The following is a 71,915-nucleotide window of genomic DNA, read 5'->3' on the forward strand; positions in this document are numbered from 1 at the left end:
TGGCGATTCCTATCATACTTCTTTTGCCCTGATATATGCCATAACTCTTATAGGGGTGCGTTTGGATACAACGGTTCCGTTTCGTTTTGCGACCGTTTCACATACAAAAACACTCACACTCCTGTTTTGAAACGGTCACTTTGTAGGTGGCAACGGAACGGAATGGTCGTATCCAAATGCGCCCTTAAGCAGTGCACCCAATAGTCCAGTCAGTCAGTCCCCACCCGAAGGTGGGGCGGACGGTATCATTGAAGAACTGTGCCCGTGACGGACGGTAGTGGCGGCGTCCGCCCTAAGATCTGCCCGGGACGGACGCCAGGGCCCTGTAGGTGTCTCCGCAGATGTCCTGACTAATGTCAACTGCAGTTGTGATAATATTATGATAGCTGCAGGCGACAGTAGGTACCTATAGGTGATCGAGGGTGACTCCCGCACACTGTTGGTAAGATTCAAACCCAGTCAGGACTAGCACTACCGCTCGCCCGCGACGCTTGGATGCCCTGGCTCACGGGGCAGGATAGTACGCCAGTTAAAAGCCTTTCTTGGGGCACATGTGCGCCCTGTGACTTATATCATATTGCACCTGGTAGTGATGGGGTTGCCTCCCAATCAAACTTGGGACCTAGACAGATAGCACGAGAGCATGGTGAGCTGCATCACTAGCCACAATGGGGTATGATACTTCTCACTATAGCCTGGTAGACTTAGCAAGTCATGTGGCTTGGAAAAGTTTACCCCCAGATCCCCGCAGAACCTTCTGAATATGGATCGATTGATTGAGGGATGTCTATAGCCTAAGCACCCAGTGTACTCGAGTACAGTATGCAGTAGGTATCCAGGTTGCGGGGAAGCTTGGTCAAAATGGTGTACTGGTGGTTGCTTGCTCACCGGAAAGAATCCAGGATGTTTATGGTACTCGCAAGCTTAGCCGGTAAGGGTTGTTAGAGAGTTTGAACTTGTGCTGACCCCATGCTCATGAGTTGAAATGGGGACTCCTTAAGCGCAGTGATATAACGTTTGTATAAGGTAGGTGCCTGGCTGCACGCCATACGAGGCCTCCTTTTGGGTGGTTCAAACTCTAATCCATTGAGCAATGTCTCGGAAACTTGATCTTGACTTGCATCATAGATTTACTATAATTAAAATTTGTCCAACCAGCTCAGATTACGTTCTTCCTTCCACTGCAACTCCTTCAGCCTGCGGGCCGGGCGGAACGGAACCTTTGTCGAGACCTTATCACTTACTAGCGGCAAGCTTACTCCGAGGGTCCTAGGCTTGTATAAAGTCAACATTGAAAGGTAGGAGAGAATGAAGTATGGCAAGGTAAATTGTATACACCTTCCTCGTGGTCTCGTGATTACTCTGTCGGTATCTTGCACACTAGGTTCAGCTCTTCCTTGATAAGCCGAGTAGATGATGGGAGTTGGGGGATCCAAGAAAAAATTTAAATTTCCACCGAGAGCTATAAAAGGCGGGTGTGTTCCCCTTCGGTGTTGGATTTCTAAAATAAGTAGAGGATTATGGTGAACCAGTCGCTATCATACAGTACAAGAGTTTACAGGGAAGGTTTGGGAGTTCGACTCCCCGATCTGGGGCTGACGTAGACTACTGTACAATATCATATCATAGCAGGCGTTCAAGGAAGAAGAAAAAAAGAAAGCATTCTCTGGCAACCACCCTCTCTCCATGAGAATTATCAAGTTTTTTTGCCCTAATATATTACTCCCGAATTTTTCCGGGTGACTTCGGGGATGTTAATAAAGTGCAGACTGTGTGGTACTATAGTAAAGTGCTTTGACTCTATTGCTTTTTGATGTTCGTCCTCACACCTACTCGTACTTTTTTGTACTACATTACTGGGGGGGAACTGGACCCTGAGAGATATTCCCGGATGGCTCCGGAAACTTGGAAATCAACCTTCGATGTCGGTCACGGCAACCACAGAGACCTCCGAGAAAAAAAGGTTGGCCATAAGCAACGGCTCCGATTAAAGCCGAGCCTCTGTAAAGTTTTTTTTTTTTGCACTGTGGTTGTCTGTATTCTGTAAGATTAAGGGCTTGTTTGGATACGACCGCTCTGTTCCGTTCCCTCATACGAATGACCGTTCGCCTTCCATTCCCAAATAGCTGAACTGAACTGGCGTTTGGCAAATTTGAAAACCTGTCAACGGTTCCGTTGTCAAAACAGATTGGCTTGGCTTGGTAAATTGCAAGTTGGGTTAATAGGGCGGTTACTATAGCAACGAAGGGTTGATTGGTTAATCCAAACAGTCTCAGGTGTACTCGTATCGTACACATTTTCTACAGGCAAATCGTTGCGAAACGGGGACGGTCGACCCACCTTCCGTTCCCGCCAAACGGGCCCTAAAAGTAGGTGGGCAGGCTGTAGCTGGAGCGGGGATATTGATTTAAACCGAGGGACATCTTACTCGAGTATGTGGGGGAGGGTGGAGAAGATGCGCGTATCATAATATCATAGCAAAAGAGTGGGGGAATTGCAAATATGGGTATTGTTGGATGAGTGCTTAGGGCTTAGAGTATAGGGACTTGGTAATTATTAGGACTAAAGATAACTTATATATTATTATATAATATTATTGTATATTTTCGGGCACTGTTTGGAAGACCAGAAAAATGTCATTTTCTGGACTTTTTTGTGGCATTTATTGTTGCAGTAAAATTATCGCTCAACTTATGGGCCTCCCACTGGATTTTTGTTTTCATTGCAGTGGTCGGAATGGCGGCTACTATCTGGATATCGAATTTTGTTTCCTTATGCTCTTTGATCAATGGGATTCCCTGTTTTAACTGGAATTGGAGCCCCATTTGGAACACTCGAGAAACGTCTTTTTTTTTTTTAATATTTGGGTGCCTGTTTGCCATACCGCTAGGCAAAGAAAAAAAAAAAAACCGCAATTTTTGATAAAAACTCAAATCCCTTTGAAACCCCCCCCCCGATATCCAGATAACAACTGCCATTGCGACCGTTAGTGATGGAGGCGGGAATCCTGCGGGAGGCTTGTGCGTTGAGCTATAGCTAAAAGAACTCAATGTCTGAAAACATTTCGTTTGCGACAAAGATGCCATTTGTACTGTACTGGTATACCGAACTGTGACTTCTTTCTGAAAAACGGCATTTTGTTCACACACGGCGGCGCGCCAAACGGGGCATAAATTCTGGCAGTGGTGCTATTGTAAGGTCACGGCACGCCGTGGTATGATATTGATTTACATCCCTCCAGATTGTTCGGTTCGAGTTCGCGATTTCTGCAGGGGAATTTTTTCTTTCTTCTGGCTTAGCCATCGGGCGGGTGATGCGCAGAGGCTTGATTTCCGGCGTCCGGAACCATGTGTGAAATTCCTTGGACCTGGTTCACCGACCACATGAAGGGTCCCTTAGTTGAGCTCCTTGTCTAGTTTGGCGGAATGCGGATCTCTTTGTTGTGGGTTTTTATTTTTATTTTACCGCGGGGGAGGAAGACACCGGAGGGGGTGCTGCGGCTTTGATACGATGGTAAGTATTTTTTGGGCAGGCATAGCCAAGGAGTCAGGTAAAACAGAGCAAATCATATTCACAAGATATCATTCGACTAGGTCTTTGAGCAAGTTTGAGAGAGTGATACGTTTCGGCCTCCTGACGGCGAAACGAAAACCCACCAGCTAGAAGGCGAAAAACTTCCACAATTGCGGGATTGCCATGAGAACGGATGTTGGTGCGGGCTGCAGGGGATGGTGGGGTGCGTTTTTTTATGATACTTTGAGTACAGAAGGGGGGTGGAGGGTGGGGCTTTAGTATTGTGGGGCTTCCTGGGTTGGGGCTATACTAAAGGGGTGAAATGGGCAGCGATGATGGAATGGTAGCTGGGCGCCTCTCGGGGGCGGGATTTTCCCTCCCACATTATATCAAGTGACTCTCCATGCCTGTTGGATGGGAGGAACGAAGGCGTCACCGGGGTTGCCTTTTTGGCGGCGAGGGAGGAAAGGGTGAGTGATGGCTTAGGCTGCTATGATACCTATGTGGGAAAGTGGAGGTGTTCATTGAGTTGAATTTGCACCCTCCCTCCGCTCTCCCTTCATTTTGAGATTTAGAGTCGGCTTCTTTGTTTATTTTTTTCCCTTCCCCTCATTTGTGGGTTTTCTGGCCTGATTTCTCTGGCTATTTGCTTGTGGAAAGGGAGTTGGTATTTTGCCTAACATTTGTATAGCGTTGCTTCTCATTGCTTCAGCGATAATCGCAGAGGGCTAGAACACTGGATTTGTTCAAACTACTTTCCAGTATCGGGGCAACTTAGCCGCTATTGGGATGCACTGTAAAAGCACAACAAGGAAGATTATGACTCACTCATTAGGGGTAGATCTGGATCGCGGTTGTGCACCTGCGTGCACATAACCCCTGAGGAGTGATTGGGCTGATGGGGGTATGGGAATCTTGCGATCTGGTCGCTTTCCTCGTGCTTATCATAAAGACCGCTGGGAGGTGATAGGCCTACGGTTTTATATCTTCTCCACTAGGAGCTTGCCATTAATTGGGGTTGGCCAGAAGCAAGGAGGGGCTTTGGTTCTCCAAGGGAGCGATTCATGTGGAGATTCGCCCCCTGTGACTGTTTGGGATAGAATAGGTAAGGGAATTGGAAGAGAAATCTCGATGTTGGTACTGTACTGTGTCTGGATTTATATCATAATACGTTTCAATTGGGGCAGAAAAAAAAAAAATCACTATTAATGACAGAAAATTAAATTCCAAATCCGGTATCCTCCTCAAATTAGAAAATCACCACCACCACCACCCACAGCCGAGCCACCTCAGCTTCACCCATTTACAAAAAAAGCCAGTTCACTGAATGCGTCACCCTACCCGATCTAAGGATTTGTTAGCAGCACCTCAGAAAGAATGAAAGCGCGGCCCAAACCTAGGGAATCGGCGCCAAGAGTGTAACACCCGCGCAAGTCGCTGAGCATGTACCAAAGGCACCGTTGCATGCTGCGAGGGCTGGCATAGCAGCCGCCGCGGCCGCAGGAACCGTCCCGAAGACCGCCCCAGCAGCGGAGTAGCACACGCAGACAACGGCAGCACAGCCGCTCTGACAGATACCGTAGGAAATCGGGCCAGCGAGCGCGACGGTAGCAAAGGACATGGGGAGGAGGAGGTTTTGGAGCTTCATGTTTTGAGGAATTGAAGGTTTGGGGAACTTGATCGAATTTGTGGGTATGTGTGTATGCGCTTATCCGTGGCGGGAGGTATGGTGTGGTAGGTGTTTCGAGGGCACAGTGAGCTGAAGGTATGATACTCGGGGGCAGTTCAGGTTATATAGAACTTGAGCGTCCTGGCTTCGTCGTCGTCAAAGTCGAGTTCGCTTAAAAAAAAACTGCCCCTATCATAATCCCTCGCAGTGCGTTGTCCCAATCTCCTAGACACATGTGGTGCGGAGCATATGACTGACTGTAAGGGGTTGTGAGGGAGGCCTGAAATTTTGTGTAACGTATGTTCGAGTGATGGCGAATGACTGCTGATTCCTGACAATCGGTCGGTTAGTTGGCTGTAATGGGGAGAAGAAAACTGGGGCCTGTATCATACTTCAATGGGATAGGAGGAACATATACTTTATAATATTGTTTGCCGTAACTTGTACGAGTATTGATTTTCTTTGCCTAGGCGGGCTTACCACTCTACTGTGCATGCAGGAGGAAATGACGCGACGTTTGTAAAACGGACTGCTGTTGCATTACCCAGAGAAGGATTGGCCAGAGCCTCAGAATTTTAATGGTTTGCAACAGCAGTCCGTTTTTACAAACGTCACCACTTTACAAAGTATCGGGCGATCGCATGCGGGATCTTGCTCACAGTATAGTACTGACAGACAGTGCGGATATAATAGATCATAAGGTATTGGGATATACGAGGATATACGGGGATATACCGCAATCATAGAGAGCAACTCATTGCCTTGACCAATTAATGAGCCGCATATTTGGCGTGGGTACGGTGCATGTTTTAGTCTTCTTGCACTTCATGATAGTTTACTCGAGTACTCGTATGGTGGAGCACTGTTCGGAATGGCCGGCAATCCCCGTGGGGACTAATGTGGAGCCGGATGGGGATCAGAGCCAGGTGGGGGACTAATGCCCCGTTGGGATTTTATATCATACATGGCTAGAATGTCCCTGTGGTAACTGGAGCCGGATGGGATCAGAACCCTGATGCTTAACATATGATACAGTAGAGCTACTTGCTACAGGCAAGAAGTACCCGAACATTTAGGAGGAAAACAGGGATATTTCAGGGATATTTCAGGGATATTTTCAGGGAGCTTTCAGGGGTGTAAGAGAGCGGTAGAAGGCCCGTGTACCTAGTTAAAAGTTAGCAATCCCAGCATAATTGACCTATGAATTCCTATCCACTATTCTTCCCCGGTCCGGCCAAGTGATATCTCGGTCTTCCCTTCCAGAACCCCAATTCCCAGTACCAAAGTTACTTCCCGTATACAAAATAGTAAGTATTATTCAGTGTAAATATAAATAAAGAAGTTAGACTTACCAGAATAGAGATGCCTTCTGATACATCATATAAAAAATGGTGTTTTGTCCAGGCCCTGTGTTACTGAGCTGGCTGGACCTATAGAGAGATTGTAGCAGAACTAAATCTTGCTCTCAACAGAGTCCACGACATATGCCAGGCACCGGCCACCCCGAAAGAGAGAAAAGGCCGGCCCTTCTCTATCGATACTCCAACCTGGTGGCGACTTGTTGCTACAGCGACAATGTCTGCTGCCAACTGCTGCCTAACCTACTCTGAAGTCGCTGAGATCTGTGGCATTCAGGCTAGTGAAAAGACCTTGCGCAAGGCATTTTCACTCGAAGGGTATGCTCAGCGGAAGGCAAGAAAGAAGCCGTTCTTGGATGAGTGTACTAAGCAATTACGCTTAAATTTTGCTCTCCAACATTTTGGCTGGACAAGGGAGGATTGGTGCTGAGTTATCTGGACTAATGAATATTATGTCTGGATGACTGGCCCCCACAGTACCACTTGGGTGACTCAGCGCCTGGGGGAAGAATACAAGGAGGATTGCATTGCATCCAAGTTTCCCAAAGAGAAAACCATAATGATATGGGGAGGGATTCTTGGGGGCAAAAAAACCCCTCTTGTGCTTTGGAATAGGGAGGACTGGAGTACTATAACTGCTAACAGTTATGTTACTAATGTTCTTACCCCAGTTCTCTGGCCATTCTGGTATTGGGAAAGTCACTAGGCTGGAAGTCTACTAACAATTATGGAGAATGGGGCAGTGGTACATAGGGTAAATTACACTACCAGAATCCAGGAGGCCTACCATATGCCAAAGATGAATTGGCCACCCCGTTTCTTAGACCTTAACCCCATTAAGCATGACTGGCATATGCTGAAAGATAAGCTCAACAAGTGATGTCCTTATCCTGCAAATATGGAGCAGATATTGGAGGCAGTTGTGCAAGAATGGCACCAGATCCTGGAGGAGGATATTCTGGCATTAGTAGACTCAATGCCTGAGCAAATTGAGGCTGTCATTGCAGCTGGTGGTAGACATATGTACGGGTAGCTTTTTTTTCTTTTCTTTTTTTCTTATTATATTTTCTCCTAATTTAGGTATATATGTTACAAAAATCTCACGATCATCAATGTTTCTTATCTTTAAAGATTCTAATTTGGCCTATATGAGTTCTCGAATAGCCAATTAACCCCCCTGTTTTCCTCTTCCGATACCCCTTATCTCACCCTGTGCCACAAGGGTGTTTACCCCTCCTGTGTTCGGGTACTTCTTGCCTGAGACAAGTAGATATCTTGGCAGGTTTAGACTAGGGTATGATGATTTTATATATAGGCATTTAGGTGGCCATGATGCCAGAGGGGGGGGGGCAAATAGCCTGCTATCTAAGAGTTTGGTATATAGTATTTATTTTAATTTTCCACAAATTCTATAAGCTCATAATTTGTATCTTGTACATTTGCTCTATTATCTTCTTAAACAAAATCTTTTCTCCAATTTCTAATTTCCAAATTTATATATTTCTTGATATCTAACTCAAAATCTGACTTCCCATCAATAGGAAGCAAAAGACCTGTCTTGCAAAAAGAAAGTAAAATTAGATTAAGTTCTGTAGAATGAAATTGGTAAAAAGATACTCCAACACTGTGAGTAGTAGTTAGGACCGAGTGGTTAGCCACACTCCATCTTTCAAAATCAGCTACAGACTCTAAATCAAAGATTTTCTGGCTGGTTAGGACTTTTATCATACTAGTTTCTTAAGTGGATTATTGATAGAGACATCAAGGGGCTGGAGAAGATTTGTATAATTAGGTGGGATGAGGGAGGGGATGATATTGTTGTTTTAGAGAAAAGTTGGAAAATGGCTGAATTTTTATAGAAACCCATTGAATTGAGGATAAAGAGGATTAGTCAGCCACCTAGGACAGAGATAAGGTGATTTTTAATGTATTTTCGAAAAGATTATCATTCATATAGGTAGTAGGATTATATTCAATCAAGACATCAGTAGTATAGTAGGAGTACCGGGATCTGATATCTAGGAACCATCTTAAGTAGAGTAATCCCTTCTTGGAATCTGAATCTGTGGTCTCCAACACTCTCTTCTAACCCCCTTACAGGGCGTGCATGTGATCATACATATCTATCTTAGTTGTATCCTGTAACTATTATGCCACAGAATTGAAAGTGTCAGAATAACACTATATAGGTCACTACTGTCTATCTGACAGGTTCCTGTTCACAGGATACATAGAAAGAGACCTTTGGCTAGGTCTGCAAGGTGGAACAGAATAAATCTGTCAACTGTCCAGAGAGCCACTCGGCTTCAAAGATAGATTATCTTTAACATGTGCTGTAGGTAACAGGATGTTTTCGTACAAAGATATGATTTTGAATATTGGAGGAGCTTTATGAAGATTCAACACATTCTTATCTACTATACACTAACTAAAAGAGTTTAGAATTCTTAAGAAGCACTACCGAAGAAGCCAATAGACTTCTCAGAGTGTTACAACTAGGTCAAGGAATGCATTGTAGTTGAGGGAATTATCACCAATACTAGATAACAACTAAAGCCATAATACTTAGGACAACTAAGAGTGGTCAACCATGGGATTATCTTCCAATCTTGTAGAATGGCTTTCAATGAATCAGTAGGAAGTTATCAGGAAGATATTTGTAGGTTGGATCAGGAGTATTGGAGGTTTAAAGTTGGCAACCTATGAAGGTTGCACATATGACTACTGATACAGACACAACCTGTGGATGAAACTGAACATTTTATCAATAAGGGAGACATTTGGGGCCAATATAGTTCCACTTGAGAACTAGGCCATAAGTCTAAGAATTCTGAATATTGGATAATTACTATTGAAAACAGTACAGTTCCCAAAACTGGCAAAATAGTAAATTACCAAACAAGAGTATGATAGTTTTCAGGGCCTTCCAGTATTCGCACTTTTGGAGAATACCTGACATTGCAAGTAATAGTTAGAGAGGTACATAATTTGTATAAGAGATAGATGTAGTCTGCTAACACTCAGACATAGAATATAAATATCGTAGTCTCTTCTAAGCATTTAGATATTATCAAGTGATGGATAAGAGACTTTAATAAGATAATATTGGTTTTACAATTCTATTCTACTTTACCTTACTCTTAGTAGTCATAAACGAAATGTGTAATTCTTTGAGTCTTTTTAGACAAATCTCTCTCTATAAAATGAATCTCGATTGACCTAGATAATTCTGAGTCTATACAGATCATTTCTGCCTAACAGTATATTCTGAGATCTTCTTATTACCAAGGCTCTCTATCTACCTCCTTACTGCATATCTATACTAATGCAATCCTCTGAAAATTTGAGCTTTTTAGCTTAGTCATAAGTGAAAGAAGAAACATACAAATGAGCGAAAAGAATATCTCAACCTCCTAAATAGATAACCTAAGGGGAACCAATAGATATCTTAGGGGATAATAACTCCACAACCTTCTGTCATTTGTCCTCTCTTCCTCTTGCTCTCAGAAAATCTTGTGGAGGACTAGCAGGCAAAGCTCCTAGTATCCCTCCTACTTCAAGAGTACCTTCTCCTATTTCAAGATCTTCTATACCATGGCCCAATACCCACACAGCAGACCTTGTCAGGCTTGCGGCTAGGATAGGAATAGTTATAGGATAAATATAGCAGGACATTTTAACAAGTATTGATACTGCCAACACTGCCTTTGATACCCTATCATCTGACTTGCAGTCCAATACTTAAGGGATGATAGAAGTCCAATAATAATTGTTGGAATGAGAAGATATACATGACAATGACATAGCAATTTTGTTACATTACTATATCTTAGTGAAGGCAAATGTCTGAGAAATCTAATAAAGAATTAACTAGAAAATAGCAGTTAAGTTAGCAGTGTAAGATGAATGGCAAGAGTATCATGAGGGGGTAACAACTCAAGTGCAGTGAGAAGTTCTAGAATCGGACCTCACTCTGCAATGAGCATCCCAGAAGTTTAGAGAACAACAAACTTAATAGAACTAAGTAATGTGAATCCTAATATCTAACATGGCTAATAGAAGGGAACAGGAAGCAGAAAGCTACTGTGACTTTATTCACACCATTCAAAGAGGTCAAACTTGGGTATTGGATGCCTTAACTTTAGTATTTGACAAGATTAAAACAATGGATGGCATCCTGCAAGATGGTAGACTAGCAATATTGGAGTCAGTCCCTGAAGAGTGGGAAGATGTAGAAGAAAGAGACAAACCAGAGAACACCTCTCCCTAAAGTAAGAGAAAGTAGAGGGAGGAAGAACCCCCAACTCTAACAGTACCGGGTAGTGACTCAGATATTAGGAGCAATAATGTAGATAATGAGAGAAAGTGTAAAAGATGTAGAGTAGGACCAGCCAGATTCAGAGGGGAATTAACTCTTGAACATTGTAGAGTAGTGGGGTGTTTGCAGAAGTATTGGTATAAACTGTCAAGTAAAGGGCAGAGTCACCTCCATTTTTGAAGTAAAATCAAGTTAGTAGATTGACTATTAGTTAACATAATGTGTGGGTTACTTTGAACGAAATCTCAGAACTTAAGAAGATAATTGAGAATGGATCATTTACACTCTGGGGAGAATAAAGGGGGAACAGGTTAGCCTAATAGCTATATAGTATCAATGGGTAATGGTTGGCCTCAGAGGAGAATAACAAGATCCCATCCTGCTCTTATGGACTCTCTTTGAACATGAGTTTATGAGTCAGCAAGCACTATTTATGGAAGTACATAAGGCCATACAGGATATAGAAGCAGTCAAGTACAAGAATGATATTCAGACTTTTATGCAGATTTTGCACAACCTGAATCTGTATACTTGACTAATAGGACCAACATAGAGTATAGTAGTAGATAAAATGCTTTCTACTAGAATCAGATGACGACTCTTTCTAAATACATATGATACCAACTTAGAGTTTGAGAAGGTAGTTTGAGAAGCAGGTAGAGATGAGAAGGAGCTGCAGGAGTAGGACCACCTAATACATGATGTAACGTGTTCGCAAGGTGCTAATCACATTAACGATAAAAGATACAATAGTTGGTAGGTGGCCTGCTCTTCCAGAGAGGAGGCGAGAGCTAAGAACTAAAGGAGGCTTTGAGGGTGTACTGAGGAACAAAGAAGTAACCGTTCAACCAAGCATATTGAAATACTGTCTGTCGAAGTCTGCCTTTTCTATCGTAGAAACAGGCGGTCTTTAAATACACAAATCTGTTCATGTCTAGCATGAACGAAACTAATTAAAGGTATCAATTGATACTCTTTGGTAAAACTCCTTAAGTATCAAAGCGATACTTAAAACAAAACATAAAACAAAACCAAGTATCAAAACGATACTTAAAACAAACCAAGTATCAAAGCGATACTTAAAACAAAACATAAAACAAAACCTAGTATCAAACGATACTTAAAATAAACCAATAACCGAGTACCCGTACCGGTTACACATGATAAACAGAAACCTGCCAAATTGTTCTCTGACAAAAAACCTATGGAAAAGAGTCAACTGAAGGTAAAAAAGGAGAAGGTCTATATCAAAAAAGGCAGTTCCTCCTCCAGGAAGCGGAAGCAAGAACCGGAGCTTGAAAAACTAGTAAAAAGATCTACTAGGACTACAAAGTTGACGCATATAAACTTCAAGAAGGCCTATGAAGGAATTTCCCAGTTAATAATTGATAAAAGAAAGAACAAGAGCAATTGCACTTGTTGCAGAAAGGAAAATTATGAGTACAAAAACAGTTGGGTACAAATTAAGGTGTCTAGGCTAAGGACAGAGAATTGCTTGATCAAGACACCAAGGACCAGAACAGTAGCAGTATTTTACTGTTCCAAAAAAATTTCTACCACTGAAGTTTCCACAAGTAATTATCTTTGAGAACTGGGTGAAGATGAGAAAATAATTTAGGTCATTTTATTGGTACTGACAACAACAGTATTTGGGTAGTTCAGAAGAAATATATTCTCTAGAAATTGAAATCAATGATAAAGGAGTATGGAAGCGAGCGAACCAATCCTGCAGTCATAATTGGAGTGGCAGGATACATGTCCCCCTTACTAAACTAGTCAAGGGGATTAATAAAGAACAATATACTTGTTGGCTGTACCTTTATGCTCTCCAAGGGAGTGTTGCAAGTTTGGTTCTAATGATTTAACACGTAATTATTGGTGCAGTTAGGCATGTAATCTAGAATCTGAATGGTCTCCAAAAAATATTAAAACCTAGACAGGAAACAGACAGCACTAAGGGTACCGAACAGGGAGTGACAGTAGGGCTAAGATGAAGGATCTAGAGAGATGAGTGAAGCATATTTTCCACAAATATGGGAATAGGTACAAGAGCTCTAGATACTTCTTCTTAGGTGCCATGCTGGTATTGAACGAGCATCCAATAAAATAAGAACACTGTCTATAATTAAGCGAGAGTGGATAACAAGCCCAGGAAGATTATCAAAGAGATAACTGACTAGCCCTACTCATTCTGCTCTTATTTTCATGATATCTGAATGATAGTAGAGACTCCTAAAATTGGTTCTATAGGTAGTAAAAGTGGAAAATATGGGAACCACTCAGCAGGAGGTAAAGACTGCTAGTAGTGGGCTGCCAAATATATCAAGAAAACCAGTTTGTCTGAGGAGACATCAATGGTCAAAACTGTGTAGGTGTGGTAATAAATATTCCAGTTGTTATCAAACTTCAGACATGTTGACGTGACAGAATGATGATCCGACTGCTCAACCCAAGAAATGATCGTTTAGTATACTAAAACCCACAAGATATAACTGTCATGAGTGCCATGCTTATATCCATATTATAAACCAGAAAAGACAGTACTACAAAATACAAGTACTGCTAGATTTAGAATCCAATGTATTCCTGATTAATAAGAAACATGTAAAGAAATTAAAAATACCATGTACAGAGAGACTGAATCTGGTTAGCATTCAAGGCTTTGATGGAATATTTTCTCCATTGGGAGGAAGGTTTTACAAGTTCCCTGGTTGGCTTAAAATTGGGCAAAATAAACACTTATCCGAAGTTGTATGCGAAATCGCAGCAGCTGGTGACTATGGAGTGACAATTCCTTTTGGGTGGTGGTATTCAGAACACCCCTTATCTACTATTGGAGAACCTGTGAAATGGGAATTCAAGGACCCTAAATGCAAGACTTGCGTGGAGGAAGAAGATGAAAGAATTACAAATATGTTTGAATACGATGAGACAGTAGCCTGGGATAAAAATGCTATTCAGGTCGGATTGATCAGATCTATAGAAGATCCAAACCAGATCAATTTAGATTCTTGTTTAAGATCTGAACTTCAAAGTAGGGAGAAAACCTCCTTCGCCTCTGCTGCTAGGAAGGACCAAGGCAGAGTGGATACAACAAAACGACAGAAGATGGGCCCACGCTATGATGGAGTTCTCCGAGACTATTATAGTCACCGTGAATATGCCGTGGTAGAGACATCCAAGACCTTTGGCAATGAAGCAGACACCAAATGGCTTTGTGATTCTCGAAAGGTGGCGAAAGGTCTCCATGACATATTATTTCTTCTACAGGCGGATGTCAATACTTCTCAATTGAAAGAATTACAAGTGGCTGGGCTAGTAAGCGCGGGTAAGTCTTGCTTTTGCATTCGACGAGTACCTACACCAATTACTATTATGCTAAAATTACCTCAGGGTTAAATTGCCAAGTTCTACGAATGAGCTACGCGGAGGGTCATGTGTGCATCCTGAGTCGAGATGAGCGGCGTACGATTCCTGCAACAGTAACAAAATCGCTAGAACTTGGGAAAGTGTTGTTGAGTATTTGGCGGATGAGGGTAGGTGTTGTGCATGTTCTGAATGGAAAAGAGGATCACCACTCATAGGTTTCTTAGATGATAGCAAAAAATTTCAGGTCTATTCCCGATTCTTGTCACGGAGATAGTTTTACGAGGTTAATGGAACCACCTAACTCATCAACCCGCTACACTCAAATTCCGATGGCTTTTGATACTGAGGATGAGGGGAGTGATACTGATGAAAATGAGGAGAGTTCGTACTCTTACGATGATGAAAGTGATGAAAGTGATGAAAGTGAGGAGAGTGTGTATTCCTGTGATGATGGAAATGATCAAAATGAGGGGAGTGTTTGCTCTAACGATCAAGATGGAGATGAACAAATATATCATTAGAGCTGCGCTCCTATGCGGGCTCCACCTTACACCCGTGAGCATAATCCCCTCCCGAAGTGCTTGACTCAGAATGTACTGAGAGCGAGCATAGGTGAGGTGAGCTCACCAGCCAAATGATATCATACCCAGTGCAAGCAAGTATCATGGCTGGTGAGTGGAGCAGATAGGGAAGGAGAGAGAAGGTAAAATTGGATTTGGGGGAAGTGAAGGGGAAATGAGGGAAAGAAATTGTGATCGATAGTGAGAGAGGGATGGCATAGATACTTTAGTTTGGTTTGGAAAGCGCGAAATGGAAAAAGTGAGGCGAGCTCGAGTTTTACTGACCAAAATTAGGTGTGTAACTAACTATACGGAAGGCCACTTTTCGCACCATTTTTTTTCCTTACAGCTCTTTCGCAAGAGGGGAGGAAACCGTGCTCGGGATCCCAAGGCAGACCGGACCGTTGCCCGCAGGGGCACTGGGCACACCGCTTATCGAGCGGAACGATACCCCAGACTGCTCTCCCAAGCCATTGACAACCCCTTAGCTGGTTTAGAGATCCCACCGGCAGCGAAGCCAAAGTCTAGGCTCTATTCCAACACTCACTATCAACGTTAATACCACTGACGCCCACCCTCAGGCCCGGAGAGCGCCCGGCGCGTATTTAAAACCACAGTGCGATCTGGAGGATGTTTTGTTTTGGGCCTTCAAGGTCCGATTGGGGTAATAAGGGAAATATTAATTCTAAACCGAGAAAACCGATTCGATTTAGTACCGTAAAGGCTAGATGATTGATAGAGATGCTATCATAGGAAAATACCAGGAGATATATATACAGTACCTCCCTGAACAACTAACACTGGAGACCGAACAAAACTCTGCAAAGCATAAAGAACGAACCAAATGCAAAGAAACACTCGGGAAATGGCGGTGCGTTAGTAGAACGACCAAGAAAATAAACGAACAACCGACCATCCCTAAAAGCTCCATAGTATAAACCAAGCAGTGAGCGCGATGCATACCATGGAAGGGGGGGAGGGTAGCAGGATAAGCCAAATGTTCAAGGCCTGAGGCCTGATGGTGGCGAGTGTGAAGAAGCAAAGCCAACACCGATACCCTACGCTTAAGGTGAGGGGGTGTGGGGACAACACCTCATAGTCAACAACTGAAAGTTCTAATAATAATAATATTATTATTATGATATTATCATACCAGCCCGCCGGCCGCCAAAACATAAGCCCTTCACCCCGACGACACCCCACCCAAGGCACCCGATCCTCGGGCCCGGATAATCGTCGTGAGGCAGTCGGCGTTTTTTAGAGTCGCCCCGTAGTCTGGCCTCAGAGCCTTTTCCCCCACCGCAACTGCACGCTTATACATAATCTCCGCCGCATCGTATCTCATCTGATCATACAGCACGGAAACTAGCTTAATGATGTACCGGAAAGTATGTCGATGGCTTGGCCCAAGAGTTGTCTCTCGCCCTGCCAGCACGCGCCAATACATCATCTCCGCTTCATGATACTTTCTCTGCTTGTGCAACGCCCCAGCTAGGTTATAGATACACAGCAGAGTATCTCGGTGTTGAAGCCCAAGTGTCCCCTCCGCGCCCACGAATGCACGCCGATACATAATCTCCGCTTCATGATGCTTTCCCTGATTACAGAGTGCCACCCCAAGATTGTTAACACTAAGTAAGGTATCTCGATGAGACATCCCAAGTGTCTTCTCTCTGCCTGATAGAGCGCGTCGGCACATAGCCTCTGCTTCCTCATACTTTTTCAGACCAAGCAGTATCTCGCCTAGCATATTTACACTCTCGAGTGTAAATGGATGATCGGGGCCCAATGCCCTCTCCATACCCCCCAAGGTATGCCGATATGTAATCGCCGCTTCTTCATACTTCTTCTGATCAAGCAGCGTCACAGCTAGACCATCAGCGCTCAGTATAGTGTCTACATCATGGAGCCCAAGAGTCTTTTCTCTACCCGCTTGTGCAGATCGAAACACCTTCTCCGCTTCTTTGTACTTTCTCTGATGATGTAGTGTCCGACCAAGGTTGTCGGCACTTCTAAGAGTAGATGAATGATCCGCTCCGAGAGCTTTTTCTCCATTTGCCAATGCACGCCGACAGATAACTTCCGCTTGGTCATACTTTCCCAGGTCAAGCAGCGTTTCGCCTAGCATATTCATGCTGTTGAGGGTATCTGGATGGCCGGGTCCTAGAGCCTTCTCCATGGCCCCCAAGGCATGTCGATACATAACCTCCGCTTCTGCTTACTTCTTCCGATCAAGCAGAGTCACAGATGGGCCATCGACACTAAGTAGGAAGCCTGCGTGAGATGATCCAAGAACAATATCTCTTCCCGCCGGCGCAAGTCTATGTTTCGTGTCCGCTTCCTCTTGCTTTTTCTGGCTGCCCAGCTTCCCGCCTGTGGAAGCGAAACTCGGTGGGGTGCCCAGGCCATCCGGTGAGAGCGCCGTCTCCCCCCCTTCCACTGCATCTCGATGCGTAATTTCTACTCCATCGCTCTTTCTCTGATTCCGCAGCAGCAGATCTAATTCGTTGTGACTCCGGGGGGTATCTTGATGATCCAGCCCAGGAATTTTCGTTCTGCCCGCCAGTGCGTGCCTATACATAAGCTTCGCTCCGTCGTGCTTTCCCTGTTGGTGGAGCGCCGCACCTAGCTCATCGATGCTCAATATGGTACCCGGGTGGTCACTCCTAAGAGCCTTTTCGTTACCTGCCGACGCACGCCGATACATAATCTCTGCTTCCTCGTGCTTTTTCTGTCGACGCAGTGCCGCATCTAGATTATTGACACTGCGTAACGTATCTGGATGGCCTTTCCCAAGAACCTTCTCTCTACCCGCCAACGCGCGTCGATGCATAATCTTCGCTTCGGTGTACTTTCCCTGCTGATGCAGTGTCACACCTAGATTACTGGCACTCCGTAAGGTATCTAGATGATCTCTCCCAAGGGCCTTGTCTCTACCCGCGAGTGCACGCCGATGCACAACCTCTGCTTCCTCGTACTTTCTCTGATCATGCAATGCCGCACCTAGCCCATTGACACTCCGTAAGGTATCTAAATGGCCTACCCCAAAAGCCTTCTCCCTACCACCCAATGCGCGCCGATGCATAACCTCCGCTTCGGCATATTTCCCCTGCTGATGCAGCGCCGCACCTAGATTACTGACACTCCGTAAGGTATCTAGATGATCTCTCCCAAGAGCCTTCTCTCTACCCGCAAGTGCATGCCGATGCATAACCTCTGCTTCCTCCCACTTTTTCTGATGATGCAGTGCCACACCTAGCTCATTGACACTCCGTAAGGTATCCCGATGGTCACTCCCAAGAGCCTTCTCCCTACCCGCCAATTTACGTCGATGTATAATCTCAGCTTCCTCGTACGTTCCTCGACTAGGCAGCGCCACATCTAGACCATCGCCACTCTCTAAGGTATCCGAGTAGCTTCTCCCAAGCATCTTCTTTCCGACCGCCAATGTGTGCAGATATATAACTTCTGATTTATTGTGAATCCTCTGAGCTATTTGGACGTGTAAATGTCCAGACCCCACCCCGTCTCTATTGCCGCAATTGACAAGGACTCCTGGCTTGGGTTGAAATGGCCGTCGTCACCAAACCCAATTTCCTCGTTTATTTGTTTGACCACTATTGATTCGTTTCGATAAAACGTAGCGCCCCTTGGGTACGACTGGGAGATACTCCCGCAAAAGCTCTAATCCGGGGAAAAACGTCAGCGTCTCCTCTTTTACGCTTTCCCCAGAACCGAAAGTCTTATTAGGCGATAGCCTGCCAGCGCCAAACGCAGATATGGACGGGATCTGTGTTGATAGCCAGCTGGGGTCAAACCTATGGTATGAGACGCGAAATACCCGAGATATTTCGCGTACAATAGCAGGTGTTGGAACTGTCACACGGAGCTCAGCGAGGATGAGAGCGGCTGCGTTTGGCACAATTAGGATGAGGCGGAGAGTCCCTGCAACTAAGTGGAGGGACGAAGAAGGAGAGCAAAGACTCTTCTCCCACTCCCGATTGGTCGCACAAAGGCATATGATTGGTCAAAAATCTAGCCCTGATGGACAAAGCCCTATGCCCTGTTCTCTACCCCCTATGAAAAATGTATCATAAGTTTGCATGATAATAATTATTTTGATACCGTAATCTTTGTTCTCCTCAGGCAGCCCCAAATGACATTACGGGTTCGGCGGTGCTTCTGTATGATATTTAGATACAAATCAACGCATATTGAACACTAACTAACCTCGTACCCCCCAACGGGAGGAGGTAATCCAAGAGTGTCAGACAGGGAAGTAAGCACCAATTCGGCACCCCCGGATTCCCACGACTCTCGTCCACCAGATCCAGCGGCTTCCACCGGGTACGGTGGATTGGCATCTGGGGGTATCATACGTATGATACATCCCCAGAGATGGCACGATCTAACCCCCGTGCCATCGTGAACATTTCGCTCCCCCTCTCTCTAACTAACGTTTATTTCCGTCCGGACCATTCAACAACCCACATCCCCACCCAACCGACGACCGCCATTCATCGCACGGTTGATTTCAGGGCCTTATCAAATGTAGCGGGGCTGGTGCGGTGACTTCACAATGCCGGCACAGATATCAACGAAAGAACTGAAGATAAAATTCATGCTCTCCCGCTCAACTCCCATAAAGTCACGACAAGACATAGACTTTGGGTGCGGTTGGCGTTGCTGGTGGAAATACCAGTGGTGACGGATTGGGGGGTATTCCTTGTTTTGAATTAACTTGGCCGGTGTCCTTTCAGACCATGACATTATGAGCTCCCTCCACCTGCATAGCAGACCGGTTAACGTCTAACATATCCGCTAAACCCTCGGCGCCCAAATCATCACAAAGCAAGTGCAAGAGTGTTTGGTGTTGGATGGTAATGTCACGAATGCACGTTTCGCATATTCTCAGACTAGCGCGCGGAAAACACAACATGGTATCATAACTTATCACCCTCTACCAGGTAACCAGGGGACCCACCCAACATAGCAGTAAATGCACCGCAAATACACTACTATTGTTCTGTACTTGTACTGTGCTGTAGTGTTCGTGTCACAACCCAGGAGGCGAGAGGGAAAAAATTAATGATAATGTAAGCTGTAAAATTGAATCCGAAATCATGGAAGAAATTCCTAGACGTCACGTACGACAACCCCCCCCCCACTAATAGGAATCACTATTCATAACAAATGAAGTATGATAATAAATAGATAGAATAAAATATAATAAAATAAAAGGTATTATGAACAGAAAAAAGGGGGCAGTTTAAAGAAGTCAAAGACACTAATCAGAAGAATTAAAAAGAAAACTTTAATGGAAGGAAATGGAATGGAATCAAACGTAAAGCAAAACAAACAAACGAAAAAGAAGAAAACGACTCCCTTTTGTAAAGGTCTCCCCGACCAGGCAACCTCTCCTCCCACCTCCGCTCGTGCTATCATTCATCCACCGACCCAATCATGATAAACGGACAAAAGAAACAAACAAAAGAAAAGTACAAATAAACGAGAGTAAATATCCGAATCACCAAAATCACCCACCACCGTCAATCTACACCTCAAATGTATCACCCGTAAGAATAAGCATACGCAAAGCGAAGGAGAAGACATCAGAAGATAGAAAATAAAAAAACAACCGAAGACTACGCTATATGAATCAATCAACCTCCCACATCAAAGAAATAAGTAAAAAAAAATTGAATTTTCAAATTCATAGCAACTCATTGCCTATTATAATACCCTCCTAAATCCGAGTCTCTATCATCTCCACGCTCTGTAGCATCGTCATCGTCCGTTTCTTCCACTAGTGGTGCTCTGCTAGGGCTTAGGGTGGCGCTGCTATCTGCGTCATCATCGTAGGACGTCTTGTGGAATAACTGTGGGGGGAGACGTCGACCGGCAGGCTGTTTCTCACGTTGGCGGAGGGAGTGGGTGGGTAGTGACTGGTGGGAAATGTCTGAAGTGTAAGGACCTCTTGTAATCCTCGAACCGAGTCCCCGGGCGCCGCCGAGCGCCGCCGAGGCGCTGGGGGGGGTAAGAATGCCGAGGAAGCCAGCAGCAGAAGTCGGGCGGGAGGGTGTGGAACTAGATTGCGAGGGTGTTTGCGAGGGTGTTCTAGCCCCTTTGCCCCTCCAGCTAGCCCACGCATTTGTAGCGACAGAGGGGAATCTCGCGGCGAGGGCGCTGGGGGCAGGACTTGCTTCCTTGTGTTCGGCACGTTCCTTTTCTTGCTGTCCCATCTGCAGATTGGTCTTCAGGCGGAGGGCAGTATCGCGGATGCTATCGCGCTCGCGTTCGAAGTTTGGTAGGCTAAGCGCGTGGACGATTTCCTCCAACTCGTCGATGCGTACTTCGAGAAGTTCCCGCAACCAGGTAATTTGCTCATCCTTTCGCTTGATGTCAGCTTTATCAAATTTCAAAAGCTCTTGCTCCAATGCCTCGATCCGGGACTCGCGTTGCTGAAGCTGGTTCTGAAGGACTTCGACTGACTCTCGAAGCGCCCTCTCCTCAGATGCTTTGTGAGTGACTGGCGTAGCGAGTAATTTGGCAGATGTAGCAGCCTGGGCGGCGGCTTGAGCGGCCGATGTAGCAACCTTGACTTGTTCCTTAAGATGGGAAATGTGCTCGCGGAGGATCTCAGATTCAGATGAAGCAATCTGAAGGCGCGCGTTCATAAAATCTTTGTTACGTTGAATATCCTCGTTGGCGTTGCCCAATGCTCTCCTGATCTGATGGCTCTCGTCCTCATGTTTTGAATTGATGATGACCAGCTGTTGTTCATACTCGCGCTGCTGCTCTAGGAGGGCGGTTGACTTAACTTTCTCGGCATCTTGTAGAGCAATGCTAGACTTGTCCTTTTGAATGATGTTCTCCATCTCTTCAATCTTCTGCTCTCGTTCGCTTGCCTCCTTCTTCAAAGTCTCCACGATCCCTTCCATCTTTCCACTAGCCTTCTTCACCTGCTCTAATTCAACCTTCATCTTAATCGCCTCCTTCTGCTCAAGCTCCAACCTCCTGATCTCACTCTCCAAACCCTCCTTTGCCGTCAGCTCCGATTCCAACCTAGCTTCGAGAACCTCGATCCTGGCCTTCTGTTCCTCGGAGGTCTTCTGCCATTTGCCTTGCTCCTTCCCGATTTCTTCTGCCGCGGTAGTCATGTCCTCCTGCAATTTGTCAAATTTCCCGCGGTTTTTCTCTCGGACTCGGATACTTTCCTCCATTTCAGTTCGCATAGTGTCGATGACCCTCCTTAACTCCCTGTTCTCCTCCTCGTAGCTGCTGTTGTCCTCCCGGAGGCGTTCGCCAGCCTGCTGTGCTTCCTTCAAGCCGACTTCAAGGCTGGTGTTCTTGGCTGAGAGGTCAATGACCGACTTCTGGAGCGAGGAATGAGCGCCCTCCAAAAGTGCGCTTCGCATCTGGGTCTGGGTTAGAGTCTGATGGCGCTTTTCATCGATCGCCTTCAATCGGCGATCTTTTTCCTCCACCAACTCTCTCTGCTTGACGCACTCCTCCTCCGCGATCCTAAGTCTAGCCTCTAGCTCAATGGCCTTTTCTCGGGAGTCCCTTCTAAGCTGAGCCTCCTCGTCCGCTCGCTTTTGTGTTTCTTCAAGCATTCTCTCCAGCCTAGTCATATTCCACTGCATCTCTTCCACATTAACATCCGAAACCTTCTTCGCGACTTCCTCCGTCTTATGTTTCATGAACAACTCCTCCATCATTTGTCTGAGATCCTCTATCTTAGGCTGAGTTTCAAAGACTTCCTCTACCATGGACCTAATGTCGCCTAATTCTGAAACCTCGGCGACAGCATCGGAAACCACTTCCTTGATCTGTTCGAGCCCTGGTTGTGAAACAGATATCTTCTCAATAACCTGCCGGAAGTCATCCAATCCAAGCTGCCTCTCCGAACCGAGTTGAACACCTCTATCAATCTTCTCAACGACTGATTTGAGGTATGCGAGATCGGCGTCCGGTAGGGGTACAGGTTGTCGTACTCCGCTCGTAAGAGAGCGTTCCTCGATTAGTTTGGCGATACTAGAGATGGACTCATGGACGGTATCAAACTTCTCCCGTAGCGCTCCATAGTTGTCCTTGATAACAGATTCTTGTGACTCTTGATGGAAATCGATGTTCTCCGCATTATCCTGGGTCATCTTCATCACATCCCCGAGCATTGATCTCAGGGCAGTATTGTCAAGACAAAGTTTCTGAACCTCAGAAGCAAAGTTCATGCCAACGATCGCGTCCCGAATGTCACCCAAAAGAACCTTCACTTCCAGCAGGTCATTGCTCTTGACAACCTTTGAGAAGACATCAATAGCGATGTTCTGGAAATGCTCTAAATCCTCTCTCCGCGCAACCACACCGCTTAACTCGCCAACGTCACCCCTCTGCGCTGTCATCTTGGCAAGAATATCCTGCAATCCCAACTTGATATCGACTAGATCACTTGGTGAGAGGGCATCTGCCATCATCTCCTCGAGAGAATCCCGTACTCCATTGACATCGTCCACTTGAGCAAGCCGGCTGAAGGAGTTGATAAATGTCGCCTTGAACTCCGCCATTTCGACAACAGCCTTCGTCGTAGTCCTTGCCGATGTGGCGATAGCATCCTTCATTGCCGCAACTTCCTCAGATTGGGCTGTCTTCAAAAGAGCTTCCAAGATACTCGCCCGGGTCTCCGCCAAGTCATCGTTCAGATTGTTATCCTGGAAGGCACGGCTAATCTTTGCAATCGCCCCATAGATCTCGGAAAGTTTGTCTTCCGTAGAAGCGCTCCAGTTGTGCATTGTAAGAGCCTCGACAACAGCAGACCGAATCTCACCCTTTCGATCCTTTTTAGGAGATCTCGGTGGTTGAAAGCCGTCATCATCGTCCTCGTCATCAGCATCGCTGTGGGCTGCTGTAGATATAGCAGCCCCCCCCCTGCCAGGATACAAAGCAGAATAGATCTTCAGTACGTCATGGATCGATGAGATACTCTTGTTCATAGGTTCGAGGCTAGCACGCAAAAGTCCACCAACAAGTTCCTCAACGTGTGCATCAAAGAAAAGTCGGCTTTGGGGGCGTAGTTTGGCGTCCTCGCTAGCAGATATCATGTCGTCCCAATCACTGTCAGCTTCCTTAGGAATGCCAGTTGCTTGCGAGGGAGGTTGATAGCTAGACTCGCCAGCGGCATGAGCACGCCCATAAGTTTCTTCATCGGGAGAGAAAGATGAAGCGCGATGGGGAATGTAAGATGGCACCGCAGCGGCACGCCTCGGGCTAGGGCTCGGACCGGCGCTACGGTCCAAATAGTTGAATACATGCTGGGGCGTCTGTTCATCAAAAACGGGAATACCCATCCTCTTCGGGCTCCCACGCTTCCATGGAGACAAGGTTCTATGTTCTGATTCCTCCGGAGTAGTATCACCATCGCCGGTAACCGGTTCCCGGGTATCTTGATTGGCATACGTAGGATCAGAGACCGTCGTTAGATGCCGGATAACTTCATCCAACTCAGCGTCTGTGGGCCTTGGCCTGGCAATGGGTTCGCCAAACGCATTGATCTTGTAGGGATCCGAGCTTGGGTGGTAAGAACCGTCGATCGGAGGAGTAAATGCGGGCATGTTATGCGTGACAGGTGGGGGCGGAGGTGGATCAGACGGAGGCGGTGACGGCGTGTGAGCATAGCGAGATTCGCCCAGCCCGCTAAACTTCTTAGACAAGGGTGATGGCGGCTTCGGGCCCGATGTAAATTCAAAATTAAACTCCTGCGCTGTGGGTTTGAGCGAGAACGACGGTGCATCGGGGTTAAACTTGTTCGTAGGGGGAGCAACTTGCAGGATCGGAGGTGTGGGGTTGCGTTCCGATAGGGTATCCTGCGGCGTGTCGGCAGCAATAAACTGAGCCTCTTCAATTGACAATTGGTCTCCGGCTGTGAGTATATCAAGGCGTGATTCACGTCTAGAAGGCCCATCCCATCTAGAGTCTGCAATTGCAAATTCTGCTGCGTCCTCCCTGTTCTTGAACTCAAAGGGTTGGAAGCTAGAATCCTCCGAGCTAGTTCCATTGTCAACAGAGACTATAGGAACCTCCTTGATCAATTTCTCTCCTTCGGTTTCACCTTCACTCTCGACCACAGTAGTAGCACCTAAGGCAGCACCAAGCTCAGCAACAGCATCCGTTGTGAGTGTGAGGCTTTCCAAAGATGGCACTTCAGTATCCTTCACAACGCTCAATGCCGGGCCATGCTTAGCTCTCTTTCGTCCACCTTCATCACCCGTGGGCATATCTCTCCTGTCTCCATTTGCCTCTTCCGCTGCCGCCTCAGCCACTTGGTGCACATTCAGTCTGCTAGGCGGCCGGACAACCGAAGGTGTCTTCTTAACCGCTGTGGCATCCTCTGTGACGGGAGAAAAGATTGGCGGCAGAGCGGAAGGAGTGCTTGAATGTTGAGAAGCGGGTACTGATTTAGCAAGAGAGCTCGGCATAAATGGTGGTGCATTGGGACTAAAGGCAACTGCTCCTTTCTCATACAAGCCGGAATGAGAGCCAGTCAGGAAACTAGGGCGGAAAGTGGTGGCGGCAGCATTGAAGTTACTCGTTCCAAAACTAGCAAACCCACCAAAAGCACTAGTGCTCTGGTTTCCAGAATGATTCCGAGAGTGGGTATTAGGAGAAAAGCTGAAGGTGGCTCCTGGCTTGAATTCAAATTCTTTAGCTTCAGCATTGAATCTTGTCGTTGATGAAGTAACAGATCCTGAGGGTCTCGCGCTATCAGACATCCATGCATTGCTATTGCTGGACATTTGATGTGTATGCGCGTCGGTGCGCGGAGCTGTAGTTGCTGGGTTGGAAAACTTTCTGACAGGACTTGTAGGTACGCTTGGATTTGTGAGCGCGTCAGAAAGGTTTGTCCGCTCGTCCTCACTCAATTCGTCACCACTAGGATACGACGGGAACATGCCAGATCCGCTTCGACCGGGCCCAGGACCTATTCCGGCCCCGGACATTAACATTGCCAAGGCAGAGCTCTGTCGAGGATTATTCATGTCATAGTCGTGCTGTATTTGGTTCAACGAATTACCCCTGCTATGTGGTGGAGGGTATTCCTGAGGGTTGAAGTTCTGGGAATCGGAAACTTGGGCTTCTAGCATCGGTAACGGCGCAGCATTGTCATCATAGGTGTATCGTTTAACGCCTGCCTGAATCTCCCTGTCCCGTGCCAGCGCAGCCCTCTTATTCTGCACCTTCTCAGACTCCTCATCTGAAACATCATCGTCGGGATTTGACCGTAACTCTGGTCCATTATGCACATCGTGTTCGACATGTGGAATTTCTGGCTGCTCAGGGTATGTCACGGTCGGAACCGGTGACACAGGGTTTGTGTTGAATCCTTCTAGGTTTGGCTCAGCTTCGCCTTGATGCCGATGACGATGTTGGTGTCCATTTTGTCTCTGATAACTCTCGACCCCCTCAAGCTCTTTCTGGAGACTAATGCTGAGCTGATGTCGGTGTTTCGGCACGGGTGCATCAATCATAGGGCCGTCAAGAATGGCAACCTCGTTATCCTCCTCCTCTGGCACTGGATGTCCGACTTGAGCCAGAGGGGACCCACGGCGTATCTGTTGCTGGTGATATCTCTCCATACCGACAATTGAGTGGTGATGATTGTGGTGGTTTATCCGTTGATTTGCCTCTGCTTCAGGATATATATAGTCGTTATTTGCCTCCATGGGGTATCCAGGTCCGTACATACCCATATTGGGTGATTGGCTATAACCCGGCGAATGGCTATATAATCCTTGTACTATTGGAGAACCACCTCTCATCGGGCTCCAAGCACCGGAACTGTTTAATACGGGTGGGGTAGGCTGTGATTGTGGCGGGGGTGGGGTAAACATAGAGTATGGCGCCCACTCGCTGTGTTCCATTGGAGAATTGGACATGGACATGGACTGTCTTGGCATATGGAAGGATAGGTTGGGATTATGCATAGCAGCCGCAGCACCCATTGGAGAAGGCATATGCGCGGGAGAGTATCCTGGTGTCACAGAGGCCGCCATCATGGATGGCGAGAAGCGACTGATGCCTGCATTGGCACCGCCCATGGCAGATGCAGTGGGAGCTGGCGGAGGGAAGGGATTCATGTTATACTGGGCAGGACTCTGGTGAGACTGTGTTCACGAATAGGGTTAGAAGTAGATAGATAACAGTATATAATAATTCACGTACCAGTGGTGTTTGGCCTCTACCTCCCGATACGGCACTCGAGGGCTCATCATCAAGGAGTACACCCAAGGCTCTAAGTTTCTCTTCCCGTAAAGCCTCTACATATTCTTGCCAATCTATAATTAAAAAAGTGAGTAAACAGATATAATCGCTCGATAAGCTCGAAAGGTTAGAAAGCAGGAACAATCGATCCAGATTCCGAGCTTATGCTTGAGCAGGAGGGTAGAACTGAGATCAACAATACCTCTTCGGTCTGGAATGCTAACTATGACGTCGCTTCCCTCAATTTTGCCCTGAGTTTCCGGTGGAAAAACAACTCTGCTCTGACCACCGACCGGTTGTAAAACATATCTCTTTGATTCCCACACTTTCATCCTATCCTCCACTTCCTTCCTTGTTAAAGGCATCGGTCGTCCACCTTCTATACCCCAAGGTGTGTCCGATGGTAATTGTATTACTACTGTCTTTCCATTCCATTTTCTTGTTAATCTCGGGTTAGGTGATTGTGTCCGGCTTATGGGGAGCGATTTATCATAAGTGGCAGTTGCAATGCCGCTTGTGGCGGTGGTTGATGATGAAGGTGTTCGTAGCATACTGTTATCTTCTGCTCCTGGCGTTAAGGGTGAATCCAGTGTTGATTTATCAGCCTCACCGTTCCTCACAGTCTCCTCCTCAACCACTGTGGCCCACCTGCTGGGCAGTATAGGCATTGGAGGCGGTGGTGTATTGATTCTAAAGTCTACCAATGACTGTGGAGCTGTCTTGTAAGCCCTGCTGCCAGCCGTGCCGATATCGTAATCCGAAGACTCTGTATCACCTTCGTGAGCTCTCAAATTCCTCTCTACTTCAAAGTCGGCCGGGGTGATTGTTTTTGCGTTCGAAGGATTTCGACGATGTACCCCGAAATCGTTGGAATCGTCGTTGGAACCAGCTTCCGAGTCCACGTAACAGCTGCTGCTATCACCTCGCCGGTGTTGCTGATACCCTAGATGATGGACCCAGTCCTCGGTATACCTGCTTTGAACCGAGTATTGTGCCTGAGCCAGCACAGCTCTTCGTTGTGTTGGCGAAGGACCGGAGTGAATTCCGCTACCAACGCTTGCTGAGTCGGCACCCCTCCTGCCCAAAGGAACCCGAGGTCTTAGAACAGGACTCTCACCAGAGTCGTAAATAAGTGGGGGTTGCTGGCTACTCGAGCTCCTGTGACTCCCAGCAGGAGTGTAGTAAAGAGAGCTCCCTCGTCCCTGCTGTCGAGCGGGCCCCTGGGGCGACGACGCAGCAAGGTTGGAGGATGAGCGGGACCAAGACCGCGAATGCGCGTCCTGGCTCGGAGGGGAAAGTTCCGGGTGGGGGGAGGGGGAACGAAAGGAAAAAATTTCTTCGTGCTCTCTGGGTTGAAGAGGCGGCGAAGACGGTGGTAGAGACTGAGAGAAGTATAAGGAGGAGTCTAGCCGTGAAGAGGAGATGGATGAGGGAGACAATGCGATTCTTCTGAGGAGAGAGGGCGAAGATTCGCGTGATGAAATATTAATACTGTTTGTTGGGGAGCAGGTGAAAAGTAGGCTGCAAGTTAGCTCTAGCTCCGCTAAATGGGCAGACTATCAAGGGAACCAATCAACGGATCCCTGCGTGTTTCGTACCTGGAGGTAGAGAGAGGGTTGACAGTTCTGTCTTTTGTGTGCGCAGTTGTCCCTCCTGGAACCTAACCTTCACAACAAGCCGAGAGAGACTGCGGGAGAGACGACAACTACTGGTCAGCTAAAAACAGGTGGGGGGTGGGAATGATAGGTGTACAAAACGCATCGAGAAGCAGGAGGAGCAGCAGCAAGGTGCAAAGAAAAGGGAAAAAATTGTAAAGGGATTGGGTGGAATGGCAAGAGGCAGAGGATTCTAGCACTCACCTAGTCCGGTAGTTTGCCGGAGGACATGGAAAAAGGTACACGCAAAATCCTTTTCTCTTCCGATCAAGCAAAGAGAACGTGAACCTCAAGGGGAAAAATTAGTAGGAAATGAAAAGTATGTATTATCGTAAAGGCCAGAAAAAAAGGACAACAGCAGAACAGACCAGAGAAAGGGAGGTAGAGGCGGAGGAGTAGGGGGGAAGAGTAGGACGAGGGAGCCAGTCGAGCGAGTGAGTGAGGTGTGCTGGGTCGAGTACTTGTACTAGTACTTGTATCATACCGGTGGTGCTTGTACGAGTACAATACCAGCAGACCTTTCTTTCTTTCTTCCTCTACCCCAAAGGTTTCCTTTGGATTGCCCTTGAATTCGGGGAGCCACATCCCTGCCCACAGACTTCCAAAAGAGGAGCTCTTACGCCCTTACGTCAATCTCTGCGGGCGCCCAATTACAGTCCCGACAACCGTTTCCCATCATAGTGCGTCCATGAAAGGCTAGGCTTTGACAGAGTTGCATTTCACAGTCCGGGGTCGGGACACCAGGGTGGAGCCTTTTTCAGGCACAATAAACTTTTTTCCTCCAGAGCTCTGAGCCGACGACGGTACACACACCAAACCTCTTTCTGCCCAGGCGGGCAAACTGCTGCTCCTCCCATCCTCCTGTGCTGGTTGAAGGATGATGGGAAAGAAAAAACAATCCAGCCCCACTCTCAACGAGTAAAGAAAAGAAAAAAAGAAAAAAAGCACAGCAAGGCTCAACAACACTTCAAGAATGGAACACGTGTTTCTGCAGTGCGGCGTGTCCTGCGTCAAGATATCTGTCCGGTCTGTCTGTCAGTACGAGTACTGCACCGGTACTCGAGTACTCGAGTACGAACAGAGCGAGTCGAAATATTGTGAAGGAAGGAAAGAAGAAGAAGAAAAGAGAGAGAACCCTCCAAAATATTCCGGTTTGACGTGCCTCGCATCCGATATAAAATGACACAATACGATGGAAAGCTGATAGGCAAAAAGGTGCAAAAGTTCCAAACATAGAAACCCATTCGTTTGAGAACGGCGGTGTCGGTGTGAGAAAAAAGAAAAAAGATCACCCCGTATCGTTTCTGCGACAAGCGTTTAGCGTCTTCTCCTTCTCCTCCGTGTTCTCGTTATGTATGATATCGCACTATGTTGCATGTACCCGTACAGTACAGTACGAGCAGAACACCATACATCACGCACTGCCAGTAGGACTGCCTCGCTGGCAAATCAAAACCCGGCGGTGATATCATGTCATGTCACACCGCCTATCCGAATGAATGAATACTTTTCAGCGGGACGATAGTCCACTATAACGGAGATAATGCGAAGGTACCTGAATTGTTGGATGCTCATCTCCAACTGTCCCTCACCAAGGCCGAGAGAAATGAAGGATTAGAAAAACCGATCAACGAGTGCACGGGCCGGTGGGCTGGCGAATGCCCCTTCCCGATACCGTAGTGTAGCTTTCTCCGCATTTCTCTTCCTTCTCACGAAGTTCCCGGGAAATCAGATGCCCTTGATGCTCACCTCCATCTACCCGGAAAATAAACAACCATATAGATTTTTAGCTCTTCTCTACTCGCACTCCGCCGTGCTCAAGTGCTGTATGTTCGATATGATACCACGATAGCTAGTCATGTATCGTAGCAGGAACCTTGCACAGCATCGTACGCATTCTCACCAGTCTGGTAGCAAGAGCCGTGATGGTACATAGGAACACTTACCTTTCGGTCTGGAGCTGGCAAGCCTTCCGAGTTGAGCATGATATGTACCGGTAGTGTACCGCAACTTTAAGGTCCTAATTAGGGTTAGGCGAACATGACGCTGGCAATGCAGCTGGCAGCCACACCTCTCAGAATCTCGGCAAAGCCAGCATGTGGCTCAGTTATGTTCAGCACAATGCCGGTATGATACGTAAATTTACTGCACGATGGCAACGCGTTGCCATGTTGATTTCGCGATTTAAGGAATTTCCAATTTGAGAAATGTCTTGGCAAACAAACACGCGCTCTCACTCACCTTTCATTCATACCTCTATTTCGTGTCGCCCACCGCACCTGCCGGGTGAATGAATGAATGCTCTCAAACGCACCTCCACCTCCCCACCACACTTACGAAAACCACAAACACCATAACAATAACATCAATCTCTCCTCAGGGGGAGTATTTATTTGGCTGCTTCTGACCTTTTTCTCTCCCAAGCTAATTGCCTCCGCTTCGCCCACATCATCATCCATTCATCCCATCTTGACAAAGGTTTTTACTATCGCACATTGAGACTACGAAAGAAATGGCAAGTTCCTTTTCATCTCTTCTTCCCCCGCCATTGTCTATCTACCATAGCTAACCAACATCACCAGTCCTCCCACCGCCGTCGTCTCGCCCAAGACCACTCCACCCTCCGCACTACGCCGCCCGTGGACTACTTCTTCCCGCCAAACACGACCTCAGACGATCTGACGAGCCTGCAAATATTCCTAGCAGGGCCCACGCAAACACCCTTCGAGTCTGGCCTCTTCCAAATACACCTTCGTATACCACCAACATACCCCGCGGAGCCGCCAAAGGCTTCCTTCAAGACTAAGATCTTCCATCCAAACGTGGACGAGCGCAGTGGTGACGTGTGCGTCGACACGCTGAAACGCGATTGGAAGCCCACGCTCACATTGAGGGACGTGCTCATTACCATCCGCTGTCTGCTGGTGTACCCGAACCCGACCAGTTCACTTAATGAAGCGGCCGGGAAACTGCTCTTGGAGGACTACGAAGGGTATGCGCGACACGCGCGGCTCATGACGGACGTGCACGCGGGTGTGCCGGAGGAATTGAAGGGGCTGGTGGAGGAATCGAGGAGGCGGGGTGAGGATGAGGATCAAGGTGTTGGGAAGAAGGATCCGAGGGCCCCCGGTGAGCAGAAGAGGAAGATCAAACAGGCTGTTAAACCATCCGCCGCTGTTCGCAAGGATAAAGGCAAAGAGAAGGAGAAGGAGAAATGCTCCGACTCCGAGGGCGGCGACTCGGGGAAGGAGAACGCGGAGACTAGGCGCTCCGTCGCGAGACCTGTGTCGCCGCTCGGGAAGCGTTCAATGGATGAGGCGGAGGAGACGCGCGGCGGCGCCGGCGGTATGGAAAAAGATGAAGATGCGGAAGATAGTGGGCGCAAGTCGCCAAAATTCAAGCAGGGCCAGAGCGCTGGTTCCCGTCTGCCGCTCACCGCCGCTGCCGCCACTACTGCCACCAAGAAGGAACTCGTCACCAAGAAAGACCCGAGCAAGAAATCAGCCGCATCCGGAAAGTCAAGCAAGACCGGAGCAGCAGCTAGAAAAGTCGGCCTAAAGCGCTTCTAAAAAAGCTTTGTTTCTTTACTTTTTAAAAAATCATAACCACAACAGCAGACCGCCACATGCACAAACCTTTTTTTTGTCAACGATATTAATGATTGGGATCTGGTGGGTTGGGGAGAATTGGGTTGGGGCTACTCCTCTTTTTTTTTCGGGCGTTTTCTCTCTCTCTCTTTTCTTTAATTCAATTCATGTTCATGCTTGCCCGGAATAAAATTTAGTCTGCTCTGGTTGTGGTAATGCGTGGTTGTGTCTTCGTGCCCAAGGGATCGGTGGATAAGGTACCAACTTAAAAACTCTTGTATGGTATGATACCGTGTAGGGCTCGAATAATTGAACCATGTATCATACCGTGTAGTCGAGAATCCCCCACCTTGTGGTGAAAAACTAGTATAAAAAAAAAAGAAGAAAAGAAAAAGAAAAAGCATTCCCTGGGCCCCTCTGAGATACATAAGGAAACAAGAAAACATATACAAATCTCAGCGGATGAGTCAGCAGCGGTTCAGTTCCAGTAGGGGAAGGACAACCCTCCAGCGCTCGTTATTTTCTTGACAACATCTCGCGGGCACACCCCCCTGACAGACCAAGTGATTACGGTGGTCAATTCCTTTTTTCCCCTCCTCACTCAATCCCCAGCTCACCGTTGCCCCACCTCACGTCAACCGCGGCCGAAGTGCAACTTTTCACAGCAGACATCGCGGTGGGATCAATTAAATACATGGCTATTTCTGGCGCTCGATTTAATTTTTTGCCATCTCACGTGAATTTTGAAGCGGTCATAGTATATCACTCGGGGCTTGAGTCACTGCTCGTGCAGCACAGCACAATAGTGGCGTGGTTGTCTGAGCATGGGTGGGGGAGTACGGTACAGTATTTTGGGGGGGTCTCGTTCGGTTGGTTGCGAAGGTGCAAGTATCATCCTTGCATGCGAAGGGATTGCGTGTCTGCTGCGCCTCGGGTGGTACAGTACAATGCAGTACGGTGCGGTACTCTGCTCTGCTCAAGCACTGTGAAACATGACATTGTATGATACCGTAGTACAGGGAGGCCAAGTATTGATAAGGTAAGGTACGGTTCCTGTATGTACAGTACTTGTAAGGTATGATGAGCAGATTTTGGATTGCTTTTCTGGTGCTGGTGGTACAATACTCGTACAAGATTGCGCTTGTGATCTGCGCTGCTGGTGCCGATCTAGTACCGGTATGATACAGGGTTTTTTTTATTTTTTACTGGCATAGTACGGTACTTTTGCCCTGGGGTATGATACTTGCGGAACCCCGCAATGCATAGCTGTGCTTGTAGCACTTAGCCAGGGCTATAAGGGTCAGGAAACAGGAGGGGGGGGGGTATATTTTGGATTGGGGCTCGGATGGGCTCAGATTTTTTTTACCATGATAGTATATTTTGAAAATCCCTGTTTCCTGGCACTTGTACTGTACTTATGGCGGGGCAAGTGAGTAATGAGGGGGATCTGTACTCGATCCGATCCCCCATGGGGTTTTAGTATTGATGTAGAAAACTTTCTATATGCATATTATGTCGTGCATATTACTCTATGGTGTTGATAGCCTTCGAGATTCCCCTCGGAAAAAGGGAAAAATAAAAAAGACAGTAAGATTTTGGTGGTGAAAAAGAAAGATAGAAAATGGGGATTTGTGCTATGACGGGAGAGAAAGTCGAATCCTTGACTGCACCAAAAATCCTGGATGTAATTTCCTGGCTACATATGATGCCCCTCGTGTGGGCTAGTCTTACAGAAATTGCTTCCCACTAGTCGATGCGAACGTTCGTCGAATCTCATCACCACTGCCATTTCCATGCTCTTGTAGCATCCTAATCACACCTCCGTGTCCCACCCCACCTCAGTGGCCCACATGAGTGGCGTTCAACACCCTTATTGTCCACAATATTAGGACTGATGTTCTCCCTCTCGGGTAGAATATTTACCACTTCCTCCTGCCCCTTCTCCATAGTTATTGAGAGTGGAGTTCGACGTCTTGTGTCGGCAAAAGTTGGAGTTAGTATCTTTGTGATTGAGTAGCATCTTGACTATTTCCTCATTCTCATTCTCTACAGCCCACAAGAGTGGTGCCCTGTTGTTTTGTTCACCAAATTAGGGTCATCGTCTTCTTTTTCCAGGAGCATCTTCACTATTCCCCCTTGGCCTCTCCCAGCGGTCCGGGGGAGTGGTGTTTGCCCCATTTAGTGTCTGTGACTGTGGGGTCGACCTCTTCCTGGTCCAATAGCATTGCGGCCCATGAGAGCGTTGCTTGGTCAGAGGTATCCGCCATTTCGGGGTTCGTATTGGGCTTTTCTAATAGCATCTTTAATATTCTCGCATTCCCGGATCTAACAGCCCACGCAGTGCCGCGCTTCCAGTGAAGTCCACAGCGTTAGAATCCCAATCTTTTAGGTTGATTAGAGCAGCTGCAATTTCTGTGATACCGAGGCATACCATTCCATAAAGTCTGATGAATCCTTGGAGGTAACTTTCATCATCGATAGTCCACGGTCAGGTGTATAGATTCTTTAGACAGAGCTTAGCAGATATGTGGTTCTCGTATTTATCGGGTAAGTTGAGCGCAGGTGATTTTTTACGCTTTCTGTGGGTTCTCTTCGCACGTGCGTCCCCCGGTGGCATGTAGCGTTTTTGGCAAAAGGGGCAGCACGGGGGCAGGCAATAGGTCCTTAACACAATTAAAATTTAGATAGGTTTAGCAAACTTCGGCTGCGGTCGCACGAGGACTATGGGATAGGGTGACTTTGGCGTAAAGATATCCCTGTAGGGTAAAGTGAACCAAGCGGAGGGATCCTCAACAGTGACAAGCCCCAGTGAGCAGCAGAGTGATGTCCTTATCAAAGCGACATTGTGGGTATTGAGATCTCCGGACCCCATCTTTACTCCAAGGGCATGCCATAGTTTGTCAACCCGTAACGACCGTTGCGAATGAGCCATCCACACCAAAACTTCTATTCCTAGTTTTGATCTGCTCCCATTCTGGGTCATAATTCGTTCGATTGTCGCTCCGCATGCATCACCTAGCCCCTTACCGTTTGTCATTTCGTCGAGCTTTTCTCTTGTCTTCTGGGTTTTGTCTCCCCTGGTGTGTGTCGATATCGAGTGAAACTAGAAGGGATCTGGAAACGAGTATTAGTAGATAGCTTAAGCCAAAGTCACTACCACAGATCTTCCTACGCGCATCTTAGAAACGGTCTTCGGAATGTTTCTCGTTATTTCCACTTGTATCATAAATAATTGCCCGTTGCATTGGGCACGGGATCCTTGTCTAACTTCATCTTGAGAGATATTTTGATATCAGAGTTTCTGGGGGTAATGGGAATAAATCCGTCAAGTATGATATTTCCCAACCTCACTCTGCATGTGATGCCTACTGGTAAGAAAAATACCCGGGTACCTAGAGACCTGCGGAGAATGCTTTCCAGCGATTTGAGAAGGTCAAAACGATCCGGAAGAGCTTAACCTAAAGCATCTATACAAAGAGAAACTCGCTGCTGAGATGCCAAAGCGATCTTTCGCATCCTGACCAGGTCAAGGACTTGGGGGTTTCGGCCCCCAAAGTGCTCTTTTCCTTCTCGAAAAGCCTCGTGCATATGATACAGCGCATCTTTTCTACATACGAGCTGCTTGAGTGCCGCGCCCAGCATGTTTACTGAGGTCTGCTCCTGCTGTGTGCGGAAGTCACAGTACAGGAAGGTACCAGCAACGCTCATTTCGGGAGGTCGATCACACAAACTGTCATTGACTAGAGAACTAAATATCCTCACTAGTTAGCATTGCCCAATTTTTGGGGGATATAATTTCTCACTTAATGTCCGTCTTTCCCACCACTTGGTTACCTGGGCAGAATAGCACAGGATTCATCTTGGCTGCTACCCCATTTCCGAAACTCCCCTGCTTCCGAAAGCCAATCTCCTACGCCATCCGGTCGGGCGTTGCCTACGTCCTTGTTCCTGTTCCGAGGCTCGAGTGATGATAGCCACCGTAGAACATGTGGGTTGTCATCGGCCACCACGTTGGTTATAGTGACGGTGTTGTGGCTGATTATCGCGTTAAACGAGTTGATAGTGTCACTTCTAACCGGGTGTCGGGTTTTATATGACCCATGCTGCGCCGGGCGTTCTTGGGAGGGGAAAGGATATGGTGGTATCATAGATAGGGTGGGAACCATGGGAAAAAGCGGGGGTGCGATTCAAAGTTTGGGGTTTCACCAACCCAATTCCCAACCGTTTCATTACTAAGAAAGTGCCCCCGGCTGCGATAGTCCAGATGGGCTCGAACCTGGTGCAATTACTCGGGTACATTACCTGTACTAAACCCCACGTCTAATTAGTACGGTAGCTGACAATGAATTTTATAGAAATAAAACCAGATGAAGCTATCATACTTCTGGGCAGAACAAGCAAGTTATTTTTTTTATTTTGAACCAGACATAGCAAGCTGGAGAAACCAACCGTGTAGGCTTCGAAAATTTGGTGAGAGTGAAGCTAGTACTTATAATACTTAGCGGTTCACAGGGCGGGACACTATCGTTGAAAAATTGGCCCGGTATGATATGATAATAATAGGAACGAGTGGGGAAGTTATTTTCAGCTGTTGCATCACCAATCCCGAGAGATGAGTCAGCCATGATACGTAGACAAGTCATTTTATTGCATAATATCAAAAACCCACCACATATTCTATATCTCCAAGGAAGTGAGTTGTAGGAGCCATGAAATGAGACTGCAAAAGACGACCCCAATCCTTACTCTCCCTTTGTAAATCTGAACACTACTAGGTGGTCCTGACACCTTTACTGTACTAGTAGCGTCGAAGTAATAGTTCGCGAGATGGCGATTTTTCGTGGCGAACGGCACGAAATAATATTCCTGAATGTGTCAGGCACTCTTCTCAACACAACTAGACGTTTGGACAGGGCTTTTGTAAGCAAACCAAAAAGTATGTTTCAGACAGCGAGTGATATTCTGTGAACAAGTGCAATGTGTTGACAATCCCCAATTGAAATGTTTTCAAGTCCAACATTGTCTGACACATCTTGAGAAGCTGGCGCTGGTTGCATTGCGAACTGCCCTCTGATAGCGATACCGGGCTGGTCCTATACACGCAAACTTGAACCTCCCAGCCCCACTACCCTGACATTCATAATTATTATCTGTTCAAGTAACGAACTATCAACCTGCCTATCGAAAACACCCTCGCCATAACCGCAGAGGATAAATACCCAACGGAAAACCCATCCATCGCACCGAAAAACAAACCGTATACCACTCTTCCGGTGAATTCATCATTTCCAAAAATATTGAACCCATCCTAACGCATCCTAACGCATCCTAACGCATAATCGCAAGAAATCTACTAATTGGCGCCCGTAAAAATGCATCTCCGCAGCGGAAAGTAAGTCCCCCTCCCGCTCTGCCCATGCGTTCTTTACTGTCGGGTACAATGAATAACTAACGAACCCCACAGGGAAACAATCTTCACACCTTCCCCGCCGCGAAAACGCACGCCTGGCCGCCGGCGAGGTTCTCCTCTGGCAGGAAAGGAAGAAGCGGCAAAAATAATCATGGCTGCCGCCACACGTTGCGCCCCCCCTGAGACAATAACTCCGCCCTATACCCCAACCACCACTACGAAACCCGAGCTGGGCGTGAAGGATTGGAGTGATTTAGAGGTTGTGTGCTATCTTGAGTCTGCGGTGGGTGCTTGGGACAGCGGCGGAGTGCCTGAGCATGGAACGGGGGAGGGGCAGCATGTGTGCGCTGTCGAAGGTGTGGAGAGAAAGGGGAGGGCGGCGCCTTGGGTTTCGGCATTTGTTTTTTGGGGGTTGGTGGCGGTGGCGTTTGTCATGCTGTATCCTGGGGAGGGTGATGGGGTGAGCGCGAGAGTGGGGGGTGTCTATAAGGGGGTTTATGAAGGCGTATACTTGTGGGAATGGGCTTTTGTTCTCTCGCAGTTTATTTGTAATCGTGGCCGGGTTCTCGTAGATATATAGAATTGGTATATAATGGGCGTTTGTGTATTTTCTTGGATTTGGTTATAGTTATACTAATTTGGTGTGGGTTGTGAATGGGGTTGTGTGGTGTCTGAATTTCGGATCCCATTCGCATACCGCGCCTTGGATGTCTCCTCAAGGATTTCTGGTATGATAGCTGCAAAGTAGGGTTTCTCGTGTGTGGTATGGATATTAATGGGAAAAGAGATCAGACCGGTCATGCTGGGAATTGTCACGCTGGTTACCTGAGTTGGTCCGATTCAGCCATCTAGTAGCGAGACTGAGTAGGCATGCAACATTTTCTGCTTCTCGGCCTTGAATAATCTTGTTCCTATACGACCGGGTTTATTATTGACTTTACTAATCTGATATTATGATAATAACTTGAGGTGGTCATGGTAGGTGCAAGATTCAACAAGCCGACATGTTCAATCCTAGACAGTCTTGAACAATCAGGTCAAGCAAATCGCAGGCACGAAAAGTCCCAGGGTGCAGATTGCAACGCGATACCTCTATTAACCCCTGTTAGAGTTTTGAGTGAAATCTCTGCGAGTGCTGAAACTTTTCTACTCGAGTAGAGCACTGATTTGATTGCTCAAAGGAAAGTTTCAATGGTGAGCCTAAAATGAAGGCATCATGTCCAAAAAGAGAAGAGAAGAAAAAAATCCCCTGGAAAAAATCCCTGCTCCTATCATACAAAACCACAAGACGAGAAACCTCACGAACAGTGGATGAACGCCACAACTCCTCTGCCACTCTCAACAGTCGGCGGCACAAAAAAAATAAAAATAAAATAGCAAAAATAGATATCCGAGCCCTGGTGCTAATATTTCCTTTACAATAATAATTATAATATCATTATTATATCAAATTGGTTTTCCTGTAGCAGCCAGACACACACCTCTTGGGGCATTGGAAAGTGTGGGATCACAGTATGACAATTTGAGATTACCACAATCGCCAGCAGCAACTCATGTTTTTCAAAGTTTGAAAAACCCAAGACGATCGGACGCGCACTGAGAAACAGAATAATCCTGTTGGGTAATCGTTATCGTGGTTCTACACCCGCCTCTTGCGCTGGGTTCCAGGAACGAATACTCGTGGGCTCTCACTTGGATACAAGGGGATGGTTAGAGATTCGGACGGGTGAGCGGTGAGCTGCGGCATGCGTTCGAAATTTCAGAGGATTCGCGAGCGTTTTCCCACGGTTCACCTCAGTCGCCACCACAACTACTGTACAGTACTCGTACTGTGCCACAAACCATCGCCGATTGGCTATTCCTATTCTGGCCAAACAGAGTATCGACTCGAGCAGTCACTGTGACGGCCTCTTCGTAAATAGATAACGTAATTGAGCGAGATAATATAGTTTTTGCATTGCGAACAGTATTTTCCAAATTAGCGAAAACCCGGTTGTGCGAGGTATATCTATAGTACTGTATTCGTACAGAAAGCGGTCGCTAAGTCGAAGCCGGGAAAAACAAGCTTCTCGGTGGGATAGGGTACGTATGATAACTTTATATAGTATCATATCGTTCCCCCGGTTTTATCCGACTGGGTACTGTACCTGGGTGACGTGAATGTTGTTAGTCTTGGTACGCAGTTGAGCCGAACAGCATTGCCTTGTTAACTCTTGTTAACTTACAAGTACTCGAGTAGAGTGACGGCAGGGGTCGAGAAACAAGCAATGCGCCAGCGGGTGTGGAGTGTCGTCTTACTCGAGTACCGGTACTAGTACTTGTATCGTACTTGTACTGTACAGTTCGGTAGGCTAAGCTATTAAATTTACTATGGTACTTGTGCCTCTTTGGTAGGGGACGCTGGGCCTTGCACCAACCCGGTGACCCGCATACATCAAATGTCTGAGCGGTACTGCACGGTATAGTACTGTACTCGTACTGTACTCTGGTACCGTACTGTACTGTACAGTACGATCTTGGCATAAAAAGTCATGAGTAGTGCAACGGTATCAGAGGACCTTATGAAGACAACGATCATGACTTCAACTCCGCCCCCCATGCAATTTGGCATGAATGGGAAACTCCAACCAGAACCAGGGTTCTGACCATGCTGGAATGTGGTATTTCACAGAGTGAGGCTGGAAGGCGTACCGGGGTTGCTCAACAAACCATCAGTTACTGGGCTCAGCAAGAGCCTAAACGTGAGCGCCGACAGAACAAACGAACAGGACACCCACACAAGCTCAATGAGCACGATCTACGACATTTAATTCGTATCCTGTGGCGGAATTGGGAGGGGAGGAGGCTATCATGGAGGAAATTAGGACAGCAGGCAGGATTAAAGGTTACAGCTCAGACGATTCAGAGCGCTCTTGCTGGAAAGAGTTATACATGATGCCGGGCTGTCACGAACGTGGCTTAGCATGAAAAAGGTTTTCACGTGACACATGGTTATGAGTAACAGGTATGTTATTGTTTCGCGCATATGACCTATTCGGGTTATATGATTTGTTATGTGTGGGATTTGTGATGCTTTCGCACATGGCTCAAGTATGAGTCATGGGACATGCACCTGACGAGTATGCCTTGTGAGTGTGCCTTGCGGGTAAGCCTTGCGCATATGATTTATGTTTTGCACAGGACCTCATTATGAGGTCATGGGTTTCGTGCATATGACTCAGTCGAGTCATATGACTTGTTTATTGTATTACGATTGGTTTATGAGTTTTGCACATGACCTCGCTATGGGATCATGGGTTTTGAGCATGTGATCACTTTGGTCATATGACTAGTTTGTTATGATTTGGTTTTGCACATGTGACCACTTTAGGTCACATGACTAAAGGCGGGAAGAACACTATATAAGGAGGCCGATGTGGCCGAGGAAGATAGGTTCTTTACGCTTTGTTCTAAGTACTTTTCCTACTTATTACTATAACAAATATAAAACACCTTTACGATCTTTATCTTTATTGCAACGTTATTGTTGTGCTGAGAAAGGGCTTCGAAGAAGACAAGTTAGAGAAAGCTTACGATAGGTGTTCCCGATAGAAGACAAAGGTCTTGTACTATCGGTAACGTGGGCATAGGCCCATAGCTATCGTGAGACAAAGGAAGAAGAAGACAGAAGAGATAAGTATCGTTCCCCATCACCAAGAGCTAACTACTGAGAAAGGGATCATTACACGGGCTTGCAAGAAGTCCTTTATCGATTGCGCTGCTCAAAAAGCAAGACTGGCTTACTCTATTGAGCACTCTGATAAGCCTAAGGAATGATGGTACAAGCATATCTTTGCTGATGAAGTTACCTTTAATACCTCACACCAGGGTTCAGCTTGGGTAACACGACTCTCCTCCGAACGCTATCATGATGATTGCATCCAACATACCTTTACTGGCGGCAGAGCATTGGTGCCGGTATGTGGAGCAATTGGGTATAATTGGAAGTCCAAACTAGTCTTCCTTACTGGCACAGGACGTCGTAATGGCATCACCTCTACTGACTATCTCGAACAGGTTCTGAAGTCAATTGTTGGACCGATCTTCAAAAATCAGCTTGGATTTGATTCTACAGAAGGCGAATTTGTGGAGGACTCCGTACCATGGCATGGAACCAAGGTTGCCTTGGTTGAACCCAAAAAAACAACTTGGCATCCCAGTTCACCCAAGACTGACCTCCTCACCCAACTTGAATCCAATTGAAAATGTTTGATGCATTCTCAAATAATGGATCAAAGCATGCGAGCACTTCCCTGGAATCCTGGCAGAGATGTGCAAGGCTGTCCAGGCAGAGTGGGATAGACTACAACCTTCAGATTGGAATGAGTTGGTTGATAGTATGCTGGGTAGACTGAGGGAATGCCGTGAGTGAAATGGCTTACAAACTCGTTATTAAGTCTTTCATCCTCATCAGACTGTATTCTATTTTCATCATCATTTTCTGCATTGAAATTGTTGAGAAACCATCTGTTTTATGATTGTTACTTGTATTCTACTCGTAACTTTTTATGCCAAGATCGTACACTACAACGGTATTCGTGGTGAGTAATTATTGTAGCTAGAGCCCTGGCCACGCTCGGGAGAGCGCTATATGTGAGGGAAAAAACAATGTCTTTTGTCGTTGTCGCATTTTGTGAGCTATAGCACTTGGCTAACAGCGTACCGGTAGTCTCTCACCAGAGCATGCTACTTGTATTATCAACACTACTAGGTTGGCAATTTTGTAATAGCTGCGAGTAGGTTGGCTGTGTCTCTAACGGTGGTTCCCCGAGAGCTTGTATCCTGGACGGATCGAGGGGAATCGAGGCTATTGATCTGGACAGGCCGGTTTCTGGGAAGGTCGTTTGACGGATGAGATGGGAGTGGTGCTCGAAATGAGATCGCGTATCGGTAGCTCCCTCAAAGAGGAAAATATCGGCGTTAGGTGAAACGGTTGCACTCTAGCGAGAAAGTATCATAGTCCCTTTTCATGCTAAGGTCTAGCATCAATTGGACCAAAACAGCGAGAAAAGGAACTGCCATGGAATTCGTGATTTAATTCCGTTATCACGAGTGAGGATTTCGTGGTCCCCGGGGATTTCCCGCCGGTGTAGTCTTTCCCTGGGTACATCACCATGTGTTTTTTGTGTCATGTATGTGCACTGGTGTAGTCACACACCTCGCTATCCAAGCTCTCCATAATCCCGATACCTCCATGTCCCGTATGGGCCTCTGTGAGTCCCCCAATTTTTTTGCACCAAAACCTGACCTGTTGCCCCGGATAACCCGGTGTGCCTGAGAGTTTATTTTTATTTTGGCGTCCGGTATAGTGAGGTGCGACTGTATGTGGCATATTATTTGTGGATCGTATGGAACGGGAGAGAGGGGAAATAGAACGTCAATAGGTCGATTGACGTCGACTTTGTCCTCCCGCTAATGCGTGCCCTCCGATGTATGGGGTGGGAATTAGGTGGTTATTAGTCGGAATTGGGTTACCTAGCGAGTGCGTGATGTATGATATTGCTACTGTATTTAAGATTCGGCGGTCCGGGCTCCCCGAAAATTGGAAATCCGAGAGCCTCCTCTATCGCTAGCGACATTCCAAAGTTCCAGCAGATATGAACGCTCCTCGGGATCCCCATGAAGCGCCTCTTCCAGGAACAGATGCCACAGCTGTTGAGCCAATAGCCAAACGTGCTGAGATGGTGGTGGGCCGCACCGCTTCAGCACATGCTGCCCGTGAGAAGCAGTCAGTCAACTCAAACGATCTTGAAACTGGCGCCGGTGGGTTTGCTGATGACTCAGGGGGAGTAATCTTGAGAAGAGAGGAGCTACCTAGAGGTGGGTTGGCGGACGACGAAATTGAACCAACACCGGAGGAGTTGGCTACGCTCAGAAGGGTGTCGGATTCTCTCCCAATCTCCGCATATTATGTCGTGTAAGTTTATCGAAACCTTTTCAGTATTTTCTGGTCTAACAATATCGGCAGAGTTGTCGAACTCTGCGAACGGTTCTCTTATTATGGTTGCAATGCACCTCTACAGGTATGGATTGTGAAAATTCTGTACAGAATCGATTCCAGAGAAAGACTGAAGTGCCTTAGAATTATATATCATACCCCAAGGAAGGTAATAAGAAGAATGGTCAGCCTGGCGCACTCGGTCTCGGCCAGCAAGGGGCCACAGCTCTCACAAATTTCTTCCATTTCTGGGCATACCTTACGCCAATTGTGGGCGCTGTTATTGCCGACCAATATCTTGGTCGCTATCGGACCATTTGTTATGGATGTGGCCTTTACATCGCGGGATTATTTCTCCTATTCATGACCGCACTGCCGGCCTCGATTAACGGAAACCATGCACTAGGAGGGTTGATACCTTCACTGATTATCATTGGAACAGCGACTGGTATTATCAAGAGCAATGTCAGCCCTTTGACGGTGGAGCAATATCGCAAGACGAGAAGATTTGTGAAGACATTGGAGACGGGAGAGAAGGTTATTGTTGATCCGGTTGTGACAGCCCAGACGAGTGAGGATCTCTCAGAAATGGCAAGGAGATAAGGCTGACCTTAACAGTTTTCAACTGGTTTTATTGGGCCATTAATGTTGGAGCATTGTCTCCATTGGCAACAGTGAGTTTCTCCGCATAATTTTTTATCCGTCATCGTCTCCTGACAACGTCTATTAGGTATTTTCAGAGAAGAAAGTGGGATTCTGGTTTGCGTACCTACTCCCATTTCTGATGTTCTTTGTTGGCGTTGGCGCCCTTGTCGCCGGGAGAAACAAGTACATCCGCCGCCCACCAGAGGGGTCGGTACTTCCCAACGCTTTCCGTGTCGTCAGTATCGGAATCAGATACCGGAGTTTGGAGGCCGCAAAACCGTCCAACCTGGAAGCAAAGGGCTTACTTCACAAGTTAGAGCCTTCAGCATTTGTTTCCCCTCAAAGCAGATCTAATATACTACGCAATTAGGTACAATGTGAGGTGGACTGATCATTTTGTTGACGAGGTTCGCCGTGGGTTAGTTGCTTGCAAGGTTTTGTATGTGAACTCGATCCCACTATTTTCTGAGTGTTAAAACTCACATAATGTTACCAGCGTCGCCTACCCATTCTATTCGATCTGCGCCAACCAGGGCTCCAATAACCTTGTATCCCAAGCAGGTGCAATGAAGCTTGGTGGCACGCCTAACGATCTCATCTCCAAGCTTAACCCCTTAACCCTGATCATCTTCGTCCCAATATTCGATCGTGTGGTGTTCCCAATGCTCCGCAGAGCTGGTATCCACTTCCGCCCAATCACCCGCATCACTCTTGGTTTCTTTATCCAATCCTTGTCTATCGTCTATATCACTGTCCTCCAGCATTACATCTATAAGAGCCCGCCGAATTCCATCAATGTGTGGATTCAGGGTCCCTGTTATGTTCTCGGCGCTATATCCGAGATATTCACATATATCACGGCGCTCGAATATGCATTCACACACGCACCGGCAAGTATGAAGAGTGTTGTTACATCTGTATATTTTTTCCACAATGCCATCGCTGCCGTTATAGGAATTTCTCTTACCCCAGTAAACAAAGATCCGGAGATTCTATGGACTTGTAGGTTTCATTGAATCTCCGCCGCTTGGATTTGGTATGTGGCTGACAGCTTCGCAGATGCTTCGGTGGCAAGCGGTGCCGCAGTTGCTGGTATTATATTCTGGTTTTCGTTCAGACACCTGAATGAACAGGAGGACGAGATGATGGATCTCGAATCCAAGGACATTGGACGCGGTTCGAACGGTATCTCGAGTGCTGCACAAGGAGATTGTACTGGCTCGACCTTTCTGGGGGAAGCCAATATCCGGGGCCCTACAAAGAAAGATTGAAGAGGTATGATAGGAAAGAGATTATTTTCCGTGATATATGAAAACCCAAAAAGAATTTTTTTGCCCCGGATACATTTGCAATGACACCCCGGAACCACCCTGTAGGGATAAAAGGGTTTCCATTAAGCCAGGGGTGTCTCTTGTGCCCAGTGCTACCAAGGCTCGAGGCTGTTAGAGACCTGGAGTCGAGTGATGGTACATGAGACATTTAGTAGCGACAATGTACTAGTACATACCGATATTAATGCGAACCCTCCAAACAGAGCTCATGGCATGGCAGGAGTGAGTAGAAAACCTCCACGGAAGTGTTGTTTAAGCTTGGGTTTGCTACTTCCAAGTATAGTACGAGTGCTCCTGTAGCTTAGTTGGGGTTTCGGTTTCACGCTGGACGGGCCGCCGCAGGGTTCTTTGGGTATAATGGTTCGAAAGAAAAGTACAATGTGGTGTCGTAGGCTCAGGTGTTTAGACAAGAAGGGTCACTTTAGCTCTTGTAGAATTGGGTGATTTTACAATTTTGGGTCATAAAGTCGACCCTTTTTCTTGAGGAATTCCTTTACACTTTTAGTGCCAAGACAAGGGTCTAGCCCTAAACCCCCATTACAGCCATGCTTCATCTCCCAGGCTCTCAACCCCTTTCCAGCCTCGCCAAGCTTCTCGAATCCACCTGGCATTTCCATTTTCCAGCCTAAGAGCATCCACCTTCGTTCTCAGCCAACTCTACGTACTACAACCCAACACCTCTGCAATGCGTTTGACCATTTCCACTTTGGTATCGATCTTAGCTTCGGCTGCAGCTGTTACTGCGCATAACATCCAGTTACACGCCCACAGCAGAGAATGCTTTCACGAGACGCTACACCGAGATGACCGGATGACCGTAACCTTTCAAGTCGGCGATCGGGAATTTGGCGGAGCCGGGAATTTGGATATCGATTTCTGGGTAAGTTTATCTTCTCACACGGCTTGATCTGGAAGGGAAAGGGGAGCAGAGTATTGTCTCCCCCCTCTTTTTACCATGGCGGGTTCGCGGGAATAATAAGGAACTAATCAAATCAATAGATTCAAGATCCCTCCGGTACTCTGAAGGTTAGCGAGCATGCGGTCTCAGCCGGTGACCATTCATTCGAGGCACATCTTGATGGCAGATATATCTACTGCTTCTCCAACGAGAATAGCAGCGTCGGTTCAAAGGAGGTTTCATTCAACGTTCACGGCATCGTCTACGTACCGGAGGAGCCCGAGTCTTCAGATCCCCTGGAACGCGAGGTCAGGAGCTTGGGAGAGATGTTGAACCAGGTCAAGGATGAGCAGGAGTATATTGTTGTCCGGGAACGCGTGCACAGAAACACCGCTGAGAGCACGAACTCGAGAGTTAAGTGGTGGAGTATTTTCCAGTTGGGTGTTGTTGGCGGAAATGGTGTTTTCCAAGTGTGGTACCTGAAGCGATTCTTCGAGGTAGGTCCTGGTGCTTTTATGTAATGGCTTGGGGTGGGGGGGTCATGCTGATGATTGAGTAGGTGAAGAGAGTCGTTTAAGTTTGTAGTCTCTTTAGGTCTTTAAATTGGTTGGAAGGATGCAGATTATTGCCTTTTTTTTTATTTTTAATTTTTATTATGATATTCTGTAAACGAAATAATGGGATTGTTGGAGCTCAGAATGAACACATTGGCTAGAACTTTTTTTTCAGGGTCTGAATCTCTTGGCGGAGGATGCCCTAGTCCTGACTAGGATTATCAGATGGTACAGTCTCGTAATCAGATGGCGGGGCGACTTGTTGAGCCTCGCACCTCTCTCGATGCCCTCCGTTCACATTGGCTCACCTTAAACTAGCATTCTACTTCCAAATTCCCAGCAAACACCCCGGAAAGTAGCCCAAAGAATGGCCACCGCAGACCCTGTCCCCGCCCTCCGCAAGGTCCTCGGTGATGACAATCAGGAAAATCTTGCCCTTCGATTCCGTGCCCTCTTTTCACTCAAGCACCTCGCTCGCAACGGTAGCAAACCAGCGATAGAAGCAATCGCAAACGCCTTCAGCAGCAAATCCGGTTCGTTCTCCCTCATGCTTTTCTACCCTTACTCCCCTTTCAATGCTGGCTTACCCCCCCCCCCAAACAGCCCTCCTAAAACATGAGCTCGCCTATTGTCTCGGCCAATCAGCGGATTCTTACGCCGCACAGTTTCTACAGTCCATCTTAGACACCAAATCCGAAGACCCAATGGTCCGCCATGAGGCAGCTGAAGCCCTGGGTGCCCTCGCACATGCTGAGTCACTCCCACTACTGGAAAAATACTTGAACGATCCGGAGGAGGTAGTACGGCAGACTTGCGAACTTTCAATCGCAAGAATTAACTGGGTATCTTCGCAGAAGGACGGGGAGGGAGGTAGCAAGGACGGCAGTGGTCAGGAAGGGGGTTTATTTGCGGGAGTGGTCGATCCAGCGCCACCAGCAGGGGGCGGTAACGTGGAGGAATTGCAAAGGACATTGAACGACCAGGGGACGGACCTGTTCGAGCGATATAGAGTTATGTTCCGGTTGAGGGATATCGGGTCCAAAGAGGCTGTTGATGCACTGGCGAGTGGGTTTGGAGATCCGAGTGCTTTATTTAGGCATGAGGTTTGTTACTACTACTCTTCTCTTTTCATCTGTTCTCCCGTGATCGGCCAAGCTGATGAAGTGGAATAGATCGCATTCGTATTCGGCCAATTATCAGATCCACACAGTATCCCGGCCCTGATCAAAGTCGCCGGAAATAAAGAAGAAGCACCAATGGTCAGGCACGAGGCTGTTGAAGCGCTAGGAAGCATCGCGGACGAAAGTGTCGACGCGCTATTGAAGGAGTATGCTAAAGACGTCGAAGAGGTAGTCAGGGATAGTGCTGTCGTAGCATTAGATATGGCAGAGTTCGAAAGGAGTGGTGGTTTCGAGTACGCACTCATTCCCGGCGCTGCTTAAAATATGATCTGAGAGGTGAAAGTGTCTGCTGAGAGCGGGGGGAAGAGGGGTTTGTCTGTTACTCCATGTTTTTGTCGTTTTTATGCCGGGTTATTTCATGATAGAAAAAACGATATCAGGCTTGGCTGGGAGTAATAGATTGTCCAGTAATTTTCTTCCGTTCTGGTGTTTGTGGATATCGATGTTGGTGTTGAGATGCTTGTGCATACACTAGTCACGCGCAACCGGACTGATTCAAGATTCCACTTGAAGAGAGAAGTTGTGCCCTTGATTCCGAATTGGCGTGTAGGGGAGTAAATCATTAATAAAATCTACAATTCCTACGACCTCCACCATCCTCAGCTCCCCACAGCTTGTGCGAGTGGAGTATTCGCGGTACAGCCGCGTCCGCAAAGTTCCCCTACGCTTCCGAGCTAGCCAGCCCTCGGGGACGGTCCGCTACCGCTCTCTTTTTTTTAATTTCCAGTAGAACAAATTGTGGTAAAAGTTTACAAAGCTCCCAGAGGCACGCCTAAACACAGTTATCTGAGTGGCTCTTGCTTTTCTGTTAATTATTGTCAATAGGTATTACTCTTGAGGTACACAGGTACGAGGAAGGAAAGGGTGTGAGTGCTTTACTGACGCAGCTGTACTCGGGGGTAAGCATAAATCGGGCGCACTTCCTAATTGGGGGGAGTAGTTATATGAGAACTAAAACAGAATATGAAGGTCGAGTGATATACAATGACTACGGTCACTGGCCAGCAACAGTCAGGCACACTTCTTAATGTGGTATGGTATGTTATGAGTGATATCTTGTGCTCACAGTCATGTTTAATACATGTGCATTCATAAACATTAAAGAAACATGATTTATCGGCTACAAACTAATATGCCATTGGTCCCCCCTCAGCGTCAATCATCACCTGCAGCTAGGGAGGCATAGTATCTATCAATCCGATAAGCCATTCACTAGGAATCTCCTGCCAAACAATATTCAAAGCCTACTTTAAGGCAGGAATAAGATCAATTCTTCTCCATGTCATTCTAAGCTCTGACTCCATATCTAGCTGTTAGAAATACCAAGATCTGATACCTAGGAACCACCCTAAGTAGGGTAACTCCACTTGGAATCGGAATTTCTGGTCTCCAACACCCTGCTCTGGTCCCCTTAGGGGGCCGGCATGTTATCATACATATCAATCTCAGTTGCGTCCTGTGACTATAGTGCTACAGAATTGAAGGTGTTAGAGTAACACCGTATATGTCGCTGCTATCTATCGGACTAGATTCTGGTCACAGGATATATGAGAGGGGACCTTTGGTTAGATCTGGGAAGTGGAATGGAGTAGATCCCTTAACTTCTCAGAGAGTTACTAGGCTTTGAAGATGTGATGTCTTTGGCATGGGCTGTAGGTGACAGGACGTTTCCATACAATAAGATAGTATCGAATGATATAGGATCTCAACGAGAAACCGATACATTCGCACCCATTCTACAATAACTAGAACAGTCTAGAACTCCAAGGGGCACTAACCTAGAAACCAATAGACTTCATGGAGTGTTACAACCAGGTTTTAAAGCATATTATAGCTGCTGGAATAATTCCCAATACTAGAATGGCGATTGAAATCCTGTTGCCCAGAGCAACTAAGGGTTGCCGACAGAGTGATTATCTGCTAACCCGGTGGAATAGCTTCCTGTGAATTAGTAGAGAGTCTACTGGAAGATATCTATGGGTTGGGTAAGGAGTTATGAAGGTTCAAAGTCTGCTGACCAAGGAAGGTTGCGAGTACGACTACCTTCACAGATACAACTTGCAGATGAAACTGATCATTTCATCAATAATGGAGACAATTGGAGCCAACTCAGTTTGACTTGAGAACTAGGCCATAAGTCTAAAGACTCTGACAATTGGAGAATTACTATTGGGAATGGCATGATCTCCAGTTAACTCTATTATTACGGAAGAGAGTGTGGTGATTTTCAGGGTCTTCAGGTGTTAGCACCTTTGAAGAATACCCGATATTGCGAGTTATAATTAAGGAGATACATTGTTGTATAATTATTAGGAATACCAGAACCTGATACCTAGAAACCACCCTAAGTAGTGTAACCCCACTTGGAATCGGAATCTCTGGTCTCCAACACCCCCCTCCGGCTCCCTTACGGAGCCTGCGCGTCATCACATATCTCAATCTCAGTTGTGTCCTGTGACTACATTACCACAGAATTAAAGGTATTAGAATAACACTGTATACATCGCCGCTGTCAGTCCGACCGGATCCTGTTCACAGGATATATGAGAGGGGACTTTTGGCTAGGCCTGGGAAGTGGAACGGAGTAATTCCGTCAACTACTCAGAGGGTTACTAGGCTTCAAAGGTATGAGACCGTTGGCATGGGCCGTAGGTAATGGGACGATTTCGCATAATGAGATGGTATCAAATAGTAAAGGATCTCTATTAGAGACCGATACAATCGCATATACCAGAAGAGTCTAGAACTCCAAAAGACACTACCAAAGAAGCCAACAAACTTCACGGAGTGTTACAACTGGGTTTTGGAACACGTTGTAGTCATGGGGGGATTCTCAAATACTACCATGGTTACTGAAACCTACTACCCGGAGAGTAACCAAAGGTTGCCGACCGAGGGATTAATTACCAGTCTAGTGGAGTGGCTTCCTGCGAGTGAATAGGAAGTTATCCAAAGAAAATCTATTGGTTGGGTATGGAGTTACAAAGGGTTGGAATCAAATAACCTACAATGGCTGTAATGACGACCACCATTGCAGATATAGCTGTGGATCTGACTGATCATTTTATCAATGGTGAAGACAATTGGAGCCAACTCAGTTCGACTTAAGAACTAGGCTATAAGTCTAAAGACTCTGCTAATCAGGATATTACTATTGGAGACAGTATGTTTCCTAAGAAGAAATATTGTAATTACCCAAGAGGGTGTGATGGTTTTCAGGGTCCACAGGTGTTCGCACCTTGGAAGAAAACTCGACGTTGCGAATTACGATTGAAGAAGTACATAGTTGTATGATAAATAGATGTAGTCTGCAAACACTCAGACACGGAATATAAATATTGAAGTGCCTCCCAAGCTTTAGACATCATCAAGCAACGGAGAAGAGACCTTAACAATATAATATTGTTTGTACGATTGTACCTACTTCACTTTACTTCGTTCCTAGTAGTCATAAACGAAACGAGCTAAGTCTGAGCCTTCCTAGACAATCTCCGTCTGCAGAAACGAATCTCGATTTGCCTAGACAATTTTGAAGTCTATCAAGTTGTCTCCGCCTAACAGTATATTGTTAGATCTCCTTGTTACCAAGGCTCTCTAATCGATTACCACTTGCATGGGTTCGATTCACACTTTCAGTAAAGTCATTGATACTATAGTTGGCCTAGATACCCTTGAAGAACTATTCCGAACCAATTAAATTTTCGAACCACCGACTAAGGTTCACTTGCCATCTATCGGTCAAGTGTTTTCTAGTCAATTTGAGCTTCTAGAAGTACCATTTGTGTTATAAGAAGCTCCTTCGTGGTATACCGACCCCAACCTAGTTCCTATGGAGGAACAATTTCAAAGAATATACGAAACCTGGTACGGACCAGAATTCAGTTGGAAACCCTTCCTTGACTGGGATACCAGTGAGGAAAGTTCTCTTAGCAGCAGATTTTCTGCTACTATACCTCTAGCGTAGAGACTCGGAACTCATCCGAACTCCTATTAAGATCTATCTCCTCCTACCGCATGACGCGGCCAGTGCACCAAGTGTCCCGCCGCATATCCTACTTAAACGGAAACCTCCCAGAATGTGGGCTTCATAGCCTACTTACGAGAAAAAGAAGCTTGCAAACGAGTAAGAGAGATGGGTCAACCTCCCAAGCAGATTCTTCCAGGAGAACCAATGGATACCTCGGGAGATGATCATTCTACAAGTTTCAGTCATTCTTCCTCTCTTCTTCCCGCTCTTCGGAAACCTATTGGAGGACAAGAGGGCAGGGCTCACAGTGTCCCTTCATCCTTAAGAGACCCTTTTCCCGCTTTACGATCTACCACACCACGTCCAAATACCCATGCAGCTGACCTCGCAAGACTTGCTGCTAGGGTAGGAATTGTCATAAGTCAAATCCGACAAGACATATCAACCAGTATTGATACTGCCAATATTGCCTTTAATACGCTATCAGCAGATTCTCAAGCCAATGCACGAGGACTGATAGCCATCCAGCAACGATTGTTGGAAGGACAAGATATATACGACAATGACATTGCTATTATGTTACGTCAGTGTACAATGGTAGAAGCGAATGTCTAAGAGATCCAAGAAAGGATCAACAGGGAGATTGCTGCCAAATTGGCAGCACAAGATGCATGACAAGAGCATCATGAAGGGGTAACCACCCAACTGCAGCGAGAAGCTCTAGAACGAGACCTCACCCTGGAACGTGCTTTCCAAGAGTTCAGAGCACAACAGACCCAGCAAAATACTGCAATGAGAACCTTGATATCCAATTTGGCCGCAAGGCATGAAAGGGACTCAGAATGGTATAGCAACTTTACCCGTACCATCCAGAAGGATCAAACCCACATATCCGATACCCTATCACTAGTTCTTAACAAGCTTAAGGCACTGGATAGCGGACAACCAGGTGGTCGGCACGCTATGTTGGAATCAGTCCTAGAAGAATGGGAAGAAACTGCAGAATGGGGGGAACCTGAGGAAATCCCTCCTGGAGATAAAGGGAAACAGAGAGAAGGAGAACCTCCAACCTTTTTAATACTGGGTGGCGACCCGGACGATGGAAGTGATGATGGAGATGACGATGGAAATGGAGGAAAACGTGGAGGAGGACCATCCAGATTTAAATGGAGATTAACCTCTGAACAGCGTGGAACAGCTGATGTACTTGCAGAAGCATTGACTTAAACAGTTAAACGACCAGCAGACCCGCCCCCCATTTTTCGAAGCAAAGACCAGTCAATGCGTTTACCATTGGTTAATTCAATGTGTAGACTACGAACGAGACCCAAGAATCTGGGATGATGATCGAGAACGCATTATTTATGCTTTGGGAAGGACAAAAGGGGATCAGGTCAGTCCAATAGCTGTATGGTACCAATGCGCAATGGATGGTCTCCGAGGAGAAGAACAAGACCCGGAACTATCTTCCTGGACTCGCTTCGAGCACGAATTCACTAGTCGGTACGCCCCTCTCGAAGAAGGATGAAAGGCCATACGGGATATGGAATCTGTGGAGTACAAAAATGATATTCAGACCTTCATGGGGAAAATGCATAATCTGAATCTCCACACCCAATTAACGGGACCAGCCTAGCGAATGGCATGTGATAGGAAGTTGCCCTCCAAGATTAGGTGGTGACTCTCCTTAAACAAGTATGATACTGATGCCGAATGGGAAAAGGCAGTCTGGGAAGCAGGAAGAGATGAGGAGGAATAACAGGAATGGGACTACCTGGACCGAGATAAATCAAAACCCATAAGGACGTCTTCAGACAAGAAACCTGCGGACAAAATTCAACCAAAGAAAAAAAGGGAGAAACTCTTCATAAAGGGAGGTGGTCCCTCTAAGAAAAGAAAACGGGGACTGGAACCCAATAAACCGGTAAAGAAATCTACTGGAACTACGAAGTTAACACACACAAACTTCAAAACTGCCCATGAAGGAAGCCCTCAGTCAACTATCAATGAAAGAAAGCGGGAGGGCAATTGTACTCATTGTAGTAAGAAAAACCATGACTACAAAACCTGCTGGGGACAAATTCAGGTGTCTAGAATAAGGGCAGATGACCGCCCATTCAAGACACTAAGGCCTAGAAGGGTGGCAACAGTTAACCGTCCCAGAAAGATTTCTGCTGCTCAAGTTCCAAGGGGTAATAAACTATAGGAACTAGGCGAGGACGAAGAGATGACCTAAGTCATCTCAATGGTACCACCAACTACGGTGTTTGGGTAGTCTAGAAGAGACATACTCTCTAGGAATCGAAATCAACAGCAAATTAAGGGGACATCGAAGCGAAGAAAATGACCTTACAATCATGACCAGAGTGGGAGTACACGTGTCCTTCTTGCCACAAGGACAAGGGGATTAATAAAAAGCAATGTACGCATTGGCAGTGCCTCTATACTTCCCAAGGGAGTAACACAAGCTCGACCTAATGACCTAATGCATGACTGTTAGGGTAGTCAGGTACGTGACCCGGATACTGAAAGGTCTCCGATAAGGACCAAAACCTGGACAGGAAACAGACAGCACCAAGGGTTCTGGAGGGAGCGACAGTAGGGCTAAGATGAAGGATCTAGAGGATAAGCGAAGCACATCTTTGATCTACACGAGAAATAGGTACAAGAGCTCTAGACCTTACCTTTAGTTACTCCTTCTTAAGTGCCGCGCTGGTACCGAACGGATCTCGATAAAGTGAGGACACTGTCCACAGTTAAGCGAGGGTAGAGAATAAGCCCGGAAAGGTTATCAAAAAGACAGCCGACCAGCCCTACGCACCTGGCTTTTGTTTCCATGATATCTGGACATTGGCAGAGACCCCCTAGATTGGTTTCACAGGAAGTATAAGTGGAAGGTATGGGAACCCCTCAGCAGGGGGTAAAGACCGCTAGTAGTAGGCTGCCTGATATACCAAGTGGAAACAAGTTTGTCTGAGGAGACCTAAATGGTCAAAACTGCGTGGGCGCAGTAACAAACATCTCAGTTGATATCAATCCTCAGATATGTCGAAACGACAAAACAACGATTCGATACCTTACCTAAAAAGGCACACTTTGAGTGCACCAAAGCCTACAAGATATGAGTGTCCTGAGGGACATGCTTACATTCACGTTATAAACCCAAATCGTCAGCGCTACAAAACACCAGTACTATTAGATTCAGGATCCAATGTGTTCCTAATCAACAAAGAACTCGTAAAAGAATTAAAAATCCCATTCACAGAGAGACCGAATTCGGTCAACATTCAGGGCTTTGATGGAGTATCAACTCCATTGGGAGGAAAGTTCTACACACACCCTATTTGGCTTGAAATAGGACGAAACAAATACATGTCTGAAGTTGCGTGCGAAATCGCAGCAGCAGGTGATTATGGGATGATAATCCCTTTCGGGTGGTGGCATTCAGAGCACCCCCTATCCAACATTGGGGAACCTCCAAAATGGGAATTTCAGGACTCTAAATGCAAGAACTGTATGGAAGAAGAGGATGAAGGAATTGCAGACATGTTCGAATACGATGAAACTGTCGCTTGGGATGAGAACGCGATCCAAATAGGAAAAATCGGAGTTGCAGAAGATCCTAATGATATCAACTTCGATTCCGTTCCAAAACACTACTGGAAATTCAAAAACCTATTTCTCCCACAAACGGCGGCAAAGTTAGCCCCTAGAAGAACCTTCGATCATGAAATTAAATTAGTCGAGAGAGCGAAACCCTCTTGGGGACCCATTTATCCTCTGTCCGATAAACAACTTAAGTTGTTACGAGAATACCTCGATGATATGTTACGACAAGGAAAGATCACAAAGAGCCAATTGCCTTTTGGTGCCCCAATTCTCTTTACACCAAAGGCAGATAGAAGACTATGACTAGTAGTAGACTACCGAAACCTGAACAAGATAACCATCTTGAACAAATACCCACTACTATTAATGTCGGAGTTACGTGATCGCGTGGCAGGAGCTAGCATCTTTTCCAAAATTGATTTAAAAGACGGCTACAATCTCATCCGAATCAAAGAAGGTGATGAATGGAAAACAGCTTTCCGATCGCGCTATGGACATTACGAGTATAAGGTCATGACTTTCAGATTAGCCAACGCTCCAGCCACATTTCAAGACATGATGAATGAGGTCCTTTGGGAATATCTAGATCAGGGAGTTGTATGTTATTTGGACGACATTCTCATTTATTCCAAAAATGAGAAGGAACAAATCGAGCTAGTAACAAAAGTGTTACAACGATTAACCGATTTCCAACTTGCGATATCAATAAAGAAATCTTTCTTCCATGTTAAAAAGGTGGAATTCTTAGGCTACATGATAGCCATTGATGGGGTATCAATGAGTACCCGAAAGGTGGATTCAGTGTTAAACTGGAAATCACCTACATCGGTTAAGAAAGTCCAAATATTTCAAGGATTTGCTAATTTCTACTGACCTTTTATAGAAAACTTCTCTAAAATTTGTGCTGCTATTACGGAAACATTGAAAAGCGATCCAAAGAAGTTCCTGTGGGGCCCGGAACAAGAAAGGGCCTTCCAGGAGCTTAAAAGAAGATTTACTTCGGCCCCAATCTTGCACCATTTCTTCCCAGAGAGGGAAACAGTGGTGGAAACAGATGCTAGCGACTTTGCCTTGGGCTGCATCCTATCCCAGTTTGTGGAAAAAAGACTACATCCTGTAGCTTTTTATTGCCGCAAGCTGAATTCCGCAGAGTGAAATTATGAGATTCACGATAAAGAGCTACTGGCAATATTGGAAGCTTTTAAAGAATGGCGCCAATACCTGGTTGAAACTGAGAAACCTATAACTGTATACACCGATCACCAAAACCTTCAATATATCCTCACCTCAAAGGTCTGGAGTGGACGCCAAATCCGTTGGGTGCAGAAATTAGTAGATTACAACTTCAGAATTGCTTACCGCCCAGGAATAAGAGGGGGAAAACCTGATGCACTCAGTCGACGGCCGGAGTACCATTCTGAGGAGGGAGCTGCATATCGTGAACAGGCAATATTGAAACCTGAACATTTCCAAATCAGTTCAGCAACAAGAACTGCAAAGAGGGAAATTCAAATATGCTTAATAGCGGGCAAAACGAAGGATACAAGCATAGGTGATATACAGGAAACTCCTAATTGGAATGACTCAGACTAGGTAATTCGAGTAAAATGGTTAGATACCAGGGCAAGATTGCCAACTAAAGGCTCAAGAATGGCAGCAGGCCATGATCTCTACGCAATGCAGGAAAATAGAGTCCCAGGACGAGGACAATTAGTTGTTGGAACAGGTATTGCAATTGGTATACCAACTGGAATGTATGGAAGGAGTGCGCATAGAAGCGGACTTGCAGTCAAAAGTGGTATCTTTACTGGTGCTGGCGTAATCGACGAAGATTATACCGGCAAACTCAAGGTACTGCTATTCAACCACCGAGATGCAGACTGTCACATCAAGGCCGGCGATCAAATTGCTCAACTGGTGATAGAAAAAATTAATACTGCAGAGATGATGGAAATAAACAACCTAGAGAATACTGAAAGAGGTATATTGGGATTCGGCAGCACAGACATCGCAACAAGGGCTATTACTATCCGAGAATTAGAACCAGTAGTCACCCAACTACATGCGTCAATAAACTAAAATATACATTGGTATGATACAACCGAAGTACTTGAACAAACACTCATGACTAGCGCTATACTGGCCCGTAAGAAACTAAAGAAATTCAACCCGGAATTTCTAGAGCAAGTCCTAAAAGCCATCCCAGAGGATAGAGAATGGCTTAAAAGAAGAAATGAGTTAGAAAGCTTACGAGACCATGACAAACCTTTCCTGAAAGACTGGACCCTATCTGACGAGTTGCTTTACTATAAGTAAAGACTATTCGTACCAAAAAATCAGGATCTTTATACGATAATAGCTGAAGGATGTCACGAGGCTAAAATAGCAGGACACTTTGGACAAGAAAAAACCCTTGAGATAATTATGAGGGGTTTTTATTGGAAAGGCCTGGCAGATTGGGTAAACGATTATGTATGGTCATGTGATGATTGTCAACACAACAAATCCCCACGACACGCGAAGTATGGTCTACTACAACCACTGTCAATACCCTATGCAGCATGGGCATCAATTTCAGTTGACTTTATTACACAGTTACTCCAAAGTCAAGGATGCACCCAAATCATGGTAGTTGTTGACGGATTCACAAAGATGGCTCACTTCGTCAGATTGGAAGGAACAACCATAGCAAAAGATGTGGCAACAGCCTTTACAAAGGAAATATGGAAGCTACATGGCTTACCAACCGAAATTGTCTCAGACATGGATTCAAAGTTTGCAGGAGAATTCTGGGAATTCCTATGTAAAACACTTAATATAAAAAGGAGGATGTCTACAGCGTACCATCCTCAAACGGATGGACAAACTGAGTGAACCAACCAAGTGCTGGAAGGTTACCTGCGAAGTTTTGTCAACTATGATCAGGATGACTGGTACCAACTGTTACCTCTAGCCGAACATGCTTACAACAACTTGGTAACCAGTGCACATAGGATGACACCCTTCTACACAAACTACGGATTCCATCCATAAACAGAATGGATGAAGGAACGCGAGGCACAAAATCCAGGAGCCACACTATATGCAAACTGGATAAAAACGATTCACGAGTAAGCAAGAGAGTCGCTCCAACAGACACGAGAAGCTATGGCCAAATACTATGATAGGAAGGCCAAGGAGCAACCTGATTTTAAAATTGGCGATAAAGTAATGTTAAATGCAAAGAACATTCATACACGCTGAAAGTCAAAGAAACTCAGTCCTAAATTATATGGACCATTCGTGATCTTAGAGAAACGAGGAAACCGTGCCTGCAAACTCAATATCACGGACCGATGGAATATACACCCAGTATTTCACGTATCTCTATTAGAATCCTACAGAGAGACAGTGCGCACAAACTGACAACAACCTCCCTGAGAGCCCGAGGATATTGAGGGTGACTTACAATGGGAAATAGAGAAAATTGTAAGAAGTGAGTTGCGCTCTTACAGAAAGTGAGTACGCGGTCGCTATCAAGAGGTACGTGAACTATGGTACTTTGTTAAATGGCAAGGATGTTCTGAAGATGAGAACACCTGAGAACCTGCTACTGGTATGGGTAATGCGAGGGAAATGGTGAATGAATTTCACAGTGATAATTCGGAAATGCCAAGGCGGGCAGAGGAAGGACGATAAGAGAAAGGCTTTCCTACCGTGGCCAAGCAAACGTGGAAAGTTTTTTACCCTACTCTCATCACGTCTGAAAGGAGGTTAATGGTTAAATTATGTTTATGTTTATTTTTTATTTTTTATGTACCAAAAGGCATTCAGGGCGAAGCCTTAAGAGGAGGGAGCTCATGTTAGGAATACCAGAACCCGATACCTAGGAACCAACCTAAGTAGGGTAACTCCACTTGGAATCGGAATCTCTGGTCTCCAACACTCCCCTCCAGCTCCCTTATGGAGCCCGCGCGTCATCACATATATCAATCTCAGTTGCATTGTGTTACTACATTACCACAGAATTGAAGGTATTAGAATAATACCGTATACATCGCCGCTGTCCGTCCAACCGGATCCTGTTCGCAGGATATATGAGAGGGGACCTTCGGCTAGGCCTAGGAAGTGGAACGGAGTAATTCCGTCAACTACTCAGAGGGTTACTAGGCTTCAAAGGTATGAGACCTTTGGCATGGGCCGTAAGTAACGGGACGATTTCGCATAATGAGATGGTATCAAATAGTAAAGGATCTCTACTAGAGACCGATACAATTGCATACACCAGAAGAGTCTAGAACTCCGAAAGACACTACCAAAGAAGCCAACGAACTTCACGGAGTATTGCAACTGGGTTTTGGAACACGTTGTAGTCATGGGTGGATTCTCAAATATTACCATGGTTACTGAAAACTACTACCCAGAGAGCAACCAAAGGTTGCCGACCGAGGGATTAATTACCAGTCTAGTGGAGTGGCTTCCTGCGAGTGAATAGGAAGTTATCCAAAGAAAATCTATCGGTTGGGTATGGAGTTACAAAGGGTTGGAATCAAATGACCTACGATAGTTGTAATGACGACCACCTTTGCAGATATAGCCGTGGATAAGACTGATCATTTTATCAATGGTGAAGACAATTGGAGCCAACTCAGTTCGACTTAAGAACTAGGCTATAAGTCTAAAGACTCTGCTAATTGGGATATTACTATTGGGGACAGTATGTTTCCTAAGAAGAAATATCGTAATTACCGAAGAGGGTGTGATGGTTTTCAGAGTCCACAGGTGTTCGCACCTTGGAAGAAAACTTGACGTTGCGAATTATGATTGAAAAAGTACATATTTGTATGATAAATAGATGTAGTCCGTGAACACTCAGATGTGGAATATAAATATTGAAGTGCCTCCCAAGCTTTAGACATCATCAAGCAATGGAGAAGAGACCTTAACAATATAATATTGTTTTTACGATTCTACCTACTTCACTTTACTTCGCTCCTAGTAGTCATAAATGAAACGAGCTAAGTCTGAGCCTTCCTAGACAATCTCCGTCTACAGAAACGAATCTCGATTGGCCTAGACAATTTTGAAGTCTATCAAGTTGTCTCCACCTAACAATAATAACTAGATGTAGTCCACAAACACTGAGATGCGGAATATAAATATCGAAGTGCCTCCCAAGCTTTAGACATCATCAAGTAACAGAGAAGAGACCTTAATAATATAATATTGTTTTTACGATTCAATTTTACTCTACCCATCTTACTTTACTCTTAGTAGTCAAAAACAAAGCAAGTAAATTCAAGCCTTCTCTCATGAATGTGGCTTGGCATGAAAGAGGCTTTCACGTGACACATGGTTATGAGTCACAGGTATGTTATTGTTTTACACATATGACTCATTCGGGTCATATGATTTGTTATGTGTGGGATTTGTAATGCTTTCGCATATGGCTCAAATATGAGTCATGAGATGTGCGCCTGGCAAGTATACCTTGCGAGTGTGCCTTGCTGGTAAGCCTTGTGCATATAATTTATGTTTTGCACATGACCTTGTTATGAGGTCATGGGTTTTGCGCATATGACTCAGTTGAGTCATATGACTTGTTTATTGCGTTATGATTGGTTTATGAGTTTTTGTACATGACCTCGCTATGAGGTCATGGGTTTTGAGCATGTGATCACTTTAGTCAAATGACTAGTTTGCTATGATTTGGTTTCGCACATGTGACCAACTTAGGTCACATGACTATGGGTGGGAAGAATACTATATAAGGAGGCCGATGCGGCCGAGGAAGATGGGTTCTTCATGTTTTGTTCTAAGTACCTTTCCTACTTATGACTTTAACGAATATAAAACACCTTTACGATCTTTATCTTTATTGCAACGTTATCGCTACGCCAAGGAAGGTTCTTCACGAAGATGAGTTAGAGAAAGCTTACGATAGACGTTTTCGATAGAAGATAAAGGTCTTGTACTATCGGTAACATAGGCAGAGGCCTAGAGCTATCTTAAGACAAAGGAAGAAGAAGACAGAAACGAGAACTATCGTTCCCCGTTGCCAAGAACTAACCATCCAAAGAGGGATCGTTACATTACAAAGCGTCACCTAGTGCGATGCCAAACGATACAAGACAGGATTCTTCAATCCAGATAGGGAAGGAGATATTGACCTCGATAATCAAAACCTTAACCTAGGAGGATTCAGCAACGCCCTAGATCACGTCTCAGCAGAACCCTTGAGAGCAGCAAGCCCAGTAACCCCTGAGAAAGGATCACCAGTTGATAGCTCTCCTGCAGGAACTCTACGACCTGAGAGAATGACGAAATCTGCAGTACCTGGGCCACCGGCCCCAGCCGCTCCGGCACCAGGAACTAGCATACTTGGAATGACTGAAAATCAGTTTCAGGTATTTCTCGCAGCAACACGAAATACAAGACAAGGAAACGTCCAACGACCGAAAGCAAAGGAACCCAACACATTCGAAGGAGCCGAAGACAAGCTACGAATATTCTTAGCGTAATGTGAAGGATATTTTGCCGTTAAGGGATATGGAGATCACCGTGACGAAATCAAGATTCCATACGTAGAATCTCTACTCAGAGGACTCGCAGGACAATGGATCATGCCTTTCCAAGAGGGTAGAAAGCAGAGGGAATCGGTCACATACGAAGAGTTTAAGGCGATACTCTTTGAACAATTCGGAGATCCTAACGCCAAAGAAACAGCAAGATGAAAGCTGGAAAAACTCCAACAAGGAAAACAAACATTCTCGGCATACTGGAGCGAATGCCGACTATTGGAATACGAGGCCGAGTTTGATGATGCTACTCTCTACATCATCCTCCTGAGAAACTGCAGTGAGAGACTCCGAGAGATATGGGGAATCTCCGACCTGCGCTATACAACAGCAAAACGATTTGCAAGATGGGCGATTAATAAGGAAAGCAAACTAAACATCGTTTGAAGCAACTCGGAAAACACTATAGTACACAGAGTGGTCCAATCATTCAGGAATGTGGATGGAACCTTCAAACCGCAAGTAGCTGGAGGAGAAAGTCGAGCATTACCACCAGGCGAGCCAATAGAGTTAGACAAATCAAGAGCAGGACCAACTCTGAACCTGTCTAAGGAAGAATATGCCAGAAGAATGAACGGGAAACTCTGTCTAAGGTGCGGAAAAGCAGGATATCGGATACGAGAATGCAGAAGCCGACCCGACAGCGGATACCAAGGGACCAGAGCTGCTGGAAATAATCATTTCCAAAATCAAAAAATGAGCAACATTTGCGAAATGATCGCAGAAGATTCACAGGCGGAAAACGACGAGGGTCCCCAGTAAACGGTGGTCTGGGAGACCCAAGATGTAGACCTGGAAAACACATCAAGTTAGCGAACTACTAGACGGCACTACACAGGCAAAGAGGAGAAGAAGAGGGAGATCATATCATGATCAAAATGAAGATATACAAGGAAGAAAACGAAGAAACAACAATATATGCAATGCTCGACTCTGGGGCTACCGAAGACTTCATCGGCAAAGAAATCTGCGACACATACGGCCTCCATACCAAACAAGAAAAGAAAGCGAGACAAGTCTACCTAGCGGATGGAAAGCCAAGCGCTATGGGTCCTATAACCCATACAGCAACAGTACCGGTGGACATTGACAGCCATAGGGAAACGGCAACCTTTCAGGTAGCAGATCTTAAAAACCATGAGATAGTCCTAGGGATGCCATGATTACGAAAGTATAATCCGACAATCGATTGGAACGAGAATAAGATGACCTTTACAAGAGAACTATATGCGACACGATGTCTCAACAGTTCACCTGTTGTTTACTCGACACTTATACGAGAAGCGGAAGAAGAAACTTTGCATGCAAAGTTCGCCGAGATGTGGCAAGATAAGAGAGTCCGGATACAAAGACTGGACCAAGAGGCAAGAGTGCCTACCAAGGGTTCCAAAGGTGCAGCAGGACATGACCTGTATGCCAATGAAGGAATCAAGATACCTGCCAATGGGGAGGCAATGATAGCAACAGGAATAGCCATCGGACTACCAGAAGGCACCTATGGACGAATAGCACCCCACAGTGGTTTAGCAGTCAAAAATTGACTCATGACCAGGGCAGGAGTGATCGATGTCGACTATACAGGTGAAATCAAAGTGGTCCTGGCCAACCTGGCTCAAGAGGACTATCAAGTCCAAAAAGGCGATCGAATCGCAAAGTTGATAATCAAAAAAATCAACAATGAGGATCTGCATGAAGTAGATCAACTGGAAGAAACCACAAGAGGAGAAAAAGGATTTGGAAGCACAGACCAAAACCAGCACGATACAACAAAAAGAATCGAGATCATAGAGATCACAGTACAAGCCTTTGGAAGGTACTATCGAAGGGGAGATACAGCAGCAATTCTCAAATGGACATACAAAGACGAAAAAGCAGTCCTAGTGAAAATCAACATCAGCACAGAGCTAGTAATTCAGAATAAGAAATACCAAAGCAAAAAGGGATGGAAAGAATTGGTTCCAAAGAAATACCATCAATTCACGAACCGATTCCAAGAAGAGGAAGCTACCGAGCTACTACATCGAAGACCAGGAATCGATCACGGAATTCAGTTGGACAAAGACGAAAAAACGGGAAAAACAAAAGAGATTCCCTACAAGAAGTTATACCTACTAGGAGAAGCAGAGCTTGAAGAACTTAGGAAGTACATCGAGCAAAACTTAAAGAGAGGATGGATTAGGGACTCTTTCGCGTCAGGAGGATCCCCAATACTATTCATCAAAAAGAAAGATGGAAAAATGAGACTCTGCGTGGACTACAGAGCTCTCAATTCGGTTACCAAGAAAGACTGATATCCACAACCCTTGATTGGAGAAGCACTGGACAGATTGCGGTCAGCAAAATACTTCACCAAACTCGACATCAAGGATGCATACCACAATATACGCATCAAGACAGGAGACGAATGGAAGACTACATTCGCCTCAAGATACGGAATGTTCGAATACTTGGTTATGCCCTTCGGGCTAACCAATGCACCGGCTTCATTCCAGAGATGGATCAACAAAGTACTCAATAAGTACCTCGACATATGTTGCATCCTATACTTAGAAGATGTACTCATATACTCGGAAAACATACAACAACACTAAAAGGATATCAGCAATATCATGGCCGCAATTCAAGGATCAGGAATGAAGATCAAACGAATAAAATGCAAATTCCATAAGGAAGAAACGGAATACCTCGGATTTATTATCAATCGAAGTCAGGTCAAGGTCGACCCTGTCAAAACAGCAGCTATATGGGATTGGGCCAAACCAAACAACAAAACAGATGTTCAATGCTTTATTGGATTCTGCAACTTTTATCGAAGGTTCATAGAGGGATTTATCAGGCTTGCAAAACCACTCTATAACCTAATAAAGAAAGACAAGAAATGGAAATGGGGAGAAACTGAACAAAAAGTATATGATGCAATACGAACGCATCTAACATCGGCACTCATACTGGTTCATTTCACCCCAAACCGAAGGACAATGATTGAAACATACGCCTCAAAATATGTGTGCTCAGGCATACTATGGCAACAATGCGACGATCAAAAATAGAGGCCAGTGTCTTATCAATCCAAGACAATGACCCCTGCAGAATGCAACTACGATGTTGCAAACAAAGAACTATTAGTAATAGTTCAAGCATTAAAGGAATAGAGGAGATACGTTTTGAACAACGATTATCCAGTCAGAGTTCTAACTGACCATAAGAACTTGGTCCCATTCATGACTACGAAAGAACTGAACGACTGCCAGATAAGATAGAGGGAACACCTCAGCAAATACAACTTCAAAATCGAATACCGACCAGGCAAGGAGAGTGGAAAGCCAGATGCTCTTACAAGGATTGCAAGCGACAAACCACAAACGAAAAAAGACGAAAGAATCAAACAAAAAACAAGAACACTATTACCAAAAACCTACTTTGAGACAATGGAGGTTATCCAATTCATATCAACGGAGGAAAGCGAAATTGAGAACGCAAACGAGAAAGACAAAATAATTCAGGCAATAAGAGAAGCATTAAAGGAAGGAAAAAAGGAGATGAAAGGAATTGCTCTGGGTTTATGCCAATGGAGGGATGGAAATATGTGGTACGACAGAAAACAGTGGATCTCGGAATAGGAGGAGATAAGGACAGACATCATATGACAACACCATGATATCCGAATAGCAGGACATGGAGGAATGGCTAAAATCATGGAATTCATCACGAGGTCATTCTATTGGCCAGAACTGCGTGCAGATATCAAATGATATGTCAAAAACTGCGACATATGCTAAAGGATGAAAACGGCTAAATACGCACCATATGGATTACTGAAATAAAATGAAGTTCCCGAACAACCATGGGAAACAATTACTATGGATTTCATCACGGACCTACCGGCATCGGAAAATTGTGATAGCATCCTGGTCGTGGTGGATCGTCTGACCAAAATGAGTCATTGCATTCCGGTCAGAAAAGATATCAACATGGGAGATTTTATACAAACATTCTTCCGAGAGGTCTTTCTACTTCAAGGCCTCTCAAAAAATATCATCACTAATCGAGGAACGCTATTCACATCGGGACTATAGAAGAAAGTAACTGAAGAAATGGGGATACAAAACAGAATGAGCACAGCATTCCACCCACAAATGGATGGACAAATTGAACGGGTAAACGCGATACCTGAATAATATTTAAGGGCCTACGTCGATTATCAACAAGATAATTGGTACAAGCTGTTATTTATGGCCGAATTCGCATATAATAATGGAAAGCAAGAAACAAATGGCACGACATCCTTCTTCGCGAATTACGGAGAACATACACAAAGTCAAACCACATATCATACGATTAATAATATAATACTGGACAAAACAGATATGGGAAAACTACGTGAAACATTACAATACGAAATGAGTCAATCACAACAACGACAAAAAGAACAATACGATAAGTACCGAAGGCCAGATCCGAACATATAACCGGGAGATATAGTATGGCTAATACCACGCAATATCCATACGACATGACCATTAAAGAAATTGGACTACAAGAAAATGGGACCATGCAGGATATTGGAAAGAGTGGGCAGCCGAGCGTATAAACTCGACCTTCCCCCCTCGATGCGAATACACAACACATTTCACATCTCACTCCTCGAATTACACAATGATAGTAAGTTTCCCTTACAAACACTTATTCATCCCCCTCCGATCGAACTCGACAGAGAACCAGAATATGGGCTTGGCGGAATAGTCAGTTCCCGCTTCTTCCACAGTCACCTGCAATACCGAGCCAAGTGGACAGGATATTCGCCCGAATATGATAAAACTTGGTACTTCGCAGACAACTTCGAACACGAACAAGATGCCATCTCAACCTTCCACCAGCGATACCCAGGCAAGCCCGGCCCAGGTGACGATCACGTTCAACCAAGACAAAGGCGAGGGAAAGGCTCCCGCGCCATTACAACAATACGAGGGCTGGGGAGATAGCCCCTGCCAAACCACACCCACCAGCCCTGAATACTCATTCATGGAGCCGACCGACGAAGAACTCAAGGTAAGGGAAAAACAAGCACAGCATATCGCCATGTCATGGACGGTATGCTATGATGACGGTTGCCAAAGACATTTTGGCGACAAAGAAGGCTCGGGATAGTTTCTGAAGGAATGTCGAAAGCGTGGCCCACGCCCAGACCACATTCTGAAGCATTGACAACAATGCTTCAGAAATGGGTACAGGATGCATAGGACACAGAAAATCTCTGTGGGATTCTACGGGCAGAAGGATGGAAGCAGGAAAGAGTTGGAAGGAGAGGATGCCAGAAAGGCATGGGCCGTGAGAATGCTGTCCAAGGAGGGAGGGGCCCAAAACTCCTCAGCAGACACAGAACCGGATGTCAGGAGCCTACACAGGCAGATCTGGGGACTCCGAGAACAACTTGGCCAAGCAGAGGCCACAATTTCGGCAAACGATAAAACGATCACAGAGCTAAGACAGCTGAACGATAATTAGCGGCACACGATCGAGATGGCGAATCTGACTCTAGAATCGATGAGCATCAGATGGAGGACAGCAGATGAAAAGTTCCACAAGCTGTGAAGGACGATGCGCTCAGCAGGATGGGAACTATTGAAACTGGGAGAAAAAGCCTGATAGGACTCAGGCTTAAGAGGAGGGGAGCTAATATCACGAACGCGACTTGGCATAAAAGCAGCTTTCACGTGACACATGGTTATGAGTCACAGGTATGTTATTGTTTTACACATATGACTCATGCGGGTCATATGATTTGTTATGTGTGGGATTTGTGATGCTTTCGCACATGGCTCAAATATGAGTCATGGGACGTGCATCTGACAAGTATGCCTTGTGAGTGTGCCTTGCGGGTAAGCCTTGCACATATGATTTATGTTTCGCATATGACCTTGTTATGAGGTCATGGGTTTCGCGCATATGACTCAGTTGAGTCATATGACTTGTTTATTGCGTTATGATTGGTTTATGAGGTTTTGTACATGATCTCGCTATGAGGTCATGGGTTTTGAGCATGTGATCACTTTAGTCACATGACTAGTTTATTATGATTTGGTTTCGCACATGTGACCACCTTAGGTCACATGACTATGGGTGGGAAGAATACTATATAAGGAGGCCGATGCGGCCGAGAAAGATGGGTTCTTCACGCTTTATTCAAAGTACTTTTCAACATCCTTGCCGTCGCTTCGTCCCGAGCGTTTCTTTCGCCATCATGATAGGCCTTGATGCCTTTGATTCTGGGGCAGATATCTGAGTTCGCTCAGTAGTTCCTGGGGTCTTTGGTGTTGAGGTTTGTTAGGTGTTGCGTGGCGGATAACTTGTTTGTGTCTCATTTCGTTGGGTTGGTTATCTCACGATACTAGCACTACGCGCACTTCATCACTGTCGCATACAAGCCCCTTTCGGTAAAATGTCGACGGCTTCCTGTCTATCGTCTCCTTGCAGGTTTCTCATTCGATTGGGGGGATTGAACATTTTATTTGGCGGAATCACCCATGTCGTTCTTTGGACCAGTTCATGTCTCTTGTTGGGTTTTAACGGAGTTCTTAGTTCTCGCGATACAAAACGCCCTTCGGTTAGACTGATGACCTTCCCAAGTATCAACATGTCGTACTGGCCGTATCACTTCCTCAAGGGAGGGGGCCTCGCTGCCCCCCCCCAGCCTTGTTACTTTACGTTTCTACGGTCGGAATCCTACGATGTTGTTTATCACTGTTCCCTTGGAGTTTTGTCCTTGCGGAATTTCCGGCGATTCAGTCAGGCGTCTCCTCCTCGCCTCAGTGGGGATGGCTTTGACCCTGAAAAATCTTACCCCCTGGTGTGGTTTTTCTTGCTACCTGGGGTGGTGTGGATTAATTGGCTGCCAGACACTCGCGTTTTCTGTTCATCTGGGTGGTTCAGTTGCGGTCTGTGGTTGGCGGCTTCACCCATTGCAAGTGGGGCCTACCTTCTATTTGTCTGCTTCTGTTCGTTCACTCATGCCCTCCTTGTCGCATCGGTTGGGGACGCCTCTTGCCCATCGTTCAGTCCGTGCCTGTTGCCGGACCTGTGGGGCCGGCTATGGCTGGCTCCGCTAACCTTTTTCCTGACTCGGTTTGACTTCGGTTCGGCTGGGTTGGATGGTGTGGCTGGTGCTGGTGCCTTCGGGTATTGGTGCTGCCTCCTTTGTGGCTCCTGGCTGTGGCTGGTGGGCCCCCTCGGCTATACAGTGCTGGGGGTTGGGGCTCTGTTCATGTGACCAAGACCAATGGCTGCCTGATGGGGTTAGGTATAGCTGTCCTGTGGCTGTCGGATGGTTGATCTGTCTGAGGGGCTGGGGGGGCCGGATGGGCTCCGTGGCGCCTGGTGTGTGGGGCTTGGGGGGGGCTGATTGGGGGGAGGGAGGCACTTGTAAGCACCGGTCGGACATGCATCAGGTTGGGCGATGTCTAATTAAGTGTTTCCGGTCTGGCTTGGGCTGTTGGGCGAAGCTGCTGAGTGCTGCAAAGCTCCCCGATGGACCGGTTGGCTGATGGCCACCTGTGCAGATAGTGGGTTGCGACCACCTGGTTGGACTTGTTTGGGTCTTTCGTGCTGGGCTTCGTGGGGATTGTTTGGTTTCTTTGGTTTGGCAATGGGTATGGCTGGCGGGGACAAGGCACCATGGGTGGGAGATAGGCCCTACTGACCAGTTAGGTCTGTCACCACCTCTATGTATTTCTTTTGTTTATATGTTTGTTTTGGGGGACGGGCAGCAGGTACAGGTCCTCCTCACCATTATGCTCTGCGGAGGTACTTGGCAAAGTGGGTTCATAGGGTCGACGGCCTGGCATGCGGATGCGAGAGGTGGACAGGTTGGTCACCTCCTCCCTTCCATCGTGTCGCCTGTAGTTTATATTTGTTTTAGTTTTTTGTTGGTTTTCTACTGTGGTGGAGGTGTTGCGGGACTGTGTTTAGATCGAGCGGTAGTGATTTTATATTTGTTGGACGAGGAACCTGGTTGGGTTGGTCTTTTGCTCGGCTTCGGCTACACTTAGTGCTAGTTGGCTTCATACCAGAGGGGCTACGGACTTGGACCGGGGCGGGTGCTGGGTTGTTTGATGGTTTTGTAATTAGTTTCCATGCGGGCATAACTCGGGGATGGCAGGTGTGGGACCGTAAACTTAGTTAGCTTAGGATTAGTGGTATACCGGTTAGCGGTATCCCTGTGCCGGCGGGGGCTCGTTGTATGCCAGTGTTGGCGGTACGAGTTTAAATAAAATTACATTGACTTCTAAGTACTTTTCCTCGTCCTTCCCGTCGCTTCGCCTTGAGCGTTTCTTTCACCATCATGATGGGCCTTGATGCCTTGGATTCTGCGGGAGATATCTGAGTTCGCTCAGTAGTTCTTGAGGTCTTTGGTATTGAGGTTTGTTAGGTGTTGCGTGGCGGATAACCTGTTTGTGTCTCGTTTCGTTGGGTTGGTTATCTCATGATACTAGCACTTCGCGCACTTCATCACGGTCGCATACGAGCCCCTTTCGGTAAAATGTCTACGGCTTCCTGTCTATCGTCTACTCACAGGTTTCGCGTTCGATTGGGGGGATTGAACACTTTGTTTGGGGGGATCACCCGTGTTTTTCTTTGGGCCAGCTCATGTCTTTTGTTGGGTTGAGTCCTTAGTTCTCGCGATACAAAACGCCCTTGGGTTAGACTGATGACCTTCCCAAGTATCAACGCATCGTACTGGCCGCATCAATCCACTGGGGAGGGGGCCTCACCGGCCCCCCCCCTCCTCGTTACTATATGTTTCTACAGTCGGAATCCTACGATGTTGTTTATTACCATTCCCTTGGAAGTTTTATCCTTGCGGCATATACAGTGGTTCAGCCAGGTGTCTCCTCCTCGCTACACTGGGGATGGCTTTGACCCTGAAAAATCTTACCTTCTGGTGTAGGTTTTCCTTGCTGCCTGGGGTGGTGTGAGACGATTGGCTGCCAGACACTCGCGTTGTCTGTACGTTTGGGTAGTTCGGTTGTAGTCTGTAGTTGGCGGTTTCACCCATTGCAAGTGGAGCCTACCTTCCGTCTGTCTGCTTCTGTTCATTCGCCCTCCCCCTTCTTGTCACATCAGTTGGGGATGCCTCTTGCCCGTTGTTCGGTCCGTGCCTGTTGCTGGACCTGTGGGGCTGACTTTGGCTAGCTCTGCTTAACCTTCTTCCAGACGTGGTTGCACTTCGGTTCGGCTGGGTTGGATGGTATGGCTGGTGCTGGTACCTTCTAGTATTGGTGCTGCCTCCTTTGTGGCTCCCAGCTTTGGCTAGTGGACTCCCCTCGGCTATTTGGAGTCAAGGGTTGTGGCTCTGTTGGCGTGGCCAAGACCAGTGGCTGCCTGATGGGGTTAGGTATAGCTGTCCTGTAGCTGTCGGATGGTTGATCTGTCTGAGGGGCTGAGGGGGCTGGATGGGCTCTGTGGCACCTGGTGTGTGGGGCTTGGAAGGGCTGATTGGGGG

General features: G+C 46.3%; 6 protein-coding genes; 4 read left to right on the forward strand and 2 right to left on the reverse strand.

The window, feature by feature from the left end:
* Positions 1 to 4,669: 4,669 nt before the first annotated feature.
* Positions 4,670 to 5,161, reverse strand: GSTUM_00007935001 (uncharacterized protein; the record flags this gene model as incomplete). The annotated part of the gene is made up of 2 exons (XM_002839743.2): positions 4,670 to 4,859; positions 4,910 to 5,161. One exon carries the CDS (start codon positions 5,159 to 5,161, stop codon positions 4,910 to 4,912), a length of 252 nt encoding a protein of 83 aa, XP_002839789.1. The 3' UTR covers positions 4,670 to 4,859.
* Positions 5,162 to 20,423: 15,262 nt separating this feature from the next.
* GSTUM_00007936001 (uncharacterized protein) lies at positions 20,424 to 26,921 on the reverse strand (the record flags this gene model as incomplete). XM_002839744.2 has 1 exon in its annotated part: positions 20,424 to 26,921. One exon carries the CDS (start codon positions 26,919 to 26,921, stop codon positions 20,511 to 20,513), a length of 6,411 nt encoding a protein of 2,136 aa, XP_002839790.1. The 3' UTR covers positions 20,424 to 20,510.
* A 4,291-nt stretch (positions 26,922 to 31,212) lies between these two features.
* GSTUM_00007937001 (uncharacterized protein) lies at positions 31,213 to 32,269 on the forward strand (the record flags this gene model as incomplete). Its single annotated transcript, XM_002839745.1, has 3 exons — positions 31,213 to 31,219; positions 31,266 to 31,984; positions 32,087 to 32,269. The coding sequence occupies 3 exons, from the start codon at positions 31,213 to 31,215 to the stop codon at positions 32,267 to 32,269; spliced, it is 909 nt and encodes a 302-aa protein (XP_002839791.1).
* An 11,064-nt stretch (positions 32,270 to 43,333) lies between these two features.
* GSTUM_00007938001 (uncharacterized protein) lies at positions 43,334 to 45,590 on the forward strand (the record flags this gene model as incomplete). Its single annotated transcript, XM_002839746.1, has 8 exons — positions 43,334 to 43,653; positions 43,705 to 43,759; positions 43,819 to 44,245; positions 44,293 to 44,348; positions 44,405 to 44,631; positions 44,690 to 44,758; positions 44,816 to 45,321; positions 45,379 to 45,590. The coding sequence occupies 8 exons, from the start codon at positions 43,334 to 43,336 to the stop codon at positions 45,588 to 45,590; spliced, it is 1,872 nt and encodes a 623-aa protein (XP_002839792.1).
* A 708-nt stretch (positions 45,591 to 46,298) lies between these two features.
* GSTUM_00007939001 (uncharacterized protein) lies at positions 46,299 to 47,265 on the forward strand. XM_002839747.2 has 3 exons: positions 46,299 to 46,530; positions 46,650 to 47,045; positions 47,108 to 47,265. Exons 1-3 carry the CDS (start codon positions 46,336 to 46,338, stop codon positions 47,123 to 47,125), a joined length of 609 nt encoding a protein of 202 aa, XP_002839793.1. The 5' UTR covers positions 46,299 to 46,335; the 3' UTR covers positions 47,126 to 47,265.
* Positions 47,266 to 47,427: 162 nt separating this feature from the next.
* Positions 47,428 to 48,544, forward strand: GSTUM_00007940001 (uncharacterized protein; the record flags this gene model as incomplete). XM_002839748.2 has 3 exons in its annotated part: positions 47,428 to 47,635; positions 47,706 to 48,205; positions 48,275 to 48,544. Exons 1-3 carry the CDS (start codon positions 47,470 to 47,472, stop codon positions 48,542 to 48,544), a joined length of 936 nt encoding a protein of 311 aa, XP_002839794.1. The 5' UTR covers positions 47,428 to 47,469.
* Between the last annotated feature and the right edge of the window lie 23,371 nt (positions 48,545 to 71,915).

Source organism: Tuber melanosporum (genome assembly GCF_000151645.1).
Source record: "Tuber melanosporum whole genome shotgun sequence assembly, scaffold_40, strain Mel28".
Taxonomy (NCBI): domain Eukaryota; kingdom Fungi; phylum Ascomycota; class Pezizomycetes; order Pezizales; family Tuberaceae; genus Tuber; species Tuber melanosporum.

Coding starts and splice junctions, on each gene's coding strand:
- GSTUM_00007939001 (XM_002839747.2), top strand. CDS start 46,336: ATGCGTTTGACCATTTCCACTTTGGTATCGATCTTAGCTTCGGCTGCA. Junction 46,531..46,649: donor ATTTGGATATCGATTTCTGG/GTAAGTTTATCT, acceptor TCAAATCAATAG/ATTCAAGATCCCTCCGGTAC.